Consider the following 72,089-nt stretch of genomic DNA (forward strand, 5'->3'; position numbering starts at 1 on the left):
CCAACCTCAAAACTTCACTCATCTATTATTTTATCCACATTTAAATTTTCACTAATTTCTTAAATTTTCCAAAAAACACACAATTGTCATATTATGGGTAGTTGTGGTATTATGGCATTCCCATAAGCTATTTTTGCATTCTTTAAAATTAAGAGACATAAGTACTATATAGTTACTTCCTGGGCTTTGCTAATACTATATTTTTTATCTAAAAAAATGTTCCTCCCTTTTCCCACATACCACAATAGACCAACTTTCAGTTCTTCAGTTGAAATGCCAACTCATCTTTACAGTCTTTTTAGCTTTTCCTAATCCCACCATGTCCCCAGACTTTTTCATCTGTTACTATGCCCTCAAGACGATTATAAGAAGACCTTCCAGGAAATAACATTTGCGATTCTTTTTGTATGAATAGCCTGAAATATCCTATCAAGCATGGGGGTTTTTGGCTAAATGGAGGCTCAGTATTTGTGGAGTGATTGACAGAATAGCCATTGCTACAATATTCCCAATGAGGAAGCCCATGAGCATCATTTACTGTTTTCTAGCCCTGAGAAATTCTGAATTCAGCTCAAAGCTGTCAGTAAAAATCACATGCCCTCACTACACATGGCCTGAGAATTCTCCTGTGGGCGAGTTCTAAGTTTTCTCATTTCTAACTACACATTGCATGATATCTTGGGAGTACAAATGGAGGTCATGCTCCAAAAGTTGTACAAAATAAGCAATTTTTTAATTCCATTTTAGTTTAATTTCACAAAGTTCAAAGCTTCATTTATTTCACATTATTTTTAATATTTGGCTCAGAGATTAATGTTTTTAGTCCTCCTTTTACTTGATATCGCTTTCTCTATCTGGCATTGGTTAAACTCTAATTAGAGAATAAAAGTGTAAGCAAATTATTTTCAATATGACTATAAGACTAAACTATCATTATAATAAAATTCCATTTGTTAATGAATTTGAAACAATATCAACAGTGACGCCCATATTGATAACAATAGACCCACTGGAATTACAATTATTTCATGTTTTAGCAAACAAAGTGAACAATTAATCTTCGATAAAGATTTATACTTCCCCTAGATTTGGCATACATCCTTGAATAATTTCTCTGTATTCTCTGTAGAAAATAATCTTATAGCAGAAAAGGTCTTTGCCATGATGAGATGGGTAACTACAGTATAACAGAGCCATTCCAAATGCTTATAAAATAAAAATTATTCGAGCTGAACAACAAAGTCAGGATGAATCTATCAGAAATCATCCAGCATATTTACAAAAAAACTCAGCAGTTAAGAAAGCAAATGAGAATGTTAAGGTTTTTTTTTTTTTTAATCTTTTATTCCTTGGCCTAATTTGCATAGCTATTTTCACTGAAATAATTTTTACTCTATTTCTTGCAAGATGATTTTCATAACTTATTTATAGTACTAAGAAGAAGCATATTTATAATCAACAAAAAATAGAGTGGTAATGAAAGGCTTACAAAATTTTGGCCTATTTTCAATGTTCCATTATATATGCATTAATATATGCCTTCATTTAGTCCCATTTTTATAAACAGAAACACACACAGACAGACCATCATATATAAGGCAGTATGTTATTTTAAAAGATCAGGGATATTCAGATATAGGTTTTTACCTTCAAGTCATAAGCTATTGCACTAAAGAATATAAGAGGTATAGATAATTATAATACAAGCTTTCAATAAGTGGAGAATAAATGATATATTTCTATGGGATCCTGGGAGCAGAGAGGAAGAAGGAATGGATTCTTGGATAAAGAATCAGGGTAGACTTCAAAGAGGAAGTGGCATTTTACTCTAATGATAAAAATTCAATTGCCCAAAAACAGAAGTGAAGGAGAAAGACGGCAAAATACTGCTAGCTTACAAAAAACCCACAACATAGAATTAAGAGAAATTACAAAAAGTGTAATTTCATTTATTTATATATGTCAAATCACTCCATATAATACTGAAGGCAATTTAAATAAATGCATTCAAAACTAATATATATAATATACATTATATAATATGTATATTGTGTAATGTATATACATTATATTATATAATGTAAATACATTATATACTGTATATTATAATATCATTTATAGCTAGTATATACTATATATTAATAGTTATTATATAATAAGATATGTCCATTATGAAGACTTTATTAAGGACTTTACATATGCCAAGACAGAAGAAAAAGAAAACCTCTGTCCTCATGGAGTTTACAATCTGGTGAGAGATACATAAAAGAAAAATACAAAGCAAGTGAAAAAACAAAGCAAGAAAAAAGAGAAAGAATAACGAGGGAAGGAGGTCAAAATATGCCACTCAAAAAAAAAAAATGCCACTTTTACAAATGATTATCGGGAACTGAAGACAACTGAGTATCAGGACATGCAGACATGGTGTTTCCCTTCCCTGACTAAAAACAGAAAATTCTGAACACAGGAAATTGCCATAAATCCCCTCTGCAGGGAAATTTTATGGACATTAAGAAGATGGAAAGTTGGCACCAAGATGGACCCCCAAGAACCAACTATACTTAAATGGTTCTTTTTTTTTTTTTAAGTTTAAGATTTTTTTTCACATTTTATTTAAATTTTATTTTTTATATTCCCCATACAATTACAACCCCCTTATTTTGACCCCAAGCCCTCCTTTCCCCACCCCCCACGCCCCACAGAGTGTCTCTGGTTCATAGTTGTTGGTTGATTTTGATATTTTCTTTCTTATAGTTATTCTTTTTCCTGGTCCCTTATTTAAGTTTTCTAGATTCCTGCTATGAGTGAGACCATCCGGTATTTTTCTTTTTCTTTCTGGCTTATTTCACTTAAATGATTCTTGACTTTCATTTGCTGCTCTCAAATATTTACCACCCTGCAGTTTGCCCACCCCTGGAAGTCTAAAACCCTTTTCCTTTGTTTTGTCACATCTCCACAGCATATTGTTCTACAAGAAATAAACATGTTTATCTACCTTATTGGGTCTTTCTTTCTTTTCTATGAAAGTCCCCATGTCACATAAAGATGAATATCAAATGATATTTGTATGCCTTTTCTACTGTTAAACTATCTTTTGTCAACCCAATTTGCAAGACTCTAGCTGCAGAACTGATAAAGAGAGTAGAAGGAAAGGAGTTTCTTCCTTTCCTATGCTAGGGTAGATGAAGACATGCTATTGTAGATAAAGTGATTATTTTTTCTTTTTCATTTTTTTATTTTAACATTTATCATTTTTTACATTTTTTAGACAATATTTGCTTAATAAAGTGATTTAAAATGCCTTTCTAACAAGGTAATATTTGAGCAGAGACTTGAACAAAAGGAGGAAATGAACTTTGAGCATAACATGAGTCATGGAGGTTGGGCTGCTTTGATGGTGGCTCAGAATCCACAAACTATTCCCAAAAGTCCAGGTAGAAGTTGCAAGACTTCTTAACAAGCTTAAGACAAAAAAATTTTGTTTCCATCTCATTGTAGCAGACAAGCAAATCATTAGGCCAATCTAGATCCAAAGGGGGAGAATTAGTCTCCAACTCTCAGTGGCAGTAGTATTGATTCTTAATCCTAGAGTTGTATATTACACATCTAAACAAACTAAACAAAAAGAAAATAAATTACCCAATCAAAAAATGGCAAAAGAGCTACACACTTCTCCAAAGAAAATATACAGCTGCCAACAGGCACATTGAAAAAAAAAAAATCTCATCATTACTTACCATCAGGGAAATAGAAATCAAAGCCACAATGAGACACCATCTCATATCTATGAGAATGGCCCATTTCAAAAAAGACCACAAATAAGTGTTGGCTAGGACAAAAATATATACTCTGCCACATTGTTGGTGGGAATGCAGACTGGTATAGCCCTAAGAAAAACAGCATGGAGATTTTTCAAAATATTAAAAATAAATCTATCATGTAATCCAGCAATTTCTGGGTATTTACCTGAAGAATGCAAAAAATACGAATTCAAAGAGATCTATGCACCCCTACATTTATTGCAGCACATTCACAACAGCTAGTTTATGGAACCAACCCAAAAGAGATGAGCAGATTAAGCAGATAAGGTAAATATATACAATGAAGTACTATTCAACTATTTAAAGAAAAAGATGAAATCTTGCCATTTACAACAACATGGAAGGAACTGGAAGGGATTTCGCCAAGCGAGGAAGTGAAGGGGATTAGGCTAATTGAAAAAAATCGAATGGAGAAAGACAAATACCAGATGATATGTGGAATATATATGTGGAATTACATGTGGAACATAAAAATAAAAATAAATAAAAATAAAAAAGAACAGGCAAAACAAACCCTGGAAATATGGCTGGCTGCAGAACTGGGAGGCAAAGAGAGCTGGGACAAAATGAACTATGGTGGAGCTTTGGTGGTGGGTGTGGTGCAGGACCATACATCTCAAAATGTGGTGACCTATACCTCTAAATCTTATATTAATACAATGTTGTAAACCAAAGTGACCTCAACAAAAACATAGATCAATACAAAAATTAATGAAATGAAAAATTAAATTTACACTAAAGAAATTATGTCACCATCACATAGAATAATAAAATTCAAAGTAAGATAAAAGCAGAGATGATGTAAATTTATAAAAGTAAATCTAGATTTTAAAGAAATTAGAGATAAAAAGGTATTTAATTAAAAATATTAACATAAACTACTAATATAATAAAGAAAAAATGCAAAATAGAAAAGCAAAGCTAGTAAGATTTTGATCAGAAAAAGTTACTAGGGATAATAATTAAAAGAGAATATTGGAAAAGATTCTACATGGAGGAAATTTGAATAGTCAAATTCCTGAAATAGGTTAAGAATAGCAGATATAGATGAATTAAAATAGTACATTCAATTTGTTGACAACACCAAAACACAGTACAGTAAAACACAATTCCTTATTAAAAATTTAAATACCCTGAGAACACTCCTCTGAAAAGACAAAAGTTGTAAGAAACTTCAATGAAAATAGAAACATCAGCCTGTACTATGGAGACCTCTCCAGGGTTTGAGACTCTAGGAGAAAGATCAAGAAGATGGGGTGGTTTCCTCCCACCTGTCTTAGTAGAGGGACATCCTCCATAGCAGTCCCAGCTTGGCACCAAAATGCTCTGTGTGCTGAACAACTCTATTTGCTAGTACATGAATCCCCTGTTCCCCCCCACTGCCACCCGCCCATGTAAATGAATGGTAATTGCTGCTTCATTCTAATCTATGTATTTAGAAAAGTTTCACAGGAAGACTTTACTTTTGGATCTTGGGGAATATCTATACACAAAAATGAATAAAGAAATTACCAGAAAAATAAGATAAGGCAGACTATGAACGGCTTTAAATGCCACTGTGTGTCAATGTTTTCTAAATCTGGGCATTTGTTAAAAATACAGTTTTATCCTGAAGATTCCAATTTAGTAGATCTGCATAGAATAAAGGGGTCAGGAAGGAGAAGTTCTGGATTGTCATTTATGACCCTCTCCAAAAGAGTTCCAGTTCCTTTAACAAGGCTCCCCACTCCCAAGTAATGTTGATAGTCATTCAAGTTTAGAAAATAATGACATATGATATTGAAACAACTGAGATTTTTCAATATCCAGGTGTCAGATTCTAAGACACAGGTGATGATAAAAGTACTTTGAATAATAAGAATTATGCAAACCCAGTAAATATTGCAGATAAGTGAAAAGGACACTGGAAACCTATTTCATTTGTATGAAACACAACTGTTTTTTAGGCTTTATGCTACCTCCATGAGTCACGGAAATAGAAAGTCACCAATATTACGTACATGTCACTAGTTTCCTTTAAGCATCAGATAATCATCAAAACAAACAGCAAATATCCATATTTCTTGCGGATCAAAGGTATGTACTCTCAATCATCTATACCTCCTGCATGACACTAAAAGAGTAAAATTAAGATGATTGAAATTTTTTCCTTCTCAGCCACCATAGAGCAAGTGAGGTGTGTGTGTGTGCGCGCGCGCGCGCGCACATATAGATCTCATTAGAACACCTAGGATATGAATGTATAGCACACTGAATAAACTACAGGGGATTTGGGAGTCTCTACATGAATATAGAAAAGTAATGCATTTTTTTTTTACCATATCAAGTAGTTTGAAGTATAGTATTTTTGGCACACAGGAAATGCACAATTCCAGTTCCTCTTCATGGAAGTCCCAGCTGTATTGAACAACTTCAGTTGTCAGTTCCTTCAAGATTGCCTCACCTTGCCCAAGGGCACACTGGTTCAGGGCAGCATATATCTAATATCAAGACAACAGTATAAGAACCCAACCATACTGATACAACAAGGAACAACTGTGAAGAGTCTTGAACATTTCAGAGCAGTTCCAGAGTTCACTGGGGACTGGTAAGGGCTGTCCCAGATTTTGAACTCATTACAGTGTAAAGTCCCCTCTGCCTAATCCTGTTCCCAACCCCTTCTCTCCATTGGCAGAAATGAATGCCTAGTAAATACTTTACTCCCAAAATTCCATTTCAGCATCTGTTTCTGAGACACTGTTGACATATTCAAAATTGAATTATTAGAGACTTCCAATCTCTTCAAATTGTTTAATTAACACACTTGAGTTTTATTTCCTGTCTTCAGCCTGTCCCTGGATTCTAATTCTTCCCTCTGCCTAAATCAGAGGTTAATCAATGTTTTCCTCAAAGGTCACAGAGTAAATATTTTAGGTCTTATCATTTGAGACAACATAGATGGAACTTGAGGGTAGTGAAAGACAAGTACTGGATGATTTCACTTGTGTGGAATATAGAGAAGTAAAACAAAGGAACAGACAAAGCAATACCAAAAAGAACCCTAAAAATTTGACTGTACATTTGAACTACCAGAAGGGGAAAGTGTGGAAGAAGAGCAAAATGTAAGAGGGCACAAGGACTGTGGTGGATAATTATGGGTACATTGGGGTGGATGTGATGTAGTACAAACATCTAAAGAGGTATGAACCCATTAATTCTGAATGATATACAATGTTTTAAAGCAAAGTTACCTCAATTAAAAAGATACCTTTAAAAAATTGGACAGGGAATACTTCCAAACACATTTTATAAGGTCAACATTACACTAATACCAAAACCAGATAAGACATCACAAAAAAAAAAAAAAAAAGAAGAAATTACAGATGAGCATCTATGATGAACAAGGATGCAAAAATTCTCAAGAAAAAACTGGTAAACCTAGTTCAACAATACATTAAAAAGATCAAATGCCATAACCAAGTGATATTTATCCCAAGGATGAAAGTATGGCTCAACCTATACAAATCAGCTAATATAATTCATCATATCAACAAAAGGATAAAAAAAATATGATTATATAAATAGACACAGAGAAAGGATTTAAGAGATTCAGCACCCATTTATGATAAAACTCAACAAAATGTGGATAGGAGGAACATGCTCAACACAATCAGATAATTACAAATCTGTGGTACAAATACAAATTAGAATACAATCCAGCTTTTTAAAAGGACAAAAAACTGCTATTTGTAGTAAAATGGAAGACATTCAAGAGAATTTTGTGAAGCAAAGTCAGGAGAAAGACAAATACTGGATGATTTTACGTCTATGTGGAATAGAAGGAAACAAAGCAGATGGATGAGCAAAACAAAAGAAAAATGAGTAGACTTGACTACAGACATAAGGCACCCAAGAAAGGGTAGGAGCAAGGGCGGAGGGAGTCCAATGGATGGTGGTGTGTTTTTTAAAAAGATGCACGAGCCATATAAAACATGAACAATAAAAAGCTGCTTTTAGGTGCAGCAGACCCCTCCTGTCTCACCTGCTGCTTCTCTTAGCTGTGTATTTCAGTAAATCCGCCTGTTCTGTTCTCAACAAAAGCCATTTGACTAAAAATATTAAATCAGCAAAAATAGGATGTATCAATAAAACAGCTTTCCTTGATGTACTATGGACACTTTAAATCCTTCGAGTCTAGCTTCTTTCCACATGCATCCATGTGCTCCCTCTGTGTTCTTTCTACCACTAACACAGCTGAAAACCTCCACAGACATGTGGTGTCTACCTCTCTCTACCTTCTCATTCATCCTATTAACAAGTTCAATTCATCTGTGACATATTTGTGTCTCCTCGCTACTCCTACCACCAAGGAGAAGCTTTCTGTACCGCTAACCCAGCCCATTAGAATCTCATCCAAATGACTGCGGATACTAGCATCTGCCTTTTCCAAATTTCTCCAATACTATCAAATTGGCTTTCTTTAGAAAGGCTCTCATTTTTTTCTCCCTCAAAACCATTTGAAACCCCCTAGTGCTTTTGTATTAACGTGCAGGTTCTTTAGTTTGACATCAAAGACCATCTCTGAGAGTCAGCCCCACACTAGTTATCCAACTGCTTAATTCGGTTCACCTTTCAAGGCTATCAAAGGGAACTAGGTGAAGTACTTTAGACACCCAAACACTTTCTTATCTGCTTCATTTTTCCAAGCTTTGGTTTTCCTCTGCCCTTCCCAACCCATGGTCATGCAATGCTAACCTCCATTAAAGGACCCAGCTCAAATGGTGTCTTTTCCACAAAGCCATCGCCAACCTCCCATTTAGAAAAATGTTTCCATATCCTACATACAGCTATATGCCTTTCCTACAGCTACTATAATTTCAACCTGTATTACACTTAACTCCTGCCCTTCCCCTTACATACTGTTAGAAACCTGGAACAAAGTCTCTGAATCTTCTTTCTTTTCCTCAAAGCTTTCTGTAAAAAATCACCCAGCTCTCCTCACTTTAGATATTCAAGACATATTTGATAACATAGAAAGAAATGGAAGGTAAGCATTCTATATGCAATTTCATTATTGAGTATGTGTGCATGTGTGTGTGTGTGTGCATGCGTGTGTTTACAGAGGGAAAATCCAGATCAGTGGTTAACTCATTCTTTCTTTTACTACCTTCCATTCTTTTCATTAAGGGGTAGGAACAGGGTATGAGATAAACATTACTTTGAATTCTAATCAATAATATAATAATTATTCATTAAAAAATCAACATATCCTGCTGGTTCTAAGGATTACTATGGTTTTGCTTTGCTTGTCTCTATGTCTACTTAGAATCTGTTTTGTTTAATTTTGATTGAAGATTGAAGTCCTTAAGCTTATAAAGATAAGAATAATTTTTTAAGTTGCTATCATTTGTTTTATATTTTCTTTGTGCCAGGCACTGTGCTAAGTGATTTATATGCTGTATCTCCTGAAATTCTTCATACCTTAGAGGTAGACAATCTTCCTGCATTACAGATAAGGAAACTGAGGTTCATCAAGTTATAAAAATCTACAGTGTCAGATTTCAACCCAGATCTGTCTCATTATACAGCCTATATTCTTACTTACTAAGACATATTGCCTCTCACGTTAAAAAAATAATTGATAACCTGAAAGTAAGGACTCACAACTATTAGCAAATGTATATTAAGAAATGGATAGCTTGGACAAAGTAGCAGTCAGAGCCAAATCAGGAAGTAGGAACCATCAGTTATTTTAACAAGAAATTTAATATAAAAAATTTTGACTATGTATAAAGTTGTAACTAGGTAACTAAAGAAGAAAAAACTCCGAGGTTCCCTAGAAGTGGTGACTGAAAGAAGTAGCTACCATCCCTATGGCCTAGGAGACACAAAAGACAGATGTTATAAGTATGGAAACTCCAAAATTTAAAAGAAGGGCCTCATAGAAATGAAATTTAGACTCTGAAAAGTAGGGACCTGATTAGCTAGTGTTGAAAAAGCAATGGCAAATAATTCAGCTGCTCCTACAGGAAGCAATTGCTGCTGCTAAGAAGCATTGCTGGGGAAGTGCTCAGAGAACAGGAAGCATATAGAAAGGTGCAAATTCCTCTTCAGAGTCCAGCCCCTCTAGTGCCCCCTATTGGCAGAGTTCAATATAGACGCAGCTGGCAAAACAGCAACATGGCTTGCAGAGAGAGCCTCAGTCCCAGTAACACAAACACGCAGGGCACAGCACGATGGATTTGGAAGTGAGAGGCATAACTTCAGTGACAAAAAAAGATAAATACAAAGAGAAATTTAATGAAACGGGACACTTACGAGCTTGAGAATGAAATTAAATAGGCCAAAGTAAAGCTATATAGGACAGATCTCTCGCCTACTAAAAATAAAATTGTGAAGACCTCTATGTGAGGACCTGCAGGAAAGTGAGAGAAAAAAGATGCCTATAGATTTCTTGACTGCAAAAGTCAAATAACAGCTCCAGAAAACACCACCAGGACAAATTGCCTGTTATCTTGAGGATGGGAGAAAAAAGCGAAATTGTCATAATTGGTAAAGTGCTATTAATTCAATCCCCAAGGATTGCTAAAATGCCATCATTTCACACTAGAGGTCACCCCCGGTAAGAAAATATAATTGTACCATCCTTTATTGTCCCCCTGTAGCTGTTACAATATTGGAGAACTGCTCCTTATTGCAAAGAGATTGGATTTTTATGAGACTGACATGCTAAGCAGTTTCTAGACAGGTAAAATACTGCATTAAACAGAATTCACTTTCTTTCAGTGAGAAGCAAATATATAGACTGGATAGTCCGGGAGATAGTATTCATTACAAGCAATCACTACCTATTTCTAAGGTATCTACCTTAATCAGAGGTAGGTCGACAGGGCTATTAAGAATCAATACATTATACATAAGAGACTGATACTAGGAATTTTTTTTAATTAGGGAACTACACCACCTCATGTCAAGAGAAAGCAGGGCTTACTATGTGAAAGACATCAAATATTTTAACAAACTCCTTAATTTTGGAGAGGATTGAATTAAAAGCATTCATGGCTTAGGAAATTAAAACTCTTTAACATTTTATAGAAAATTATTATAACTCAAGGACATGTTCTAGAAATGACATTTGTTAAAACTGTAAATAGTAGGGTCATATAAAATTCCTTTTTTTAATTTTGTTTATATTTAGGTAACATTGGTTTCTAACACTGAATTCCTAATCTTAAAATCATTTGAATGCATTGCAAATAAGCTAATCGGTTTTTTTTTTTTTTGATTTGTTATGCTTTTTTTTTTTCTAGAGGCATGTCTTATTTATTTATTTATTTATTTATTATTTGTTTGTTTGTTTGTTTGGTTTATACATGCACTGGGTACAGTCAGAAGCACGGGAGGGTGAGAAAATTCACCAGAGCTAGAGCGGGGAACAGAACAGGCAGAAGGACCGAAGTACACTGCTGAGGGGAGCAGCGGGCGGCAGGAGAGGTCTGCGCGCCATGCGGGACCCTCCTCCGGTGGCCAGGGAGCAGCCGGGGATTGAACCGGCTGCAGAGGCTGCAGGCAGCTTCACAGCCCAGCACTCAACTGCTGCGCCACCAGGAAGGCCCTCGTTCTTTAACAAAATCAAATATTGATGTCGACATTGATGACCATGTTGTTTACACCATCCAAGAGTTCAGTCTTTCGAGAGTTTGACCTCCTCACTGTGGTCATTTTTATACCCCATTTCAGTCTCAAACTCACATGGTAACATTCTTTCCCTATTCATCAAATAAATGCTCCATCATCAAAACTTCTATTACTGCTTATTCTGTGAGTGCCAGGTAAATGGAGACACACAGAGATAGATATATAATTCACTAATATCACAGGCATTCTCATTCTACTACTCTTTCTCCTCACCAAGTTGAAAAAACTCAGTTCTCCCTCCTCTTGTGGAGGGGAAAAAACCTACCACCATCAAATCTATTGCCCTCCCTGGACCTGTGTCCAGCGTCTTTGGCTGTCTCTACAGTATAGTCAATGACATTCCATTAACTACGCCTGCACTTGTACTCCAGAATCCATCTCCTTTAAACTTCTAGAGTATTTCTGCTGTGCCCTTGCATGGCAAAACTCCTTGAAAGGCTTATTTACAGTCTCACTTCTTTACTTCCTGTCAAGTCATCTTTCCTTAGCCCTTACCTTTCCCCAACAATTCATCTTCAAGATTGTTGAGAATTGGACCTCCCTGGTGTTGCAAGGGATTAAGACACAACCTATGAAGCTATCCGCAGCCACTGCAGCATGAGTTCAAACCCCAGCTGGCCAGGGAACTACCCACATGGCACAGCAGACCTCTCCTGACTTGCCCACTGCTCTCCTCAGCAGTGTATTTCAGTGGATCTGCCTGTTCTGCTCCCCACTCTGTCTCTGGTGAATCCGCTCACCCCCACACTTCTGATCTGTACCCCAGCTCTTGTATGCATAAATAAATAAGTCTTTAAAATTCTTGAGAATTATCCAATAGTGGGCTTTTACACATTTTATATGTCTCCACAATTTTTTTTAAATATTTTATATAATTCTTACATCATTTTCATTTTGGTTATATTTCCCATACAATTGTACCCCCCCTTATTTTAACCCTAGTCCTTCCTCTCTCTGCCCCTCCCTCCACCCCCACAGTGTGTCTCTGGTTTATAGTTGCTTGTTGATTTTGATTTTTACTTTGTATTAATTAGTCTTTTTCCTGGTCCCTTTATTTAGGTTTTCTAAATTCCTGCTATGAGTGAGACCATCTGGTATTTTTCTTTTTCTTTCTGACTTATTTCACTGAGAATGATCCCTTCTAGCTCTATCCATGTTGCTGCAAACTGCATGTGTTTAATTTTTTGATTGCTGAGTAATATTCCGTGGTGTATATGTACCACATCTTCTTGATCCAGTCATCTATTTTGGGGCATTTGGGTTGTTTCCATAGCTTAGCTATTGTAAATAGTGCTGCCATCATATAGAGAACCCAAAAACTCCACAGAAAAACTAGTTCAACTAATCAATCAGTTTAGTAAAGTGGCAGGATACAAAATCAACACGCAAAAATCAGTAGCCTTCCTATACACAAACAATAAATCTGAAGAAGAAATAAAAAAAACTATCCCTTTTATTATTGAAACAAAAAAAATCAAATACTTGGGAATAAATCTAACAAAAGAGGTAAAGGACCTATGCAAAGAAAACTATGTCTCCACAATTTTTAACTACCAGATAAAATTTATATCTCTATCACTGGCCTTCCCATTGAACTCTAAAGACTAAACTATAATTAACTGTAATTCTATGATTGACATTTCTGCTTGATGTTCTTACCTTATTAATCCTAATATAGCCAAAACACCCTTGATTTTTATCCCCAACATGCACCTTTGGACTTAACCCCCAATCCCCAACTTATCAAGCCCTTCATGTTCAGGTACATTTAATATCACTTTGATTTCTCTCTGCCCCTCATCTCTTCCTCCTTCACATGCAATTTCTTTAATGGGTTATATCAGATAAATCTCCAAAACAAATCGTAAATCCATCTGCTCCATTTTTTATGTTTCCTGCACCACTGCACCACATACTTCCCATTGCATCATTATCACCTCCATGATTGCTCTGGTATCTTAACTAGTTGTTTTGCTTCCACAAAAAAAAAAAAAAAAAAAAAAGGAAAAAATTTTTACATAAATTACCTCATGGAACACAACATATCCCCAATACATACATACACACATGTGCACACATATAAACATACACATGAAAAGTGACTGTTAACTTCCCTTTGAGTTTAGAATAAATTCTAAAGTCCTTACCTCTATGGACAAGAACAAGCATGGCATGACCCAGTTCATCTTTGATCTCAGGACCTACCATTCTCTTCCTGGCTGATTATATACTCCATTCTCAATTTAACTTTGGTTTTGATCCTCAAACTCTGTCTCAATCCCTCTGCACTTGCGATTGCCTCTACAGGGACAATAGGAAGATGCTTCTCCCAGATCTTTGTGTTTGTCTCCTACTTGTCACAGCTCAAACTTCACCTTCACAGAGGCCCTCAGTCTGCAAGACATCACCCTGTTTTAGATTCTCCCTAACATAGATCGCTCTCTGAAATTTTCTTGCCGATTTTGTTGTTGTTTACTTTTATTTTTTATCTTTCAGGTCTCTCGAGGCCAAGGACTTTGTGTGTCCTTGTCACCACTGTATCTAGAATTTCAACTCCCAGAGTGTAGTAGACATGTAATACATGTGGAAGGAAGATATGAAAGAAAGTAGTTAGGAAGGAGGGAGAGAGGAAACAAATAGAGTTTAATGATTAAACTCTATTTAATCATTTAATGATAAAGGTAATAGTGTAACTATTATGTGCAGTTTAACAACTATCTTTCCAACTTTCTCAACTTAATTTCATCTCTGCAAGTTTATGCATAACAAAGTACAGAGCACAGCTTAGCTCAGAGGCATGGCTCTGTTAAATAAAACTAATCTGACAGGACCAGACCACTGGGGTTTGGTCATTCACATTCTGGATGGTTGGAAATGATAATGTGCCAAACCTCCTTGGGTACTCAGTGAACCACACTCTTCACCATCTCCCAATGCACTCCAGGCAACTACCCATCTGGTTTGCCTGGCTCGCCCAGTTGTATTTGAGTGAGGTTTTTTCAGCTGAAAGTGAATGGTGTGTGTCAGACGGGAAAGGCAGCCTCCAGCAGTTGCTAGATTTCAGGCTGACTTTCATCTGCAGCCACTCTCACCAGATGGAGTCAGAATCCTCCCAACAATAAACAGGACAGTAGAAGACAGAGGAGGAAAATGGATCCAAGGGACGATTCAGGAGACATGGGTTCTAACACCTGTCTGTCTGGAATTCACACCTGCCTTGGTAAAACCCCTACAACAATCCAGGGTTCTATTTCCCTAGCTGCAAACTGCGGGGTTCAAACAAGCTAACCTCTAAGAGCTTCTTCTAATGCTAACATTCCAGAATTCTAAACCACCATGTCATAAGCATGTTCTGAGTTGCAAATTCTCCAACCAAACAAGCCTGGAAGAGTGGTGATATTTTTGCTTTTTGGGTTTTATTAATATTTTCCCAGAACCTCATAATGACAAGGTTACCCTCACCATACTCCTTTGACATAGATGGGAGACAAACACCAAATACCCACCTTTGCTGGAGGAGGAAGGAATGCACAGAATGATTAATTTACTCACCCTCTGTTTACCAAAAAGCAGTGCTCTGGCAGAGAAAAATCCATGAAATTCCAATGTATAAATCTGAGCTCAGAACACCAGGCCACAGAGTCCTGCTGGAACATACTGCTGCTTCATTTTGCTTATTCCTTATTCTGAAATAGATTAAAGACACTTGTGAATGCCTTTTCCTTACTGAAAAATTCGCTGCTGTTAGTGCTAATGCGATGAATAAAAGAAAAGCTCTATTGCTTCAACAAACAACCTAAGAAAATTCTGTATGGGCAGGCACAGGTACATAAGGAGAGCACAGACTTTGAATAAAGGACACTCATCTTTGTTTTATAAGCAAACATGTTTCTAGGTATTAAGAAATCATGAAAAGGATAAAAAATGTATATGATCCAGTTCTACCCTGTAAGACCACCTAATGAATCTTGATTTTCCCTCTGTGAAATGTGACTCATAACTCATAATCTTGCAAGGATGATATATGAAGAGAAAAGGCAGTTAGCCTTGTGGGGTTACTCCCATTGTGATTACTCAATTAATTAGCACCTTTTCCTTTTTCTCCTCCTTCCTGTCTAGAAAAAGCAAAATAAATTTCCCTAACCTACACACTGAAACACCTACTCCCAAATTTCTCACCACTCACCATCATCCATTGAAGAAGCACTACAGGCTACTAAAATGGTAGTCAATCACTTGTGGGATCCTCTGGGATCTTCAGTTTTAGCCTCACTACTGACATGCTATATAAGAAATTAGTCACTAACCTGTGCCTCCACCTTAACAGTAGGGACCAAATTAAACTATATTAAAAGGAGGGCCTATATTAAAGGAACTATGTTAAACTATATTAAAAGGAGGGTCTTCCAATCAACAATTAAGGAAAGGTCTGTGAAACTCAAATCTTTGGCCATAAATTCCAATGGCATTCATCACGGAAATAGAACCCTAAAATGATGAAATTTATTTGGCAATATAAAAGTTTTCAAATGGCAAAAACAAATCCTGAGGAGTACAAGCATGGGGCTATCATGCTCCCCAACTTCAAACTATACTACCAAGTGATAATAACTTAAACAGTTTAGTAATGAAATTAAAACAAATATAGTTCAATGGGATGAAGAGTCCAGAAATAAAACTACATACATACCAACAATTCCTTTATGACAAAGGTGTCGAAGACTTCCAAAGGAGCAAGGGAAGTCTCTTCACTAAATGGCGTTTAGAAAACAGGAGCACAACATGCAAAAGAGTGAAACTAGAATATTGTCCCATACCATGGGTAAAAACTAACTCAATATGGACCAAAGATTTCTATGTGAGATCTTAAACTCTCTTGAAACCAGGTAAATCTGGCAAAATGGCAGCAAAGACAACCAGCTCATCTCCTCCACATAGTCACACCTAAATTTAAACAAGACCAAGAGACCCTGAAAGATAAACAGATAACTATCCCATACATCAGGAACAAAGGCATGAAAAAGATAGGAAAAACTGTAACTGAACTATGTTTGGAGGGATACTATAGTACTATATCCCCATGAGAGGGAGAGAAAGCTGCTGTACAGGAGTCCCTCTGCATTGTTAACTCAAGGACACAAGCTCAGAAGGACTTTAAAAGCTGGAACTGTACTAGAGCAGAGAGGCACAGAGTTGGCGTGATGGACAGAGCATGCACTAGAGAATTATAGGAATATGGTGCTAAATGGTGACTGTCTTGAGGCTGAGACTCCCAAACTAGGTCAGAACCCAGACCTACAGGGAAAACAAAATCAGGTCACTGTGTCTATTCAAGATGAGGATACTATTTGCATCCCGAGGCTGTGATATGCAAAACACCTGCCTAACCCCCACCCAAGAGCAAAGTCAAAATAACAACTGAATGCTCTTCCAAGCAAGAATGGCTTGTGGCCCTTTCTCAACTGTAACACCCAACCAGCACTACATCTATTACTCAGCCTCAGTCTAAAAGTTGAGTCTGGCACAAAGCAGTAGATTTTTTTTCTTTTTTTTAAAGATTTATTTATTTATTTATACAAGCACTGGGTATAGTCAGAAGTGCGGGAGGGTGAGAGAATTCACCAGAGCCAGAGTGGAGAACAGAATAGGCAGACTGACGAAGTACACTGCTGTGGGGAGCAGTGGGCACAGCAGGAGGGGTCTGCGGGGCCCTCGCTGGTGGCCGGGGATCGAACCGGCTCTGCAGAGGCTGTGGGCAGCTTCCCAATCCAGCGCTCAACCACTGCGCCACCAGGGGAGGCCCAAGGCAGTAGATTTTTTGACTGATATGTTGGATTAGATCCCAGCCACACAACTCATATACCTGTAGCACTATAGGAATCTTGAAACTTTGATGTTCACTGGAAACAACCTTGCAGTGACCTCTTATCCTGATCTGATCCCTCCCAACTTATTAGCACTTCCTGCACCAGCACCCCCCCTATTTGAACAGGTGCAAAGGCATCAGTCTATGAAATAACAGACACTTAAAGATTCTGGGTAAAACACCTAAGATTATATGCAGCTTCTTGTAAAAGGGGCTTAGAAACAATTTATTAAAATGAGAAAAGGAAACTATTACAATCCATAAAAAATAGAAAATGAAGAGACAGGAACAGATCAAAAAACTGGAGCAAAACTAAACTAAAAACCCTGAGAAGTCTCAATCCAACAGAACTGAAGAATATGCCTGAGGAGGAGTTTACAGTAACCATAATTGCCTGAATTAAAAAAAAAAGTAATGAATAATCAAAAAGAGTAATACAACAATTGAAAAAATATAAGACTATTAAAATTAGAACTAATTGATCTAAAATACTATACACAAGTATTAAAAATACAATAAAGTGACTCAAGAGTAGACAAATGCAAGTAATGGGGATAATTAGTGAATTTGAAACCACAGTGGCAGAAAACACACCAATAAAAGAATGAGAAAAAAGAATGAAATGATGAAACAATGTAAGAACTGTTTGAGATAACCTGAAGAGACTATCCACACGATGGAAGCTCTGGAAAATGAAGAGAAAGAGAAAGGTATAGAAAATTTATTTACAGAAATAATTACTGAAAATCATCTCAATCTGGGAAATGTATCAAGAGGTCCAAAGACTTACAAACAAAATACCAGAATGACACGATCAAAGAGACATTATGATTAAATTTGAAAGCTGGTGATAAGGACAAAATATTGAAAACATCAACAGAAGAGTAAACTATAAGCGAAAACCTATTAGGCTGTCCCAAGACTTTTCAGTGGAAAACTTGCAAGCAAGAATGGAATGGCAGGAGATATTTAGAGTGCTCAAAGAAAAAGATTTACAGCCTACAGTAATTCATCATGCAAGGCTATCATTCAACACAAAAGGAAATATAAGCAGTTTCAATTAAAATAAAAATTAAAAGTATATCACCACCACGCCAGGCATTAAAGTACTAAAAGGGATATTATAAAGAATAACAAGACAAATAGAGAGGTAACCAACACTTAATTATACATGTGGAAGAAGATGGTAAAGATATTGCTATCAAAATGAATTTGAGACAAATTTATCCAAAAGGCCACAAAAATAGTCCCTCATATACAAACCTCAGCAGAACTTTCGAGCAAAAATCAATAACTCATAAGCCATGTGTTGTGCCAAGCCTGCAGGCCAGCAAGGCAAGCACTGGCCTGGCAGGAGGCGCAGGGAGGCAGGCAGGCAAGAGAGCCTCCCAGCTCCCCAAGAATCTTCAAGCTTTCACTGGGTTCTCTCTAGCTTTCTCTAATGATCTTGCCCCTGCAGTTATGAAGCTTATCCTCCTGTAGCCGCCCTTTTATCCCCTCCCTCCTAGGCACAGGTGTGCACACTTGAGCATGCGCACACAGCCATGCTCAGGTGTCCATAGTTGGGCGCGCGTTCCCCATACCCACGTGCCTTCTCTGTTAATAAGATCAAGGCCACAGGTAATAGGCACAGAGGCCAATGGCTAAAAAGCCTGATCAACTTCATTTACCCTACACAATGGAAATGAACCCTAACCAAAACAGAAAGTGAAGATGTCCAAAAAGAAAAAGAAAATAACAAAATAGCAATAAGCACTATGTCTCAATAATCAGCTTAAATGCAAATCACTGGAATTCCCTGATTAAGAGGTATAGAGTGCCTACAATGTCCAACCTTCTGCTGTTTGCAGGAAAAAAATCACCTAACCACCAAAGACAAGAGCAGACTTAAAAATAAGGACTGGGGGCCTCCCCTGGTGGCACAGCGGTTGAGCACTGGGCTGCGAAGCTGCCCGCAGCCTCTGCAGCGTCAGTTCGTTCCCAGGCCTCTGGCGAAGGTCCCACCAAAAAAAAAAAAAAAAAAAAAAAAGACTGGCTAGGCCTCCCTGGTGGCCCAGGGATTAAAGACAGAGACTATCAAGCTGACACCAGATACTGCAGATACTGGGAGGCCAGGGAGCTAACACAGATGATGAGGCAGACCTCTCCTGTCTCACCCGCTGCTCCCCTCAGCAGTGTATTTCAGTAGATCCGCCTGTTCTGCTCCCCACTCTGGCTCTGGTGAATCCTCTCACACACACAAACACCCAATCTCTGGCCTACACCCCAGATCTTGTATGCATAAATAAATAAATATCTAAAAGAAAAGTAAAAACTGGAAAACAGACAAGCAAACAACAATAAACAATAAATTCAGTTGCAACTATATTTCTATCACATAAAATAGATTTCCAATTTTATGATACTGAGATTTGCAACAACATGGATGGAATTGGAGGGGATTATGCGAAACGAAACAAGTCAGAAAGAGAAAGACAAATACTGAATGATCTTTCTCATATGTGGAATAGAAAAAAAAACAAAACAAAGGAACAGACAAAACTAAACCAAAACAAACCCTAGAAATTTGACTGTAGAATAGGGAAGGTGGCGAATGGACTGTGGTGTAGTATCATGCGTGTGTTGGTGGTGGGTATGCTGTGGCGAAATACTCCTGAAGAGGTATGAACCTGTACTTCTGAGTTATATATGTACTATGAACCAGCAGCACCTCAGTAAAAAAAAAAAAAAATACAAAATCAAATACAAAATAAGACAAGAAACAAGTGTTGGAGAGGTGAGGAGAGAGGGCCTCTATACAACATGAATTGGAATGTAAGTTGGTGCAGCCATTATGGGAAGCAGGATAGAGAGTCCTCAAAAACTTATAATGTAGAAATGCTATACAATTCTAGATATTTACCTGAAAATTACAAGAACACTAACTTGAAGAAATATGTGCACCCCCATGTTTATTGTAGCATTATTTACAATAGTCAATAACTGAAAACAATCTAAATTGCCATCAGTTGGTATATATACACCATGGACTATTCAGCTAAAAAAAAAAAAAAAAGAAATCAGGATATACTACCTTAAGTTCACCACTGAATCCAAATCTATCTCATGACAGATTTAAGGTAGTATATACACATATTGATTATCAATGATGCACACCTGGAATTTACAAATGTTGTAATTCAATGTTACTTCAGTTAATTGATTATTGAATTAACTGTTAGTTGAAATTAACTATAATCAACTGTTAGTTGATTATTGAATCAACAGTTAGTTGAAATTATGCCATTTGCATCAACATGGATGGGCCTAGATGATATTATGCTAAGTAAAATATCAGACAGACAAACACAGAATGATTTCACTCATATGTGTTATAAACAAACAGATGAACTAAATAAAACAAAAATAAACTTGTACTAAAAGACCAATTAGTGGTTACCAGAAAGAAAGGGGAGAAGGAGGTGGGTAAACTGGGACAGACGGGACAATGGTATGGTGAAGGATAGATTTGGACATTTAGTGGTGAACTTAATATAGTGCATTCACATGTTGATCTTCAATGATGCACATTTAAAACATATGTTCTAATACAATGCTATTTCACTTTTTAAAAAGAGATGATTCTCAAACCACATAGGCGTTTTTAAAAATACAGATTCCTGGACACAACTCCTTATCAACTAAATCAGAACTCTAGGAAGGGAGTGTAAGTGGCCCAGATAAAGGAATATTTGCAAAATCCCTAAAGTGATGCTGTTGACTGCCAGGGTTGCAAAACGAATGTTAGAAAGCAAAGCCTCAGCAGCCAAGTCTGGCAAGCATGTCGGTCTCTCTCCTCAGTGCCCAGCAGAAGTAATCTCTCCTCTCACTTGTGAACATCTGTGATAATCATTGTGGAGAGCCGCTTGTTTGTTAATGGGGGGAAGAGAAGCTATTTACCTAGTTTGCAAGCCAAGGGAGAGCTTAATTAATGTCAGAGCAGATACGATTTCCTCCTCTCTCCTTGCCCTAGGAACTCACAGGGATGATGAGAGGATTTTTAATTAATGTTTGAAAAGCATTCTGAGATCCCTGGACGAGAGGCACTGGAGAAGGGCAAAACATGATTATTGTTGTTATTAATAGTAGTCGTATTAATAGGAATAATGAAGTTCTCCAAAGTGAATTTTAAGAAAATCGATGACATCAATTGCCAGTGTGTTTTTTTGTGCAAGAACTTTGAGAGAATGAAGGAGAAAAGAAAAAATATAAAAGGAAAATTTTTAAAATGCTTATTCTTATTTTATCCTCTAGATGTGTATAATGGTTTGAAATGCTAGAACAAGAACTCTAAGAAAAGTTCCTATTATTTTCCAAGATAAATTAAAACACAACTATTAATTTTTGTGTTATCAGTGAAAGATCTGGAGGAACTTGGTTGCAAAGGAAAGAATTCGAGGTTGGGAAATAGAAGTTCTGAATTGGGGGCTTAGCATTTTCTATTTACTGACAACAACCACTAATTATTTAACTTTGGGCAAGTTACATTATCTATGTTTCTTTAATGGTAACACTCTGAGGCAATGGAAAAAGTTCTACCCAATTCACAGATTAAGGAAAATGGAGATGATAAATGTGAAAAATGTTTATATATCTGTAACACATGTTATTAATGATTTCAATGATTATTCCACAAACCACTCAAATTGCAAGATGGTAGAATTATAATTATTTATGGTGAATTTTTTAAATATATTTTTAATTTTATGAAGTGAAACTGTTCTAAAATATTTACAATGAGAAGCAGCTTTGGGAAAATTGGATAGTTCTTCAAGGCTCACAATGAAAAGCAGCTAGCACCTACCCATCCCCTTCCACTTGAGTCCTTTTCCCAGAAATGTTTCTTTTCATTTTCAGCAGTTTGTTATGTCTATTCCTATAGTCAATTAATTTGATTGAACAACTACATTTTGCTTTATACAAAATTTTGTATTATTTATTTCCTGCTATAACAGATATATTATTCAATACAACTACCCTAACTATCCACAGATATAGTCAGATTTACTTTTGTTGAAATTAAGATTTACTACTTACATAATTACTCTTGCACGTATGTTATTTAATTCTGAACTATCTGTTACTATTAACATGTGACTATTATTACATATCCTTTCTTATACAACTCTTTGTTTTGCCTAAATTTTTAATGCCTTAAAAATTTTCAAATTTGCTTAATGTCCATATACTTTACTCCGGTTCTTTTCATATCCTCTTGCAGAGTTATTAACCTCTTCTTAATATTATTGTTCATTCCACATTGTCAAATGCATCAGACAACATAACATTCTTTTTTTGTTTTTCCTGGACACTTAACCTCCTGGAGTCCCTTCTCTTCCTACTGCAATTGAACAAAACCATATCAATACCATGAAACCTGGGCTTAAGTTCTCCAGCACTGTGACATGACAAGGTATGTGTGAATTCTATGCGTCAGCTTTTATGTATGTTGTCGCAGAATTCATAGGACTTAAGTGCTAGTAGCTTGGGGATGATTCATTCCTACTCTACATATTATATACAGCGGTAGAAGTTGAGACTCAGAGTTTACTTTCTGATAGTAAAGTCATAACTGAAAGTACATTTTCAGTTTTAATTTGGCCAAAATGACTAGTTAGTAATATTTCTGTCATGTTCTAAATTGCAAGTACATTTAAATTAAAAAAAAAAAAAACTGCCACCACAGAAAAACTGTCCTTCAGAAATGAATTTGAGATAAGGCCATATTTAGCCAAATTGAAAACAAAATGGGGGGGAAGTTTATCACCACTAGAGCTGCCTTATAAGAAATGCTAAGGGGAGTTTTTCAAGTTGACATAAAAGCACACTAAAATATATAAAAGTAAAAACATATATATGAAATGTGAAACTATATGAAAGTATAAAACTCATTTAAAGTTTTAAATTTAAATATATAGTGAAATTTAATCTACCCCAAATCTGTAATGGTGGTTTATAAAGCACTTTAATGTCTAATATAAGTGTTTGAAAAAACAATAATATTAAAATAACTATGTCTACAATAATTTTAATGAATGCACAATATAAAAAAATATAAAATATGACATCAATAGCATAAAACTTCAAGGGAGGATAAGTGAAAGTAAAAGGATAGAGCTTTTTTATGAAATTGAAGTTAAGGTGCTGTCAACTTTGCATAGATTATCATATCTATAAGATGCTTTTTGTAGTCCTTATGGTAGCAACAAAGAAAAAACCTATAGCAGATATACAAGAGATAAAAAGAAGAAAAGCATACCACTATGAAAAAAAATTCATAAATGAAGAAAGGAACCAAATAAACAGCAGACAATTTTAATGGCAATAGCCATCAAAAATTACTTTAAATGTAAATGAACTAAATTTTCCAATTAAAAGACACAGAGTGGCCTGATGAATTTTTTTTAATCCAACAATATGCTGCAAACAAGAGATTCACTTTATTTTTTTTTAAGATTTATTTTTTTTAAATATTTATTTATTTATTTATTTATGCAAGCACTGGTATAGTCAGAAGTGTGGGAGGGTGAGAGAATTCACTAGAGCCAGAGCAGGGAGCTGAGCAGGCAGAAGGACCGAAGTACACTGCTGAGGGGAGCAGTGGGCGGCAGGAGAGGTCTGCGCTCCAAGATTTATTTATTTATACAAGAACTGGGGTACAGGTCAGAGGCATGGGAGGGTGAGAGAATTCACCAGAGAGAGTGGGAGCAGAACAGGCAGATGGACCAAAGACACAGCTGGGGGGAGCAGTGGGCAAGGCAGGAAATGTCTGCCATGCCATGTGTGTTTCTCCCTGACTGGCCGGGAATTGAACCCATGCTGCAGAAGCTGCAGACAGCTTCACAGCGCAGCGCTCAACCTGCTGTGCCACCAGGGAGGGCCAAGAGATTCACTTTAGCTTAAGGATTTACATAGGCTGAAAGTGAAATGATAGAAAAGCTTTTCCATTCAAATGGTAACCAAAAAAGAGAATCAGTGACTGTAAATTAAATAAAAGAAAATTTCCATCAAAATCAGCGCTAAGAAAATATGAAGCCTACCATATTATGCTAAAAGAATCAAAACATCAAGAAGATATAACAATTATTAGTATAACAATATATTGTAGCACCTAAATATTTAAAGAAAATATTATCAGATTGGAAAGGAGAAATATAAGGACATTACGGAACTTCAGCACCCCATTTTCAACATTGTATAGATAATCCAGACAGAAAATTATGAGGACACATACTCTTACTTTAGACCAAATGGAACTAACATACACATACAGACCATTGCATTTAGCAGAACCAAAATATACATTCTTCTCAAGTGTACATGGGAATTTTCTCCAGAAAAGATCATGTGTAGGAGCACAAAGCTAGCCTTTGCAAATTTAAAAAAATGAAATCATTTCAAATATCTTTGTTCTCCACAATGGTATGAAACTACATATCAGTAACAAGAAAAGTAGAAAATTCAAAAATACATGAAAATTAAACAGCACACTCCTAAATAACTGTGTCAAAGAACTCTAAGAGGTTATCAGAAAGCATCATAAAAGAAATTAAAATGAAAGCATAATATACAAAAATGTATAGGATACAGTAAAAGAAGTCATGAGAGGGGAGTTTCTATCAATAAATGTCTAAACTAAGGGCCTCCCCTGGTGGGGCAGCAGTTGAGCGCTGGGCTGTGAAGCTGCCCACAGCCTCCGCAGTGCTGGTTCAATCCCCAGCCATTGGCAAGGGTCCCACATGGTGCGCGGACCTCTCCTGCCATGCCCGCTGTTCCCCTCAGCAGTGTATTTCATCGGTCTGCCAATTCTGTTCCCCGTTCTGCCTCTAGTGAATTCTCTCACTCTCCCGCGCTTCTGACTGTACCCATTGCTTGTATAAATAAATAAATAGATAGATAGATAGATAGATAGATAGATAGATAGATAGATAGATAGATAGATAGATAGATAAATAAATCTTTTTAAAAAATAAAAATAAAAAAAGTCTAAACTAAGTAAAAAGAAATCTTAAACTAACAACCTAAATTTACACCCAAAGAAATTATAAAAGGACAAACTAAGCCCAAAGTTAGCAGATGAGAGAAATAAGAGTTTAGAGCAAGAATATAATTGAATGACAATAAAATGCAAACAGAAAAATGACAATAGAAAAAAAAAATCAATGAAGATGAATTTTTTTTTGAAAAGATTTAAAAAAACCTGACAAACCATTGGCTAGACTCATAAAGAAAAAAGAAAGAACTCAAACTAAGTTATGAATGTAGGGGAAAGATATTAAATGATACCATGGAAGCCAAGAGAAGCTTAACTCATAGAAACAGAGAGTAGTACAATGGTCACCAGAAACTGGGAACTAAGGAGAATGGGAAGATGTTGTTCAAATGGCATAAACATCCAGTTACAAGATAAACAAGTTATGGGGGAATCTAATGGGGAACATGGTGACAATAATTAACAATACTGTATTATATGCTTGGAAGTTGATAAACGAGTAAATCACAAATGTTCTCACAATAAGTGAAAATGGTAATTATGTGAGCTGATGGACATGATATCATTGTGGTGATCACTTCACAATATATATATATATATATACATTAAATGATCAGACTGAATGACTTAAATTATTCAACTTGTCTATCTCAATGAAACTAGAGGAAGATTGTTATAATGCTACAATAATCAAGAAAATGTGACTCTCACATGAGGAGATAGATAGATAGATAGATAGATAGATAGATAGATAGATAGATATACATGTCAATGAATTAACTGAGAGTTGAGAAATAAATCCTTAGGTTTATAGTCAATTGATTTTTGGCAAGGGAACTAGGTCAATTCAAAGAGGGAATGTGGGAGAAGGATGGTGCTAAGCTACCCAAATATCCACACGCAGAGAATGAAGATGGACTCTCAATCTCACTCAACATACAAATATTAACTTAAAGTGAATCATAGAACCAAATGGAAAAACTAAAATTGTAAAGCTCTTATTCAGAATCTTCAAAGTAACTCTTATTCTTATATTTGGCACTGGTTTCTTGGAAATGACACCCAGAACACAAACCAAAGGGGAAAAAAGGACAAACTGAACTTTATCAATTAAAAGTTTGTATTTCAAAGCACACTACCAAGGGAAGAAAAGACAATCCACAGAAAGAAAAAAATATTTAACAATCTTGTATCTGATAAATGTCATATGTGCATAATATATAAAAAGCTCTTAGAAATCAAGCATTAAAATACAAATAACCCAGGTAAAGGATTTGAATAAATACTTCCCCAAGGAAGGCATGCTCCCAAGTATAGTTTTTCAATATTCAATATCATTAGTTACATAGAAATACAAATCAAAATCATGAGATACCACTTCACATCCACTAGGATTGTTAGAATAAAAAAGATAAACAATAACCAGTGCTGGCAAAGATACAGAGATTTGGAACCCTCATACATTGTCTATGACATTATAAAAATGATGTAACCACTCTGTAAAAGAATTTGGCAGTTCCTCAAAAATTTATGCATAGTATGTCCATATAACCCATCATTCTATTCCTAGATAAAAACCCAAGAAAATGGAAAACATATGTACACACCAAAACCTGCACACAAATTTTCATAGTAGCATTATTCATGATACTCAAAAAGTAAAACCCTTATACCATCACTGAAGAGTAGATAAATAAAATCAATCATATCTTATACACTAAAATATTATTGAACAATGTAATGTTGATATCAGCATTTCAGTGACTGACATGGAACACATTATGCTAAATGAAAGAAGTCAATCACAAAATACCATATATTGTATGCTTCCATTTTTATTAAATAGTCAGAATAAGCAAGTCTATAGGGAAAGAAAGATTAGTAGTAGCCAGAAGGTAGGGGAGTTACTGCTAATGGGACTTCTTTTGAGGGTAATGAATATGTTCTGGATTGTGGTGGTGAACACAATACTAAAGCACAGAATTTTGTACTTAAAAAATGACACTTACATGCCATGATATATGCCAAAATCTAATCAAAGATTATGGGAAGAGAACAATATGCTGTGTCAGTAAAAACATAAAATAATTACTCTTTGTAATAAAGTTTCTTAAAACATAAAATTCCTTTATGAAAATTATCATAATAAACATCTTTTAAACCTAAAAAACTATTGAAGCTGAATAAGTTTTCCTTCTTCAATAGTAATTTGTTTCATTTTTACTATCTAAAATGCAATCCTTAGAAAGAAGGCTCCAGAATATCCTTTTTCTCAGATAATTTGTGGAGAGGACAGTTGACATTTGGATAGTTTCCTGCAGATAGGATACATTCTAATGCTTTCAGCATTAACTCTTTTTAATCTTTGTGTTTAAGTTCCAAAGCCAAACCTAAGCATATCATTTCTCACTTAAAACCCTTGGCAGTGAATTTAGACTCAATACTTAGTTGCAAAAAGAAGGAAAGGAAAGAATATAAATTTGAGACACTTTATACAACTGTAATCAGCATTCTGAAAACTAAGAGATGAACAGGAAACAAACTTCACCATTGAAAGTAATGAGGTCATTACTTATGGTGGTTAAGTGGTTTTCACTCTCAAATGTTGACTCATGAATAATATTGAGAATCTTATGGGTTTGAGCTCCTCCAGCTCTTCGAAGCAATGACACTGTCTCACAAGAGAGAGAGAAAGGATATACCACCTAGGGAATCATAGATTTTACTTAATGTCCTAAAGCTAACTCAATATTACTTTCATAATTTGTTGTAGCTACTAGTAACAACTTGCACTTTTATCATGCTATGTTCAAAGTTTTTATACATTTACTTTTATTGTCATAGGTATCATCTAAATTCAGAAGAGTTGAGGTATTATTAGTATCATTTTCCAGAAAAGAAACTGAAACACAGCTCCAACGTCTTGGCTTTTGAACCTAGTTTTCACAGATTCCTTTCTTTTCCTGAGCCATTTCTTCATAAAATACCACAAAAATGGGCCTCCCTGGTGGCGCAGGCAGTTGAGTGCCACACTGTGGAAGTTGTCCGAAGCCTCTGCAGCACGGGTTTGATCCCAGCCTCCTGGAGAGAAACCCACATGGCATGGCAGACCTCTTCTGTCTCGCCCGCTGCTCCCCTCAGCAGTGTATTTCATCAGTCTGCCTGTTCTATTCCCTGCTCTGTCTCTGGTGAATCCTATCACTCTCCCGCCCATCTGGCCTGTACCCCGGTTCTTGTGTGGATGAATAAATCTTAAGTGTATATATATATATATATATATATATACACATATATATGTATATGCTTTAAAAAAATGTGCAACATAAACCAGTGACTTAAACACACATAATCTAATATTCCTTAATAAGCATTCATATATTATTCAGTCTAGCACCTTAGAACAATTTATACCCTCTTATATAATGAATGGGTTTTTGTAATCACAGGAATGCAACAAAACTTTAAGTAAAATTATATCCTATAACATACAATGCTCTGAAGACTCAATAACTGATCTACAGGACTTCAAAAGAAAAGACACAGTATTTGGCACCAAGGGCTAAAAGTATCATCAACTAGTATTTAAGCGTGTCTCTTAAATAACACTGTCTTTGTAGAGCATTCTGTACCAGAGATTATTTGTGCATTTTTTCATAAAAATGCATCTAGTATATGAAAAAAGATGACTGTTTTATATTCAATAAATTTATTAAAAATAATTTGAATAATTTTGGAGAATGACAGGATAATATTTCAAATATTATAGGTTGTATTTTACTAAGTGAACAGATATGTAGTATATATGCACAAAATGTTATTTGCAATTATTATTATCCAGTAACTATATATTATTGATGTCTTTGTGTCAGATTTATTCTTGGCTCTAAAAATATAGCAATGGGCCTCCCTAGTGGCACAAGAGGTTAAGATGCAGCCTATGAGGCTGTCCGCAGCCACTGAAGCAAGAGTTCGATCCCCGGCCAGCCAGGGAGCTACCCACATGGTGCAGCAGACCTCTCCTGACTCACCCTTAGCAATGTATTTAGGTCATTCTGCCTGGTCTGTTCCCCAATCTCTCTGGTGAATCCTCTCACCAACCCCCACACCTCTGGCCTGTACCCCAGTTCTTGTATGCATAAATAAATAAATCTTTAAAAAATAAAATAAAAATATAGCATCAAACAAGAAAGAGAACATCTCTTCCCTCAAGCAACTCATTACACTAGGTGGAAAGGAACAGTAAACATTAAAAAAATAAAAGAATATTGCAGAGTAGAAGATTGTACATGGAAAGCTAAATCAGAGCAATGGGAGAGAATTACTGAGTAGATATTTTTGATTGACTAGACAGCTAAGGACTGCACTCAGCATGCTATTGATGGTATTTAAATGACAAAAAGAAGCAAATTGAGCAAAGATATGGAAAGAAATGTCACCATGTTCTAAAATGGGATGAACTTGCAGCTTTTCTAGAAATAGTTTCTGGGTTTTGTTTTCAGTTAATTTTTCTACCACTACCACCACTATCTTTTTCATATGAAAACTAAGCCTTTGTTTAAAGCAATCTATGGCAAGTTATACAAATTTCTTTAGAAAATAAATTTGCATAAATATGAATACAAAATATGAAATAAGCTTGACTTGGGGGTAAACAAAAAGAAACCCACTGTGGCTAAATGATAGTGCTAATCAGAATATGCTGGAGAAATAAGTAAAAACCAGACTACATGGGATTTTGGAAAACCAAGTTTATTTATGTCCTGAAGGGAAAGTCCTAGCACAGAGGGAGAAACTGATAATGGTTGATAGAGAGCTAGCACAACCCAATGAAATAATACTAGCTCCACATGTGCCACTTTTTTAAATATATAATTTATTTATTTATACATATATATTTTATATCATTGTTCATTTTTGTACAATGTTTGCTTTCTCCTCTCAGGTCTAGTCCCCACAGAATTCCCACCACCAAATCACCCATGCACCATCACCATAGTCCCTTGGGCTCTTCCCTCCCCTTTTTTGATTCCTTTCCCTCTCCCTCCCCTGCAGAATGTCTCTGATTTATAGTTGCCTGTTAATTTGGGGTTTTTTTTAATATTTACTGTTATTATTTTTCCCTTGACCCTTTATTTAGTTCTCCTATATTCCTCCTATAAGTGAAACCATCCGATATTTTTCTTTTTCCTTCTGACTTATTTCACTGAGCATAATCCCTTCTAGCTCCATCCATGTTGTTGTGAATGGCATGAGTTTATCTTTTTGATTGCTGAGTAGTATTCCATTGTGTATAGATACCACATCTTGATCCAGTCTCCTATTTTGGGGCATTTAGGTTGTTTCCATATCTTACCTATTATAAACAGTGTTGCAATAAACATAGGGGTGCGGGTATCCTTTTCAATTAATGTTTTTCAAAGTCACAATGAGATATCACCTTACACTAGTGAAAATGGCACATATTTAAAAAAAAAAGAAAGAAAGAAAACAACAAATTTTGACAAGGGTGTGGAGAATAAGGAACTCTCCTATACTGCGGATGGGAGTACAAACTGGTCCAGCCACTATGGAAAGCTATGTGGAAGTTCCTCAAACTACTAAAAATGGAGCTACCATATGACCCAGCAATTCCACTCTGAGGAATCTACCTAAAGGATGCATTTGCCACTTTTTTTATTTATTTTGAGTACTTATTCCGTCTTGTAAATCTACAACTAAAATAATTTGGAGATTATTGTTACAGCAGAGAGCATAAATGTTATATCCCTGATAAAGTAAATAAAGCTGATAAGGGGAAATGGAAGGTAATGAATGTGGGTGGATTTCTTTAACACTTGTCACAGAGGATCAAGTAACAGCACTAGTAAATCAGTAACAGTGCTACAAATGTATTAAATGTATTAAAGACATAAAGGTAAGATTAACTAAAATAATACATGCCCAAAAATGAGTGACAAAATAGAAGGAGATGAAAATGAAGAAAATAAAATTGGTTAATTTCCTCATTGCTTGTAGACAGGACTTGATTTATTTATAAAAATATAAAAGGAATTACAGAAACAAAAATATGACCTCTGAAGATAAATTCATAGAAACATAGGAATCATAACATGAAAGAGGGAATATAGAAGCAATTAAATATAACAAAGACATAGTATATTTGTTGATATCAGAGCTAAATGAAGGCACTTGAGAAGCAGCAGACACAGGAAAAATAACTTTCCACCTTTTCCTTTCTGTCTAAAAGAAGGGCATTAGTTTCCTTCCCTTCAGGTACCAGGAAGAGGTAAGCAAGCACCAGACAAGGAATTCATGCAGAGCTGAGTCTACACAGACCTTACCAAAATAAAACACACCTTCCATGTATTTTCCCTCATCTATTCCTTAGTCACTTTCCTATAATTTATTGACTCCAGATTCTTAAATCCTCTTTATTTCATCTGTTCACTCCTCCACAATTTATCCTCCTTTGCTAAAATGATATGCAAGCTTCTAAATCTAACTGCTTTTTCTTCTGTTAATCTGTATAGTATCAGTTTGATTTGCCATCCCTTTACTGAACCTTGAAGAATAGCTTTTCAACCCTCCACCACTCCTCTAAAAAGAAATCAATTATAAAATAACACTTTTGCTTATCATGTTGACCAAGATTTAAAAAAACACACAATGAATTAGTGAAAAAGTAGGAAGCAAAGAGACCCATGTACTGTTGCTAGGAATGAATATGTCAATAAAAACAATTTGGCCATCTCTCTCAAAATTAAAAATGAATACACCCATTTTCCTATCCATGGTGCTCTAGAAATTGCCCTTAAAATAAACTTTTAGGGACTGAAATTAATCATTTTCAAGAAAATTTATAAAGCATTGTTTATAACAGGAAACTTCGCTACAGGGCAAACTAAATGAATAATGGGAAATCTTGTACAATGGAATAGGATGTAGATATTTAAAAGGTTCTTAAGCTCAAAACTGAGGAATTATTTGAAGTGAAAAAATAATCAAGGTTTCATGTAAGGTGGACAATGTGTGGTCATGTGGCATCATCATAGCAAATCCCTCAAAGGGGTCACTAGAAATAGTACCAAGTGGTTACTGCCATTAAGAAAACTGAATAGGCAGGATATTTTGAATTTTGAACCATTTTCAAGCACTTTCTATTCATAAAACAAAATTTATATTATACCAATATGCTAATGTGTATTATAAATCTTTATGTGGTATTTTTGAAATGCAATAAGCCGCAGAGCCATTTTTTGTGGAGATATATATATATATATATATATATATATATATATATTTGAAATAGTCATCTCTTCTTGATGTTTTCTCTAGAAATTATCCCTTTTGTTTTTTGCATCCATCATAGGGTATGTTCTGTGGCAGCACTTAGAAAGTAGGACTTAGGTTATATGCACCTATATTCATGACTGCTCTATTTCCTTTAAATAAATTCCTTGAGGTCATTGCTAGTGCCTTATTCATCTCTGCATTACCAGCATTCATCACAGAGCCAACATATAGGAATTTGTTTAAGGGACACATCCCTCACCCTTACATTCTGCATTGGAAGGAGCACTCCTGGGAGGGGCACAATTGTGCCACAGACAGGGACATATGGCAAAGCCAAGCTAGGCACAGGCTGCCCATTCATCCAGAAGAGATCTGCCTGGCCTGTCCCCTTGGTAACTTTGACTGGTCACTTGACTATTCAGCTGCCCTTATTATTGTAATCCCTCAGATGGCCATCTGCTGTGCTCATGTGGGGAGCTGGCCCCAGGGAGAAGCACTCAGCTGCCCTGCATCCTCAAATCAGGTCAATTACACCACTACTCCTTAATTGCTCATGACGGCTTGGCTACTGTGTATGAACCATCAGTAACTTCCAGTTCATTGTGGCTAAAGATTCTCGGCTACTGTAGGTTCCAACTTGCCCCCCAGGGTCCTTGGCACCACTCAACTTGTCCAAGTTGCTCAGCATTTTGAGTTGCATTTCACACCCTATCAGTCACTGAATTTCAAGCTAACGTAAGTTAAAAGAAAACCATAAAACAAAGAATAAGACAAGACGTGTCACTTAAAGACAGTGATTCATTTTCCATGAAAAGAGGCAGAAAGAACATGATTCTGACAATAGCCCTAATCAGTCCTTTGGGCAGCAGCCTGCAGCCCTGAGCAGAGGTTGTGTTAGGTTGTTGCTGGTGGTGGTGCTGCTGCTGGTGGTATTGGTTTCATTTGAGGAATGAGCAGTCCCATAGTTAATTGAGGTGAAAGACTTACAGGGACAAATTTAGGGACTTACGAAAAATTTCAGAAAATTGATGTTATATTGCCAAGACTTCTCATTTGAGAAACTCTGGCATTCATTTTTGTCTTATCTTAATATAAATGAATAATCTTCCTGAAAACTCACTACACTGTGAATAGTTGGTCTCTGCTTGTCTGTTGGTAAACAAAGAAAAAGTTGATGGAAATGTCTCATGCGACACTAAGAAATTCAGACCTTTGAGCTTCCTCTCTCTCTCTCTCTCTCTCTCTCTCTCTCTCTCTCTCTCTCTTTCTTTCTGTCAGTCTCTCTCTCCTTCATATGATTATACATAATAGTCACAATCAGTTGCCTATTAAAATATATTCTTAAAGAATTCTATTGATGCCATATTTGATGAGGCTACTAACATAAATTAGATGTCCTGTCAAGATAACTTTCTCAGTTTTCAGACAGCAGCTTTGGAGTTTGGTTCCTTAAGTACTGCATCCAACATATATTACATAACACTAAACCAAAAAAAGTCAGTCTTTTGCTTCCAACTCACAATACTGTAGCTATATTAAATCTAACATTCTTTCTTGAATCTGTGAAAAGTAATATACAGAAACTTCACTTGAATGAGTGGGGAGGCTAAAAAAGAGCTCTCACACATAATACACTCTACCTACACAACTGACTCCTTCCAGAAGTAAGAGACCTTCCCTTTCCAGCAGGAAATGATGCTGATTTGTGGCCCCAACTATAGCAAGGGGGTTCCTCCTTGCCCAATAGCAACTCAGCCAATGAGAGAATACCATAACCTGGCATATGAAAAGCTACTGTATTTCAAACTCAGTTTCCTTTAAAGAACTCTTCATTGATAAAAGCCCATTCAACTTAACATAAGAATGTTTCTTTTGTTCTGAGGACATATACTCATGACTTTCAATGAGACTGCACATTCTGAATTTCTTTTTGTTGTTGTTTATGAATAAACACATTCTGCTGATAAAATAACTGCAGACTGCTTGTTTGAGGTCAAGAGATTCAAGGAATTATCCGTGTAAAAAGGAACTTCAACATCAAATTGCCAAAATCCTTCCTTTAAAACTAAAGAATCCAAATAGATGTGTTCTCAAGTTACATGATAGAGATGATCATAGGCCCAGCACCCAGGTCTCCTTGATCCTGACAAAGCACAAAGAGTCTCACAGAGAAACATGTGCATATAAATATGAATTCAAATACCTATATATATGTACATACTGTGTGTGTGCATGTGAATAATTATGTGTGTGTGTGAAAATGAGTGATTATAGGGCTTATAGTGTTGAGTTTAAGAATTATTTTTTCTTTACAAAAATTGATTTTAGTTATTGCTTTAATATTCATCACCATCAAATTGACAAGCATTTTCTATTATGTACCTGCTATGGTCAGAAATGGAATCTGACAATATTTTTATTGAATAAGATGCTGATAAATGCCTAAGTAATTCATACTTAATGCAAAAGACACATTTGTAAAATTAAACATGGCTCCCTATACTCAATGCTCTATTAGTAGTATAAACTAAAAGCAGACAGCTTTACAAAACCCAAACACCTCTGTTTTGTCTTAGTGTGAGGTCTAATTGGAGCAACTATCTATGTACTCTGAAGTCCCTAGAAAAGGAAAGCATAGACAGAATGCAAGAATCTCAATGTCATGAGTATTAAGTATGAACAGCGTCATTCACTGTACTAAGAGACAGAACTATCAATCCCATCTTGCTGCTATATGGTCCTGGTTACTCTTAAGTCATCACTACCTTTTTAGTGCAAAGGGTTGCAACAGTTCAAGATTTTCCCATTAAACAAGAGAAATAGTCACCAGCCATGCTTGTCTTTCTCAGTCTCTCTGCCCTGTTCCACATCAGGTAGCACCAGGTCCCAATCCAAACCAACCTTGGAGGTTTTGCTCCACGAGTTTTGTGAGCACGGTTAATGGAGCTATCACTTGCTCTTGTCTGCAAACAAGGAGTGATGGATGGCTATATGCTAAATGTATTAAACTTCAGTCCAAGAGGGTTGCTCCTTAGCATGCAAGAGAAAGAAAAATTTGATTTCTCTATTTCTTTATTCACCTCTTTCATTCTAGGAAGAAAGACTTTGCCCTCTCTTTTCTTCCCTTTTATTCACCAACATAACTAAAAAGTTCCCCTGTGCTAACCCACATACACGGAGAGTTTATTTAACACAATGTGTTCCTTCATTCATTCTACAAACATTTATTGAGAACCCATTAAGTGGCAAAGCTGTGTGCTAGAAGCTGGAGATACAAAATGAATAAAACATGCTACTGGTGCTTTGGCAGTTATGACAAAGTAGGAGAGAGAGAGAGACATTTAAACAAATCATGAAATAAAGTATTATTGATGCTCTAATAAAGAAAATACGCAGAGTATCACATAAACCACTTTTTTTTAAAGATTTATTTATTTATTAATACAAGAACCAGTACAGGCCAGAATGCGGGAGGGTGAAAGGATTCACCAGAGATACAGCGGGAAACAGAACAGGCAGACTGATGAAATACACTGCTGAGGGGAGCAGCGGGCATGACAGGAGAGGTCTACCGCACCATGTGGGTCCCTCACTGGCCAGCGGGATCGAACCAGCACTACAGAGGCTGCGGAAAGCTTCACAGCGTTGCACTCAACCGCCTGTACCACTGGGGAGGCCGTAAACCAATTTTTTAAAGAATTATTTATTTATACAAGAACGGCGGTACCGGCCAGATGTGTGGGAGGGTAAGAGGATTCACCAAAGGCAGAGTGGGGAACAGAACAGGCAGACTGATGAAATACACTGCTGAGGGGAGCAGCAGGAAAGACAGGTGAGGTCTGCTGCACCATATGGGATTCTCCCCCGCTGGCCAGCATCGAACACGTGCTGCAGAGACTGAGGACAGCTTCACAGTGCAGCACTCAACTACCTGCGTCACTAGGGAAGGCCATAAACCACTTTTATTAAGAACTTATTATATAGTTACTGTGAAATACTCTATATGCATTAAAATCAGTCAATCCTTACAACATACCTATAAGATAATGAGAACTTAAACCAACGTGCTCTCCTGACCTTATGCTCAACAATCCTGCGACAATATTTCTCTGTTAATGTGTTAAAAATACTAAGACCAAGAAAAATACTTTTGTTCCAGAAATATTTGCTCCTAGAAGAAAAGGCTATAAGTAAAGCAGTTGATTTATCAAGACTAAGTTGCTCATTGGGCTCCCTTTAAGATTTTTGCCTTGCTTGGTCCTCCAATCAGAAGTTATTTAACACAGAGGCTGCCCAATCCCAATCAATTATCTGTCTTAAAACCTCATGGGCCCTAAAATACCATAAACATCTTCCTCTCGTTTTCCCATTTTATGGTACTACTAAAAGTCATTCAAACTGGCATTCTCCCTCAGTTCAATAAACTGAAGCTTGGCTTTGCTTGGTCAATAGATTTTCCAGGGATTCTGAAAGATCAATGATCATCCATTGCTATAATAGTCACCATTTCACATTTGTATCAAGATTCTTATGACTCCAATCTAAAGTGTACATTTCTTTTAATTATGTTATTTATGGTGGCTTAGACGAACAAATTTTTTTAAACTGGGAAGTGTGTAAAGGCACAGTAGGGGTGCTATTGGAGCCAAGTTTTAAAAGACATTTAAGTATGCATTTGATTTTCAAGAAAGGAAACAATATCTGTATGCAAAGAGAAGGAGGCATAATTTGTAAGGTAGATTAAGAGAATGTAAAGCCCCAGAAAATGGCTGGAACTAAGAGTATATGGAGCTAAAAAAAAAAAGAGTATATGGAGCTAGATAATAAGTTTGGAGGTGGAGGTGGAGGGACCTCCCTGGAGACACAAGGTGTTAAGACACAGCACTATGAAGCTATCTGCAGCCAATACAGCAAGAGTTGGATCCCCAGCCAGGGAGCTACCCACATGGCGCAGCAGACCTCTCGTCTCACCTGCTGCTCCCCTCAGCAGTGTATTTCAGTCAATCCACCTGCTCTGCTTCCCACTCTGCCTCTGGTGAATCCTCTCACCCCCCACATTTCTGGCATGTTCCCCAGTTCTTGTATGCATTAATAAATAAATCTGAAAAGAAAGAAAGTATAGGTGATACCAAATCACTAAGGACCCTGTGGCCATCCTAATAGTTTTTATTTTATCTTGTAGATAATGAGAAAACATAGAATGATTTTTTATAGAAGTGACATTTGTTTATAACATTATATAGGTTTCAAGTGCACAACCTTATAAATTAATATCTGTATATACTATGTTATGTTTACCCCCAAAATTTAGTTCCATCCATCACACATAATTGACCATTTTATACCATTTACACACATACTTCATAGGTGCTCCTGAGAAAGAAATATGGGATCTCCTTTGAGAAAGATTTTTTTAAAGATTTTATTTAGTCATGCACACAAGAGCTGGGGTACAGGCCAGAGGTGCGGGAGGTGAGAGGATTCACCAGAGACAGAGTGGGGAACAGAACAGGGAGACTGACTGAAATACACTGCTGTGGGGAGCAGCGGGCGATTCAGGAGAGGTTTGCTGCACCAGATGGGTTGCTCCCTGGTAGGCGGGGCAACGAACTCATGCTGCAGAGACTGTGGATTGTTTCATAATGCGGTGCTTAACCCCTTGTGCCACCAGGGAGGCCCAAGACTTGAGCATTTTCATTGCTACTTTGTAAAATACTTTCAGTCTGGCATGCTAGCACCAGTCAGAATAGACTTTAGTCTACTTCCTCCTTGCATTCCTACATCCATCCTACTTTCCAGCCCAGAGTCAGAAAACATTTTCCAGTGTACCAAACCAAACTTCCACCTGTTTGTGTAAATAAAATTTTACTGGAATCACAATACCCTTTCATTTAAGTTTTGTCTGCAAAACTGCAACATCATAGGATCCAGAAACCCAAAATATTTCCTATCTGGCCCTAGAAAAAAATTGCTGACCTAGAAGAAAGACAAAACACACAGATCTGAGGCATGTAGCAGATCTGCCACAGATCTGAGGCATGTAGCAGTAGAGGGTGGGAGGGAGGGGTCCAAACAGGGGACAGAAGAGTAGAAGGGACTATGGTAATGGATCACAAGTGATATGGTGGTTGGAGAAGTATAGGGACTATATCTGAGGGGAGAAATCAAATACTGCACAAAAAAAAAAAATGATGTAAGAAAATGAACTTAATAAAATAATTGTTTGAAGCTTACTAACCTATGTGACCAAGTTTTACACTTAATTTGGACATTTGGAATCTGAATTTTCTGTTATTATCATGGGACAGACTATGGCCTCAACAGTTTATTATTGTTATTGTTGTTGTACTTTCCCCACATATAGCTCAAACATACAAAAATCAAGCTAGCTGAAATAGCCCAATCAAATGGAATTTTAGAAGAAATAATAATTCAGTGTACTAAGACTCTAAGGAGATTCTAAGATTATAAAATATCTACTATTTCCAGAAGGGTAAGATAAGGTATTCTTCATTAAATATTAAACAGAATTACTAAGAAATATGCTTTATGCATGCACCTGTTCCCTTTTAATTAAGAAAAAAATAGAATCTACTCCCCAAATCATTCCCAGGACCTAGCTATACTTGTTCCCTTTTAACAGATGCTCCCACATGTCCAAATCATAGTCCTGAGAGAGGATTCTATATCTCCCATTCAGTATTTCCAGAAACAAAGTCATCTTGGCTAATATGGCAACACTGCAGGGTATCCCACAAGGGGCCACTCCTCACCTTGTAATGTCTAACCACTGGAGCATCTATATGGCAAAGATTGATTTACAACCCAAGGTGTCTGTTCCCTGAGGAACACTCACTTCTCTCTTGCCTTCAAGAATCATATTTCACAGCCCAGGATAACCCTCTTGGGTAAACAATTTAATTGAGCACCAGGGAACAAAGGTTCAGTGGACAGAGAACAGAGATGCTGGGCTTTGAAGCAAGGTGAATGTCTGTAGGGGAGGCACTGACTCCAGCCAGACTTTTTAAGTAGAAAGAGGATTTGATTCTGGCTACTTGTCTACACTGGACAGTTCCAGTAATTAACCATGTCCTAGGCTCTAGTCCTCAATCCTATGGTTGCTATCTATTACCCACAAGGTCAAATTCTGGAAGAAGGTCATTGGAGAAGGATTCAATGACCTTCAAGTACTAAGGGCCTTGGGCAGGGGAACAGAGGGCCTTTCACTAAGCTCTTGCCCACTCACCCCAGTGCTGGTGCTTGACACTAGTACTAGTGGCTGCATCAGAATAGAGTGTGGCAGGACCTCCCTTGTGGCAATCAGGGTGTTAAGCACAGCACTGTGAAGCTATCTGCCTCTATAGCATAGGTTTGAGACCCCGCTGGCAGGGAGCTACCCACATGACGCAGCAGACCTCGCCTATCTCGTCCACTGCTCCTCTCAGCAGTGTATTTCAGTCAGTCTTCCTGTTCTGTTCCTCACTCTGTCTCTGGTGAATCCTCTCATCCCCTGCACCTCTGGCCTGTACCCCAGTTCTTGTATGCATAAATAAATAAAAAAAGGAATAGCGTGTGGCACCTTTTAAAGTCTACCCAAATCTCACTGTCTGGAGGAAACCAAGTGGAGAAAAGACTTCAGGGCCCCAGAGGGGCTAAGCAGGTGCTAGTTGCTAGTCCAGGTTCTGTGTCTTTTTCCATCAAAATGCCTTTTAAATGTTAAAATGAGAAAAGACAATTTAGATTATATAAATTTCATTTAAACATTTCATTAAGTAGGCAGTCTCCTCCACTCCCCAGCATTCAAAGAACTACAAAATGGGGTAGAAGGCAGAAAGTTTTTAAAGAATAAAGAATAAAAAACAAAAGAAAAAAAAAAGGAGTAAGGAAGTATAGAACCCAGAATCAGCTTAGCATTTGGGGATGGGGTGACAGGATACACAATATTTCTGGTCAAGTGGGGCATTTACAGGGACGTGAAAGCTATCAGTTTGATAAGGTGGGATATAGGACAGGAACTGCTCCATTTTGGGCTTAGAAAATCATTTTAACATATTTATATGTATTTTGTAAGTATTTAAAGTACATTTTATATGTATAGAAAATATATTTCAATTGTCTGTAAAGTATATATAAATATTTTATATATATTTGTAATTATATGCAACATAGATGCTTATAAAAACACATTTTATATTTACATAAAATATTTGTATTTGAGGGACTCTATATAAGATCTGTCTAAGATTTCCTCTTTTTTAAGGAATCCACTGTTTTATTTAAAAAAAAAAGGCAACCTCTGATAAGAAAATAGAAACTTCTAGAGCAAAAAAACTACAAGTTCATACATACTGAGTAAGGGCCAGTGATTGGATTCCTCATCCTTCCAACTTCCAGCCACTGCCTTCTTCAAAACTCTGGGTGGCTGAGCCATTTACCATGTTCTGGTCAATTCTCATTTAGCGTGATCAGCAGGAGAAAACGAAACCCTTGAAAGAAGTAGACAGGGTTGGCCTGTGGACATGCCGAAAATCAAGGCCAGACCCAGAACCACCGCAAACTAGCCTACTCAGGAGCCAGTGCTCTCTGCACGGAACTCATTTTCACCTGCCCATGAGTCCTTCACTGTCTTTCATATTTGTGATTCCTGTTTATTCGAGGTGTACAAGGAGACTGGATCAGATTACCCTGGACCCAAGGTTCAATAAGCTCCAGAATATCAGTACCTTCTCCAATAGTGTATTTATAAAAGCAGTTTTGTTTTTTCCATATATTAGAGATAGGGAACATCTTTTTTCTGTATGCTCATGCTGAGACCTAAGTAAACTGGAAAGGCATAAGTATGCTCCTAAAAAATTAGTATGCAATACTACGGTCAGTGACTAGAGCAAAACGAAGGCATTTCATAAGTGTACTGTCCTGTTCTTTAAGAAAAGGAAAGAACCTTATATATTCTCTGCACTGCATTATTCTCACAGGTCCAAGTGCTTTTTTCCCCAGACATTTGAGTGGATACATTGATTTAACCAACCAAGCGCAGACTGAAATATTTTCTCTTCCATTCATACGAATGATAGAAGAATTCAAAATCACAGCCCTCAAAGAAACAATGAAGACACAGTCGAATTCTTTGATTTTTACAGTCAGGTAAGCTGAGAGTCACCAACAGACTAAGTTGTTCTTCACAGAACCTACTTCTCAGTCCTAGGTCTTGCCCCCAAAATCCCATGCTAAGGGCAAAGACGCACTGTAACCCAGTTTGTCTGGGATCCTCTCTGTTGTCTCAGTATGATATTGATAGTTCCTCTGTCATTCTCAAAAGCACCCCAATAAAAATAAAAGACATGGCAAGATCTCCTATAGATGTGTATCCACGGGGTTTATAAACAGGAGAGATAAAGCCAGTAGGAGGAAGGTGGAAGTGTACAGAGCATTAGCCCCTCGAGTGAGCACTTAGAAAAACCCAATCATCACTCCAATACACATGTTGACATGTGTATTCCTCAAATTCTCCGACATCCATCCATGATCCAAAATACTTAAGCAATCGCTAATCCAATGCAGAGCCTTGCTTCCTGAGCAACCATCCCAGGAGACAATCAGCTGGGACATCTCCCCACTTCTCTCCTTCTTACTGCACCAAACTGTTCCCATGAAGCCCAACCGTTCCAAATGTGTTTGGCTCTTGTTGTAGATTTTATGCTAACTCTCTAGGGTCTCTCGCTTTGGCAAGATTCTGTTAGATTTGTCATGTTTCAGAAGTGCCATGATTAAGAATCAGAGAGGGCAAGGGAGTCGGAGAAGAGGAAGCAGAGGAGCCAAGGGAAGGGAGGCAGGAGGAGGAGACTAGGGCGGAGGAACAGGAGGAGTCAGGAGAGGAGGAGGAGGGAGCACTGTTAACAACAAGACCCCTGGAACAATCAGCCATGGGAATGATTTCAGTTTAAGCAACAAAGACTGTTTTGTTTCCAGAGCTCTCAACAGAGAAGCATTTGACTGAAAAAGAAGAAAGGAATCCCAAGGGAAAGGCGGGGGCTGGATATTCAACAGCCTCCCTGTCACCACAGGCTGTCATCTTGTCAGGAGCCCATAAACAGAGCAAAGCTGGCTTGTCTGTGCCAGGGAGAGGCCACTGAGGGAGACCAGAGATGCTGCAGGTGTTTGGGGTGATGCTGCAGGGTTCTATCCATCCTCTGAACTTCTCTCTGGGAGATTCACCCTCCTAGAGACATGAAATAAGGTTCAGTCCACTGGGATAAATCAGAGACATTCTGCAGGGGGAGGGAAAGGAATCAAAATGAGGGCAGGAAGAGCACAAGGGACTATGGTGACGGTACACGGGTGAACTGGTGGTGGGAATTCTATGGGGACTACACCTGAGAAAAGGAAGCAAACGTTGTAAGAAAGAATAAATAAGTAAATAGATTAATAAAAAAAGGAAAAAATAAATAAAAACCCTGAGGTGACTTGCAAGGAGAGACTTATAAGAGATAGACTATGAAGCTGCAGGACCTGGACGCTCCCCATTGCAAGGTGAAATGTGCCCATGTACCTCCCTCTCCCTGCTTCCTTCCAAGTGAAAAATGGGGCTCATTTGAGAAATGGGGATGCAGTTTCCCACTGGAAGGGCTGCTGTGCGGATCGGGGACAAGATAAACAGGATACTCACCCTGAATGGCATCACTCATTTGTGTTATTGAAGGGGCTCTGCACTTGGTTCATAAAATGGTCTTTTTTTTTTTTTTCCAGAAAAAAAGGTAAATGGCTTCTTAGAAAGCAGTAGCATGGCCTCTCAGTCACGGGAAGCCTGTTTTTAAAATGATACACGCTCAGCTAGATGGCTGAAGAACAATATGCCCTGTTCTTCCTCAGAGCCCTGCTGACTAGCACACCCTGTTCTGAAAAACAGCATGTCTGAATATCCAAAATAACCTCTACAATGGAAGCTGGGACGTGGTCATGTGATCCTGGCCTTCTCCCCACAAGCCAGAGGCAGAGTGAAGAGCACAGGATAGTTCATGCAGAGGGTGAAACATATGGATACCGGGACAAGGGGGAAAGCTTGAGGTGTCTGGCCATTACATTGGCATCTAGGTCCTTACACCCATTTCACCAAGGCTAAGCGGCACTATGTGGCCCAGTCGGCCAGACTTCAGGTCAAGGACTTCTCAGCTCACGCCGGTGGAATGCACTCACCAAAGCACATTTTTTCTTCCCAAACTTTTCAGGTCACTTTAGGTTTACCACCTGTGCCCAGTGAAGGCACAGAATAGGCGCATGACCAACACTAGTTCATTCAGTGAATTGTTGGAAGAGCCAGTTTGTGGGAGGTTGTAGGGTAAGGAAAAATGTCAGACTTTTCTGCCCTCCCGCCATCAGGATAGATGATGGATCCTTGCGGTCCTGAATGCATGCCTGATGGCGGGCACCTGGAGTAGGGTGTGGGCATACGTAGATGGGATTCACCTGGGCTAAGACTGTGCTTTTAAGGGCGGCGTCACAGGGACGCCAGTAGAAGCTGAGGAGAAGCCAAAAGAGAAGCCAAGAGAGAAGCAAGAGAAGCAGAAGCTGAGAGAAGGCCGGAGAGCCCAGAGTGAAGATCTGCTGGGGGCTGGGAGGCCTGCACCCCTGCCTGGCATATGCCTGGTGAACCCCAATAAAAGACCTGCAAAACCCCTGAGGGCTCTGACTCCTCCTTTACCCAGTCTTCATGGGATCAGAAAACCTTCACTGGTCCATTCCTGACCCTACAGAGGTTTTCACACCCTCTTCAAGGGACTGGGTAAATTAAATGTCTCTTCTGTGGCCAAGTGAATGTTTTCAGTTAGGTATGTGTAAAGGCTGGAATGAAACAGGTCAGGTTTTCTGATCCAGCAGACCGGGTAAAGAAGGAGTCCTGGAGCCCTCGGTGGCTTTTCAGGCTTTTACTGGGATTTACCAGGTATATGGCAGGCAGGGGTGCTGGGAGGCCTCCCAGCCCCCAGCAAGTCCTCACTCTATCTGGGCTCTCTCTGGCCTTCTCTTGCATTCTCTCTGCTTCTCTCATAGTTCTGCTTCTGCTTCTCTGCTTCTGCTTTTGCTGGCGTTCCCGTGACGCTGCCCTTAAAAGCCCAGTCTGAGCCCAGGTGAATCCCATCTACCTATGCCCACACCCTACTCCAGGTGCCCGCCATCAGGCATGCCTTCAGGACCGCAGGGTTCCCTCATCTATCCTAATGGTGGGAGGGCAGAAAAGCCTGATACTTTTTACCTTACCCTGCAGTATGTTTTTTTTGTATGTGTGTATTTTAAATAAATCTGATGATTAAGCCCCTCCCCACCTTCCCTTCTTCCACCAAAAAAAATAGAAAAGAAAATCCATGTCAAGCCCTATGGGGAAAACTGAGTGTGTGGTTAATGTGAACAGGGAGATTCTCCCTAAAGAAACTCAGTCCTCGGGGTGACAGATCTTCCTGTCTTAAACTTGAGAAATCCAGGGCAGATGAGGCAGGAAACCACTCTTGAAAGTCAGGGGAGGAAGGACACTTTCACTTCCCTCCTGCTCGCCACCCTCACCTCTCAGTCCTGAGACCAAGTGCATTCACACCCCAAAACTAAGAGCGACACTGCACACTGCCTTTCTGAAACCCCGCTTTTCTCTTGGCTAGCAGAACTGATTCTGAGCTGCCCTCTCAAGAGCACCATTCGTTACTGCTCTGAACAGGCTGGGACTTGCTTTCAAAAGGCAGCTGAGCTGGGGGCCCATGTTTCACTTCTTGACATCATTAATTGGGTTATGAGTCAAAACATAATGAAGACAAGTTTTGGTGTCTCCTGCAACTGTCCTGGGAAATGCACACACACAGGCCCAAAAGTCACAGAGAGAGGGCCAGCCGGACAGATTTGCTTTGTTTATCGGCCCACATGGTCACCAGATAAATGGTCAGTGCCATGGGACTCCTCTGTGGACAGACCGACAGTTTTTTCTGCTGTTCCCGGAGGCCCTTAGATGTCACAGACTCTCACCCAGAGTGGCTCATTAGTAACAGGAAGAAGTAGGAGGAGGCAGAAGTGGATTCAAAACAAGCTACTGAAAAAGGTTTAAAGAAGGGACTATTTCGAGAGTGCATCATGGTGAATATGAGGCAAGAGGTGATCTTGCATGCAAAGCAGCCATTGCACATTCAGGCAAGAGACCAGACTGTCAGTCTATCAGGGAGCAAACCTCAGAAGTTCACAAGCACCTAGACTCACCAGCCTCACAGAGGACCATAACTTATGCAGTCCTGAAGCTGGCCAGCTGGAAGTATAACACATGCAAGCCGAGTCCATTGTTGCCCGAGAATGCCATCCCCACAACTAATTCAAGTCCCATTACATTTCTAGGAAGGTTGGCCTCTCTAATAATATCTCCATGCAACTCTATCAGACTTCATTTCATTTCCCTGCCTTTTGGATTATCCATTTGCAGCCCCAGCTGCAAACCTGCTGGTCTGTGGTATTGTTTACAACTAGCAGGAGGCTTGTGCAAGGTCCTTTGGAGAGGATATATTATGAGATCATCTAGGGAAGTTATAGCAGACACCATCTATAGGTTCTCCCTCAAGTCCTCTGCTCCAGAGCAATTTCATAAATCCCAACATTTTACAAACCAAACTTTAGAAAGGCACAAGGTAAGACAAAGACTAACTTTCCAGTACAAGTACTAGGGAGCCGCAGGGAGTTTGGGAAGCCCAGAAAAGGGGAGACAGTTGGGTCTTTGAGGCCATACAAGGTGGTGACTCATTCTTAGTGCTCTGGAGTCAAATTGCTTGGGTCCAGTTCAGTTCCATTATTTGTGTCCTTGGGCAAATTAGTCAACCATCCTGTCTCCTTGTCCTCTTGCAAAATGGAGAGAATGAAATTTCCTGCCTCATAGAATACCTGTCAGGGTTAAAAGGAGCTAATACAGGTGATGTAGGTAGAATGATGCCTGGCACAAAGGCAGGCCACCCCCACCCTCACCTTCCAGTTCCCATTCTGTGGAATCAGTTACCGGATCGACCACGGTCCGAAAATATTATGTACAACAGAATATTTTGAGAGAGGGAGACCACGTTTGCAATGCTTTTATTATAATATATTGTTATAACTAATATTTTACTATTAGTTATTTTGTTAATTTCTTATTTTGTCTGACCTATGAACCATATTATAGTTATATATAGGAAAAAATATAGTCTATTTAGGGTCCAATACAATCCAGGGTTTCAGGCATCCACTGGGGTTTTGGAATGTATCCCTGTGGATAAGGGGCAGCTACTGTAATTGCTCAATACATGCTAGGTCTTATCACTAATATGACATCTCCAAACACCTAATCACATTGACAGTGTTATCTCTAAGGGCACAGGAAGTTACAGACTCTGCCGTACATGGATGGAACATTAACCCTGATAGCCCAGGAAACCTCAAAACGTGCTGGCACCCAATTTGCCTGTTGCCTCCACTTTCTCATTCCAGACAGCAGATAGAGGCTTTCCCACCAGAACTTTCCAAAGACAACAATACCAGATGAGCCACATTGAGCAGCCTTACATTCTGCTGCTGACATTCCAATCAGATAGGATGCTTGGGACTGGTCTCCAGGCTCTGAACTCTGGTGTCTCTGATAAATACTAAGTCAGCCCTTCTTCAACTGTAGCAACTGTTAGGCTGCAGAATCTGAATAGTCTCTGGCAACAAAAAGCCAAGGATTTCCTGTTAACCTCGGTTGTTTATGAAACCTCCCACCTTGAGCACTGTAATCTACCCTAATAACATGGTTATTTATCCTCATCCTGTGCCCTTATTCATTACCTGGCATCTATTCCACATGCAGCTACCATCCTGGGAATTTCCAGTGCTGAGGATGAGCCCACAAGATTGTTCATTCTCTCCTGGGAAATCAGTGGCTGAAACCCCAACTCTACCCCACCCTACCTTAGCACAGGTTGAGACGTGATTTAGAAACTATTGTCACCAAATGTCATATTCAAGCATTAATGGTGTTTTAGTCTAACTTGGTCTGAACTGTGAATATTTCTGGGCTCACTTACGCTTAAAGACAACCCCAGCATTTCACACTGAGATTAACACTCTCACACAGCACACAGTGCCAGAGTGTAACATTTACAAGGGGAAAATAACTTGAAAGTGAAGGAGACCAAAAAGGCATAATTACCCAAGGCAAACTGTTTTGTTCATTCAGTGATTACAGTGGTTTTAAAGCCTTATAATTTATCATAGCTCAGAACAATTTAAATCTCGGTTTGTGCTCCTTTGAGAAACGCAGACACTTCCCTTTCTTTATTCCTTCTGACAGGCTATTCTTTTAATATCATCTTAGTTTGAAGACGGCATACACTCTACCTTCCCCACATTACACACACAAAAAAAGACAACTGACAGCGACAGGCTTGTACCTTTGCATTAGGCTGCAATGCGCCAATAACGCAAGAGTACACCAATTCAAAATGGGTGTAATTTCTTTCAGGTTCAAGTATCAGTTTGCTTGTTTTGCTGCTGCTAATCACCTCTTAAACAAACAATTGCTTTATCTATGTACTGTGCCTCATTTCACTTTCAAATTATGTGTGTGTTTTGCTCCTAACAGCTTATTATGATCTATAATTAACAATTTTGCTGAAAGCAGAGGCATGTATTGAGGAGAACCCACATGCTATCTGAGAAGTATTTGAAACAAGAGGCCTTTGTTTTCTTCACAAATTTGGCAAACAGAAGGTACATCCCTCTCGGTTGTGCATTGTCTTCTTCAGAAGTCCAGAAGTATACAGGCAGAAAATTAAAAGAAAGATTTCAAACTTTGACAAAATCACAATTTGCTATCTGCGAGTATATATAAACCAGGGGCTCTAAAATGTGGCCCAGTTAAAATTACCTGGGGAGCTTAAACAGGAATGCCCAGACCTAACTCCAGCATAATTACGTTAAAATCTCAGAGGTGGACCAGGATTGAGTATTTGTTAAAGTCCCAAGTGATTATAAAGTGCAGTCAATATTAAGAACTACTGTGGCTAACTATCGCTCATCTCCCTTGCAGGAGCTGGGAGGGAAAATGATACCATTAAGCTTTAAATGGTTAAAAGTGTAATTTGCTGGATGGAATGAAAACCTAGAGTATTTTCCAAGTACATGGACTAACTTCATTCTAAGTGACTTGCAGAAGATCCTTTGACAACCCCTCCTCTCACCTAAGCTTATTCAAAACACCAAGCAAATAGCAAAACTGCTTCAAATTTTTATTCTTGTAAGCAGGTCATTGAGATAATGTAATAGAAAACCCTAGGGGAACAGATTTCCTGGATGTGTTCTGGAATAGGCAACCTGCATTTCTCCTGTGGTTCAACTACTTTAGAACTTTCTCTGTGAGGTCTGACAAGTTATTAAAGACACCGGTCCTGAATACTTGTGTTGAAAGTTATGGGCATGGTTGTCCACTTTCACATAATCTATCAGATAGTAGGGAAACCAGTTTCTTTCACGCATATCCAAGAATGTTCTTTATGGGATTTATGAGTGAGACATCAGAAATTTTAGGCAGAGCTATCTTCTTTTCCTTTGTGATGCAGGCTTGAAGCCCTTCCAGGAGAGCTACCCCTGGATCCAATAATAAAGTGTGCCAGTTATTTCCTGTGTCTCCTCTATGCGCAATACAATCCTTCCTAGAAACTGCTGTCTTTTATTTCTTATTCTATTAGCATCAACCAGATTCAGCTCATCAACCACTACTCATACATGTAGAAATTTAAAGTGTTAATAAGGAATTCTAAAGGTATCAATTGCATATTACACTCTTTTTGGACTCCCCCCACCCCCATCCTACTTTTTAGGTGAAACTGTATAATTGGAACAGTGTGATAGCCATAGAAAGGGGAGGTTCCAGATTCCCTGTCTGATCCTAAGGAATGATCCTGGGCAGGGAGGAGAAGCTAAACAAGGGAAAGAAAAAAAGAGGCAGAAGAAGAGAAAGAAGACTTGGAGGAGGCACATGGAGTAGAGAGAGTGAGAGAGAAGAATGTAAAGATTAATTGCTTAGTACATCCTACAGGTAAAGCTGCCTGAGCTGGAACCCCAGGCACACGCTGCAGGCAGGCAAAACCAAAGCCCCACCAACCCACCAGACCTCCTTTTCCTATCAAGTATTGCTGCTTAACTCCACCCTTCGTTCCCAGCAATCTCCCTCAAGCAGGCAAAGGGTACGGCGGATCCAAGGCATGACAGAAATTGTAAATCTAGTCAGCTTTCACATGAAGGTGGGGGTGGAGCCCAAAAAACATCAATGGGTGGAGTTCATTCAGGGGCACACTCTTCCCCCAAAATAATGACTGAAGAATGTACAGATATGGACAAAATTGAAGCTCTATAAAACCATGAAAATGAGTCTTTATACAAAGTTTCATTAAGCTTGATTGAGAAGTATTTCTCTGTAGTGGAAAACCAGAATGTTGTGCCAGAAACTACCTCTGAAGGCTGTGCATTCCCAAGTCCAGGATGGTACTCCTGAGGATGTTAACATTTAGATTGTATGGCTGAGTCATGAAATTGTTTTTGTGTACTGTGCTTGGTATAACTTTGTTTTATGGTTCTTTACTAAAATCTCTTTAAACATGCTCTGTTATTGTCCTTTTTACAATGAAGCTGTTATAGAGCCACCCCGATATTAAACGGGTTCCTGGCTGTGGGTCCTCACCCGCGCGCTTTAAAGGGACTTATGAATACTCTACTACAGACACACACAAAAGGGTTAATAAAAGGTTTATTTACAAGAGAACAAGAAATAAGGAAAATGTACAACTCAGGGAGAAAATAGGGAAATAAAGTCTTTAATGCATCCTACCCGATCCGACGACCTGGAAACCCAAAGTCACTCTCAGAGCTGGCCGGACGCTGCGAGCTGGCCGAGAGCCCAAAAATGGAGAGCCCCCCAAAGCCCACATGTCTGCCTTTTATATCCACCTGGCTGCTCAACCCCACCCTCAGGTCCCAGCCACCTTCCCTTTGGTGGTGATGGGATTTGGAGTTCCCAGTGTCTTTGGCTTTGACCTGGGGTGGGGGTGGAGTCCACAAAGCCTATATGGAATTTGCTTTGGGACATCCTTTTCCCCCTAACAATTCTACTTGAATAGCTGTACATACTATATGAACACTACATACTATATGAAAGTTCTCATGGATTTTTTTATTTCTGTATGAAATTTCATTCGTTGCAGTATCCTATAATTAAAGATGAAATTCCACCCTTTTCTTTTAAAAAAACAAAACTTCTTTCCATTCTTCTACCCAACCATCTTTACCGAATACACTCTCACACAGCCTTATGTAACTCAGTGGTTCCCAAACGTCATTGGACTCGGTTAGGCAGCATTTCAAATTATAATTTCCTAGGTTCCACCCTAGATTCTGCTTCACCAAGTCTGGAATGAGGCCTTAGAACGCACATTTATGGAAGTTCCCCAAGTGATGCTGATGGTTGTCCATATTTGGAAACCACTAATCTAGGCTGTAAGAGAATGCCTGGTCAGACTGAAGAAGAGAAAAAGGCAATAACAGACAACATTTCAGGGGGATTTAGTAAGAAACAATAAGACAAAATTATACCAAGCATAATATCACCCCAAAGAGATACATGGGGAGAGCTATTTAGAAACAGGTAAGGATTTGGGCCATCTTTCAAGTCCGTGGTCAGTTTCGGCAACACGGCAGCTGTCCACATATGTACTGCAGAGGTGACACTGACCAGAAAATGAATGGCTCTGGGGCGCATGGTCTATCACATCACTGCCCAAAGAGTGCTCAGAGATTCAAGGTGAGGTGCAACTTGAATTTAGCACAATGGCTGCAATCCCCTAATTTCCCCACCTAGTATTTCTGAAAAACAGTTCTCTCTCTCTTTCTCCCTCCCTCTCATTCTCTCTCTACATATATATAAATATATATAAACATATATGTGTATGTATGTATACAGTTTATCTCACACAGGCCCCACTAGTTGTAAAACTTGTCCTATCTTATCTAACAGCAGGTTAGGGGGCAGGTGCTTTTGTTAAACAAAATTGACCAAGCCCCATTATCTCATCTGTAAATTCCTGTCCTTTTTGTTAAACAAAAGTGGTAAAAACCCTTTCAGGATCCCCTCCATAAGACCCTGCCTCCTCAAACTAAGCAAGTATTTTATATCTGCATCCTTAAGACCCAAGGGATTCTCCTCTGCATCTGCCCTCACTCCCTCTTGATATTGTACACTCAACGGTCATCCAGCTGCATTTCCAACTTAATATACTGACTCCCTCGTGAATTCTTTGCTGTGTAGAAATCAAGAAACTCTGGGCCCCATCAAGGGACAGGGTTGCCTTGACCATAAGACTCTCCCTGAAATAAATGAGAATGCACCAGGCACCGGAGAGGAACTATCCTCAACCAAAAGCCTCCAGTTAGGAGTTGAAGGTGGGGATGGATGAGGGACTTGGAAGAAGGGAGAGATGGTGAAGAAGGAGTTGAGAATGTGAAGAAGAGAACTGACATCTAAAATTCAAATTCAAAAATGATAGATAAAAAAATTCAGATACAGGGCCTCCCCGGTGGCGCAGCGGTTGAGCGCTGGGTTGCGAAACTGCGCGCGGCCTCTGCGGCGCCGGTTCAATCCCCGGCTGCTCCCCGGCCAACGGAGGAGGGTCCCACATGGCGCGCAGACCTCTCCTGCCGCCTGCTGCTCCCCTCAGCAGTGTACTTCGGTCCTTCTGCCTGCTCTGCTCCCCGCTCTGGCTCTGGTGAATTCTCTCACCCTCCCTCCCGCACTTCTGACTGTACCCAGTGCATGTATAAACAAAACAAGCAAACAAACCAGCAAACAAATAAATAAAGCATGCCTCTATTTAAAAAAAAAAAAAAATTTAAAAAAAAATTCAGATACAAAAAATTTCTAAAATGATAGAGCAAGCAAAGGGTGGAAGCTTTTGAACACTTTTCAATAACTCTCATTGGCTGGTTTGCCTCAGATTCTTCTCATAAAGAAAACACTCTACAAGGCAAGAAATATTGTGACTTAAATTGCATTCATGAGATTCTCTGATAAAAAAAATCAATGTGTCAGATCAATTTTTCTTAAACAAGTTCATCATACTCTAAAATGATCAATAGGGAATGTTTTTCAGCCGCTTCCCAGCCTTCCCACTTCAGTAATTGCTAGAATTTCATATCGACAGGCCATAGGATGCTTTGCAGGCTGAATTGATCCATTAGCCTGTAGCACTACAGGGTTGAACCACAACAATAACGCTGAATCCCCTCAGGGACCAAAGCTGAAATCAAACAAGAGGTAAACCATTACTTTATGCATTTGACCCTGAAAGAGCCAGGTTTCAGTTTCTATTTGCAAGGAGAGAAGGGAGAAGAATCAAGGAAGTAGGAGAAGCATGGGAACAAGAAGTGAGACAGCAGAGGCTGGGGAGGAAGGAAATGCTGGGACCTGCACCTGATTATAAATAGTCCCCATTGAAGAAGAAATGCCCTTGTACTGGGTAACTGCAGAAAGAAAAAAACCAACTTGAAAAAACGCTGAAAGGGAGGCTACATGGTGCTCAGAAGCATCATGTTTGTCCTGAACCTTAACTCACATCACTTTAACAGAGATGTGAATAATTGCTCATACCGAGGGTGAAGGAGAAGGGGAGCCCCTGAGAGCACAATCAAGCAGAGAGGGGCCAGAGGACAGGGAACATGAAGAAAACTTATCTTTTTGCTAAGAGGTAAAGTTATTCATCATTCCTGGATATCTATACTCATGTGTACAACCCACCAGCTCTGTGCGTTATCATAATAGGGATTATGATACAAAAGCATCTAAAAGAACTCAAGGCTTAATTCACCATAGAGAATAGGGGCCATAAGGGACCAGGTCACTCATTCTGCCTTTTGCAGTACAAAGTCTGACTTTAGTAAGAGGAAAGTAGAATCTGACAAGTCAGAATATATTCTAGCAAGAGGCACTGATTTACCTTTACAAGTTCATGACTCATCTATTAATTAAAGAATTGTTTACTAACTATCCTCCACAACACAGGTACATGCTTCTCAGAAAGCTTTGGAAAGTAATGTGTGTGGAAAGGAAATTTACACGAGATGGAAATTTCTCACCATGTACAAGCATGTTTAACCTTCTATTTTTATGTAGAAATTAGGTATGCCTTATTAAAACTCAACTACCAGGGTTTTGCTGCTGTCAAGTACAAGCACATGTAGATACCAGCAGCATGAGCTTCGTTCTGAGTGACAGGTTGATGTACATTAGTTACTGGGTCAGACCTCAACGAGGATACACCACTGTGTTCTCTGCTGTCACTGGGTGCTTTCTGCATACACCACATATCCCAAAGGAAAATGACCTCCTTGGCAACTCACACATATTTTAGTTTCCATGGAAAGCCTTACTTAGTGAACCCATGTGGGTATTTGCTCAGTATATTTCATTATCAGAGTCCAACCTGGACCTTACCCAAACATAATTAATCTGTCCACTCTGAATAGACAGCTGGAGTACAACCTAAGTGATCTTTTTATATAAGAAGTTAAATATGGGAGAAATGAAATTACAGAAATGATAACTCTATTTTTATAATAGGTTTGAGTATGTTACTAAAACACTCATTGACAGAGTTAAATAATATACAGTTGGCAATAAATTTATTGAACAAATCTATAGTGAATTATGGAAAATCAATACCTTGCTTCTGGAAACAACCACAGTGGCCCAGAACAAGCAGATAGGATGGTAATACCAACACAGCTTCTCACTTACAGTGACAAGGCTGAGCTCGCCACCCAAATGTCTGCTATCAGAATCTGGGGCTAATTTCTACACAGAGTAAGATAGACAAGCCACACTCCAGGTAGCCTTCTGTGCTACTCTTGAAGGAGGAAATTGGGAATGGGTATAGGCAGTCAGTTAAGAACAGGGTGCCCCAAGCCTCCAAGTTCATTTATCAGCCTGATTGAAAAATAATCTGTCAGAGCCAGGAGGGTGCTCTCCCTGCACCCAGCACAGGTCCATTTATCAGTCCAATAGGAGTATATTCATGAGCCAAGAAGGCCTCTCTTACCCACTCCCTTAACCCCCACCCAGTAAAGAGTAGAATGTTCAGAACACCAATACAATAATCCAATGCCAACATAAGGGACCAAAGCTAGTTTTGGAAAGGTAGGCCAGGTAAGATGGGCAAACTCAGTGGGCCTCAGTAGCCTATGAGACACAGCAGGCCCAGCCAATCAGGAAGAGACACAATGAGGAGGCACCCAACAGCCAAACCCCCACTCCCTACACACTATCCACCTTTATCCAAATCACTGGAGGGATCTTACAGATTACATATGCCCAAACTTTGACTCTAGATCTTATGATTCACTAGATCTGATCTGGGGTCCTGGAATTGTTACAGGGCAACCCCACAGGCAAAGGGGAAGGCCTGGGTGTGAGTCCTCATCCACACACTTAAACAAAATACTCAAAGCAAGACCCAAAGGCCAGCACACATAGAAAGGCTAATAAAAGGTTTACTTACAGGGGAAATGAAAAGAGGGGAACAGAGAGACAGACAAACAGTGGCAGAGAGAAGAGATAAATTAACTCTCAATATATCCTACCGTTAATACGCTGTCTGAGCTGGGACCCCGGGGATATGTGGAAGGCAGGCAAAAAACCAGGCCCCCTTCAGGCTCACATGTGTTCAATGTTATGCTGAGCATAGTTGCTTAACTCCATCCTTCGTTCCCAGCAATCTCCCCTTCAAGAAGTCAAGAGTCATGTGTCAAATCTATGGCATGATGGTAGTTGTAGTTTTAGGCGTCTGGGATAGCTTTGGCATGGAGGTGGGGGTGGAGTCCACAAAACAGCAGTGGGCGGAGTTCATTTAGGACAGACTATTCCCGCAACATAATCTGTACTTCTTAAAGTTATATCATTGGCTCAGATGAGTAGCCTGGGGTAGAAACCAGTATTATTTTATCTGGCTCCTTAGGAGCTCTAAGTCCTTACTATGCCAAGCAATGATCCACCAAAAGCATGCTCAAAATGCAGAATCTCAGGCCACTGAATCACCCAGAAAAACTAAATAAGAATCTGCATTTAAATAGGATCTCCAGGTATTCTGCGTGGGTGTTAAAGTTCAAGAGACACTAATCTAATTTGTTTGCACATCTGTTAAATCACTTAAAGTTAACTACTTAGTATTCATGGGGTCTCCACCACTTTGCTTCACCTGCAAAGAAATGCCTTCAGTAAGTTATGCCATTGGATTTCAATGTTGCGTGAAGAATGGTTGTGTTTTTCAGTAAAACCATTGTTTAAGACATCATATATTGTCTAAGGTTGTCAAATGTCTCTTGCAATAAAGTTCTATGGGGGAAATTATTTTTAATAGAAAAAACACAGCGAAAGTAATATATGTTTACACAAGAAAATATAAATGGGCAAAAAAGCAGGCAAATAAAAGTGATCTATAATTCCACCATCCAAATAAAGATACTGCTGATATCTTGTTATAGAGTTTATATACATATCTATATATATATCATCATAAACATTTTTGCATAATGAAAAAAGAGTCATTTTCACCATGTTTTTATGCCATCATAAGATTCTCTTACATGAACACATATCCTGGTAGGTAACAGTAGAATGGAATATTGCTAAACCTCCATTCCTCAGTTCTACTTCCAGTCACATTTTTCTGACTAGATTTGTAAATCCCTGAAAATATTTTTAAATACATAGTATCTAAAAAAGCAACAGTTTCCTAAGGAAATGCTAACTTTTTCCAGATGGGAATTACGATAAATTGACTTCCCTTTTTGCTTTCACTGTCAGGAAGCACAAAATTAAATACGATGCTCCATTCTATTAATTATAGTAACCTAACCTAGGTTTCATTTGTATATATACATGTTATAATATTAAATATAACATAAAATTACATATAACATATGCATAGTGATTATGTATTTTATATATATATATCTTTTTTAATTTATGCAATAGCTGGGGTACAGGCCAGAGGCGCAGGAGAGTAAGAGAATTCACCAGAGACAGAGTGGGGGGTAGAACAGGCAGACTGAAAGCACTGCTGAGGGGAGCAGTGGGCAAGTCAGGAGAGGTCTGCTGAGCCATGTGAGAAACTCCCTGGCTGGCCGGGAATTGAACACGCTGCAGACAGCGTCACAGAGCTGTGTTAAACCCGCTGCACTACTGGGGAGGCCCTATTGTATATTTTTGATAGAGCTGAAAAATCCATGTTTAGTGAGATATATCCAATATTTTATGGCAATAGGGTATTTATCAATTAAATAAACATAATTGGTGCTTTCAAAAAGTTTCCAAAACTGGCATAGCTTCTTTTAGTACAAGTCAATAAAGTTACATTTGGGAAAGTAAAACCCAGAAAACATTTAAATCAGGGATTTATCTCTTTGGGCCTTAAACCATTCCACTATAAAATTCTTAAAATTGTGTTAAATCATTAGTGGGCAAAATGAGGCACACCTCATGACCCCCAAACATGCATGCTCTAAACAGTTTCTGCCATCTGCTGCATAAAAATAAAACATACTCTTAGGTGCATGACCTTCAATAAAAAAGAACTTTGATAGAATTAGCATGCAATAGAAACAAGAGAAAGAATATAGTTTCAGGGCCTCCCCGGTGGCGCAGCGGTTGAGCGCTGGTTGCGAAGCTGCCCGCGGCCTCTGTGGCGCCGGTTCGATCCCCGGCTGCTCCCCTGCCCCTGGAGGAGCCCACATGGTGCGCAGACCTCTCCTGCCGCCCGCTGCTCCCCTCAGCAGTGTACTTCGGTCCTTCTGCCTGCTCTGCTCCCCGCTCTGGCTCTGGTGAATTCTCTCACCCTCCCGCGCTTCTGACTGTACCCAGTGCTTGTATAAATAAATAATAAATAAATAAATAAATAAAACATGCCTCTATTAAAAAAAAAAAGAATATAGTTCCAAATGAAACACCAAAGTTACCCACCCCCTCGTAGGCAAATGCCCAGCCAAACGGGCATTTGGAGTGGGGTCACTGAAGCCCAAAAATTTGTGACAAGTCTAAGGCACTTTCTGGTGGGGACCCATAGGAAAGGGGCAGAAAGGGCCAGACAAAGTATGGAAGGAAAAGAGCAAAATCAAAATATTAGTCAAGATAAAAGCTGCCATTGTCAGCCTTGCCAAGGATCTCTTACCCATATCTTTTCTAAGTGTCTCTTTCCATGTCCCCCAAGTCCCTGGTCCAAGTCCAAAGGAAAAAGCAAGCCCAGCTTTTCTTCACCTGTCTCTCTGCTCCACAGGACTCCTCCATGTCTCCCTCTAGCCTTCTTTCCCAAGGTATTTCTAGCTTCCCCTCACTGCTCAGCTCCACCCTTTCATAGGTGGGGCAGGGAACCTGGAACCTCCCCTTTCTGTGGGAACTACATTGTTACAAAATGAAAGCCACTTATGTTCAGAGCAGATTGCTGCAAAAGAGAAAGAAGTGGCTGCAGGAAGATGATGAAAAGAACCTAAAAGCAAAAAAGATGGCCACAGGGAGGCTTTGTCCAAACTAGAGCACTGCTTTGGCAGTCTCATGGAGTGGGTTATAATAGACCTCTAATGAAATCAAGCTTTATTTCACTATAAATATACATTACCACACAAGGGGCGAGTTTCCACTCAGATTTAAATGCAAATAAATGATGAAATTAAGGATGGGGTAGGGGCAAAGTGAGAATTACTTCATCTGTCCCCGGGATCTAAGATACGCATGTGAGATACCATCAGACAGATAATTGCTGAGATTCAAAATGATGATGAGGGAGGAAAAAGGAGAGTAGGCAAACGAGCAGTTCCCATAGCAACTGCCAGCAGTTCTTAAGAGACTTGACCCAAAGCCTTGTCTCACCAATAACTGACTTAAGCCCAGAGGATAGAAATTGAAGCCTTTTGTAACATTCTCTGCCTTCTCAGGCTCTTCTTGCTCAGTTAGTTAATGCTAGGAAAACTGCTAACTCTTCAAGAATGGCAAAAGTAGATAACCTGGAAGCACAAAGTAAACTTGAGACAGACTATTTGATCTAAACGTTGAGAATACAAACTTCCCAAGCTTCAGACTCCAAGTTACTTCAGAGCCCATCTAGACCAGACCTCAAGAATGGAACCCCCCCTGGGCATAGTTCTTTATTGGGCCTATTCCTATTACAGGCGAGGGAATAAGTGACTTTCATCTAGGGAGCAATTTAATTTTAAAGCAAATTATCTTTGTACTAAAGCCCAACCAATGGAAAGAATATAAAAACAGGGAAGCAATGAGTCCATTTTCCAAAACATGAGAACAATTCTGCTTTGTTATCTCAGAATCAGAAGTTCTGAGCTGAATAAGATAGGATAATTGTTCTAGTCTAGTGGTTCTTAGTAAATGATTCCTGTTCCTGATGTGAGAGGCAGAATAATGACCTCCAAAGATGTTCAAGTGCTAATTCCCGGAACCTGTGAATAGCTTATGGTCCATAGCAAGGAGGAATTAAAATTGTAGATGACATTAAAGTTGCTAAGTAGCTTATCTTAAAAAAGGAAGCTCATCCTTGGTTATCTGGGTGAGCCCAATGCAATCACAAGGGTTTGGCACCAGGAAGAGGGAGGCAGGAGAGGGGCAGGCAGGGATTTAAAGGGGATACAGAGAAACGGGGCATGTGCCAAGGAACACAAGGAGCCTCTAGAAGCGGAAAAGCCAAAGAAATAAATTCTCCTCTAGACTTTCAGAGAAAAAATAGCTGTGCCAACACCTTGACATTAGGGCTGTGAGACCCATGTCCATCTTCTGACCTCCAGAATTATAAGATGGTAAATTGGGATTATTTCAAACCTTTAGTTTTGTGATGACAATAGGAATTTGAATGCATCTGGAAACTTGCGAAAAATGCAAATTCTTTGGTTCCACCCAAATCTACTAATTCAGAGACTACTCTGGAGGATGAAGCTCAAAAATGAACATTTTAATAAGCTCAAAAATGAGTATTTTTTTTTCTTCCCAACTTTTATTAATTTCTTTTTTATTTTTTTTTAACATCCCCAACATTTGAGTTGGTTTTAATGAAATTATTATAATAAACTATATTATAATCGGATGTTGGCAGATGGGGAATTTTAAACAAGAAATACGTACTAGATAAAATTTCAAATTGATCAGAATATTCAAGGTGATATTAGTGATATTATAATGGGAATTATCTTGAACTTAGGTATAAAATTTTATCAAACTCTTTGTTTTGCATTTCCACAATACCTGTGATAACATTGTTTTTCTTTTTTTTTTTTTTAAAGTTTTTTTTTTTTTATAAATTTTATTGTTATATTCCCCATACAATTGCAGCCCCCCATTCTGACCCCAATCCCTCCCCTCCCGCCCCCGCCCCCCTAAAAGTGTCTCTGGTTCATAGTTTTTTGTTGATTTTGATTTTCACTTTCTTATAGTTATTCATTTTCCTGGTCCCTTATTTAAGTTTTCTAGATTCCTGCTATGAGTGAGACCATCCGGTATTTTTCTTTTTCTTTTTGGCTTATTTCGCTGAGCATGATCCCTTCCAGCGCCATCCATGTTGCAGCAAATTGCATGTGTTTATCTTTTTTGAATGCTGAGTAATATTCCATGGTGTATATGTACCACATCTTCTTGATCCAGTCATCTATTTTTGGGCATTTGGGTTGTTTCCAAAGCTTAGCTATTGTAAACAGTGCTGCTATAAACATAGGGGTGCAGGTGTTCTTTGGAATTGATGTTTCTGTGTCCTTTGGGTAAATACCTAGGAGTGGAATTGCTGGATCATATGGAAGCTCTATGTTTAGTAGATCCAGAAATCTCCACACAGCTTTCCACAGTTGTTGTACCAGTTTGCACTCCCACGACAGTGCAGAAGAGTTCCTTTTTCTCCACACCCTCGCCAACATTTGTTGTTGCTAGTTTTTTTAATATGTGCCATTCTCACTGGTGTAAGATGGTATCTCATGGTAGTTTTGATTTGCATTTCCCTGATGACAAGTGATGTTGAACATTTTTTCATATGCCTGTTGGCCATTTGCATTTCCTCTTCAGAGAAGTTTCTTTTAAGCTCTTCTGCCCATTTTTTGACTGGATTATTTTCTTTGTTGTTGTTGAGTCTCATCAGCTCTTTGCAGATTTTTGTGATCAGTCCTTTATCATTAGTGTTGGGTGCAAAAATGTTCTCCCAGTTGGTGGGGTTTCTCTTTGTTTTTGTTATTGTCTCTTTTGCTGTGCAAAAGCTCTTTAATTTGATATAGTCCCAGCTGTTTATCTTTGCCTTCACTATCACTGCTTTGGGTGATGTGTCTGTAAAGATGTCTTTGATGTGCAAATCACGTAGTGTTTCGCCTATATTTCCTTCTATATATTTTACGGTTTCAGGTCTTATGTCTAGTTCTTTAATCCATTTTGAGTTGATTTTTGTGTATGGTGTGAGGTGGTGGTCAAGCTTCATTCTTTTGCATGTAGCGACCCAGTTTTCCCAGCACCATTTATTGAACAAACTTTCTTTGCTCCAATGCATAGTCTTTGCTCCTTTGTCAAAGATTAGTTGACCATAAATCTGTGGGTTTATTTCTGGATTTTCTATTCGATTCCATTGGTCTGTATGTCTGTTCTTGTTCCAATACCATGCAGTTTTGATGATTATGGCTTTGTAGTATAGTTTGAAGTCTAGGAGTCTGATGCCTCCATTCCCTTCTTGTTTTTTCAGGAGAGCTTTGGCTATTCGGGGTTTTTTGTGATTCCATATGAATTTCATCAATAATTGTTCTATTTCTTTGAAGAATGACATTGAAATTTTGATTGGAATAGCATTGAATCTGTATATTGCTTTTGGAAGGATGGCCATTTTAACAATGTTTATTCTTCCAATCCATGAGCAGGGGATGTCTCTCCATTTCTTTGTGTCTTCTTCTATTTCTTTTAACAGTGTTTTATAGTTTTCTTTGTATAGGTCCTTTACCTCTTTTGTTAGATTTATTCCCAAATATTTGATTTTTTTTGTTTCAATAACAAAAGGGATGGTCTTTTTGATTTCTTCTTCTTCAGATTTATTGTTTGTGTATAGGAAGGCTACTGACTTTTGCGTGTTGATTTTGTATCCTGCCACTTTACTGAACTGATTGATGAGTTGAATTAGCTTTTCTGTGGAGTTTTTGGGGTTCTCTATGTATAATATCATATCGTCTGCAAATAGTGATAGTTTGACTTCTTCTTTTCCTATTTGGATTCCTTGGATGTCTTTCTCTTGTCTTATTGCCCTGGCTAGGACTTCCAGTATTATATTGAAAAGCAATGGTGAGAGTGGACATCCTTGTCTTGTTCCAGATCTTAATGGAATTGCTTTCAGCTTTTCACCATTGAGAATGATACTGGCTGTTGGCTTGTCATAGATGGCCTTTATGATGTTGAGGTATGTTCCTTGTATCCCAAGAATTTCAAGGGCTTTTATCATGAATGGGTGTTGCACTTTGTCGAAAGCTTTCTCAGCATCTATTGATATTATCATATGGTTTTTATATTTCTTTTTGTTGATGTGTTAGATAACGTTGATTGATTTTTGGATGTTAAACCATCCTTGTGCCCCTGGAATGAATCCTACTTGGTCGTGGTGAATTATCTTATGGATACATTGTTGGATTCTGATAGCTAAAATTTTATTGAGGATTTTTGCATCAGTGTTCATTAGGGAGATTGGCCTGTAGTTTTCCTTTTTTGTGTTGTCCTTGTTCGGTTTTGGTATTAGTGTAATGTTGGCTTCATAGAACGTGTTTGGTATTGTCTCTTCCTTCTCAATTTTTTGGAAGAGTTTGTGAAGGATAGGCACTAATTCGTCTCTGAATGTTTGGTAGAATTCATTTGTAAATCCATCAGGTCCTGGGCTTTTGTTTTTGGGGAGGTTTTTGATTACCATTTCAATTTTGCTAATTGTAATTGGTCTGTTTAGGTGTTCTATTTCTTCTTTATCTAGCTTTGGGTGATTGTAGAGTTGTAGGAATTTGTCCATCTCCTCTAGATTGTTAAACTTGTTTCCATATAACTGTTCATAGTAGTTACTGATTATTCTTTTGATTTCTGCTGTGCCCGTTGTGATTTCTCCTCTTTCATTGATGATCCTGTTTATTTGTGCTTTCTCCCTTTTTTCCTTTGTGAGCCTGGCTAGGGGTTTGTCTATTTTATTGATTTTTTCAAAGAACCAGCTCTTGGTTTCATTGATCTTTTGGATTGTTTTTTTAGTTTCAATTTCATTTATTTCTGCTTTGGTTTTTATTATTTCTTTTCTTCTACTGGTTTTGGGTTTTTTTTGTTGTTCTTTTTCTAGATCTTTGAGCTTCGAGATTAGGTTGTTTCTTTGCGTTCTTTCTTGTTTCTTGATGTGAGCTTCTATTGCTATATATTTTCCTCTTATTACTGCTTTTGCTGCATCCCATACATTTAGGATATTGGTGTCCTCCTTGTCGTTCAATTCAAAAAATTTTTTAATTTCTTCTTTGATCTCCTCATTAGTCCAATGGTCTTCCAGTAGTGTGGTTTTTAATCTCCATGAGGTAGGAAAGTTCCTTGCCTTCTTTTTATGGTTTATTTCTAGTTTGATGCCTTCATGGTCAGAAAAGATGGTTGATATGATTTCAATCTTGGTGTATCTGTTGATGTTTGTCTTGTGCCCCAGTATGTGATCGATCCTGGAGAATGATCCGTGTGCGCTTGAGAAAAATGTGTACTCCGTTTTTTTGGGGTTTAGTGTTCTATAGATGTCTGTTAAGCCCAATTGCTCTAGGTCTTTATTTAGAGCTTTGGTTTCTTTACTTATTTTTTGTCTTGTTGATCTATCCATTGTTGATAGTGGTGTGTTGAAGTCTCCCACTACGTATGTGTTTTCTCTGATGTCTGTTTTCAGAGAGGACAACAGTTGTCTGATATATTTTGGTGCTCCTTCGTTTGGTGAGTATATGTTAATGAGTGTTATTTCTTCTTGAAGTATTGTCCCCTTGATCATAATGTAGTGACCATTGGGGTCTCTTTTTATCTTTTTGAGTTTGAAATCTGTTTTATCTGATATAAGTATAGCTGTTCCTGCTTTCTTTTTTGGTCCATTTGCTTGTAGGATTGTTTTCCATCCTTTAACTTTGAGCCTATTTTTATCTTTTGTAGCTAAATGTGTTTCCTGGAGACAGCAAAAGGTTGGGTTTTGTTTCTTAATCCAGGCTGCAACTCTGTGTCTTTTTATTGAAGAGTTTAGTCCATTTACATTTAGAGTTAATATTGATATGTTAACATCTGTATTTGCCATTGTGTTTGTCTTTCCTTTGATTTTATTTATTTATTCTTTTAATAACTTTTTTTTTTTTTGGGCCTTCTTTCATTGTTATTCGTCGCTCTGAGGTTCTGGCTTTAGGACTCCTTGTAGTATTTTTTGGAGTGGGGGTTTAGTTGCAATGAAATTCCGGAGTTTCTGTTTGTATGGGAAGGTCCATATTCTTTCTTCAAAGAGGAAGGAGAGCTTTGCGGGATAGAGTTTTCTTGGTTGGCATCTGTTTTCTTGGAGTCTGTTGACTATGTCCCTCCACTCTCTCCTTGCCCGTAGTGTTTCTTCGGAGAAGTCTGATGTCAGCCTGATTGGTTTTCCTTTGAATGTTATCTGTTTCTTCCCTCTTGCCAGCTTCATTATTTTTTCCTTGTCCTGGATTCTTGGGAGCTTTACTATTATGTGTCTTGCTGTATTTTTCCTTTCGTCGTGGAAGTTTGGTGTTCTTCTTGCTTCTTGTATATCAATTTTCAGCTCCTTCTTCACATTTGGGAAGTTCTCTTCAATTATCTCATTGAATATTTTCTCTGTTCCTACATCTCTCTCCTCTCCTTCTGGTATTCCTATAACTCTTATATTTCCTTTCCTCATGGAGTCAGATATTTCCCGAAGTCTTTCTTCATTCTTTTTCCTTCGTACTTCTCTTTCCTTTTATGTTTTGGTTCTTTTTATTTCTGTGTCTTCAAGATTACTTATTCGTTCTTCCATTTCATCTATTCTGCTTTCATTGCTTTTCCCAGAATTCTTTAGTTCTTCCATTAATTCTTTGATCTCCTGCATTTCTTTTACTTCCCTCTTTAGGGACTCAATTTCTTTCTTCTGACCATTGTTTTCCCTCTCTAGGGACTCAATTGCATTCTTCTGATCGTTGATTATTTTTCCCTTATCATTGTTTTCCTTTATGACTTCTGTCAGTTTTTTAATCACGGCAATTTTAAATTCTCTTTCTGGAAGGCTCAGAAATTCTTCCAAGTTATTGTCGTTGCAATCTGGGGGCTGGCTTTCTTTTTGTGGTGTGCTTTTTCTCTGGAGAGTTGCTAGGTTGCGTGTGGTTCTTCTCCTCCCTACTGTCTGTTTTCTAATTTGCCGTATGCGTTGGGACACTGTGTTGTTGGGACTTGCCGGCATCTTGGGTGGGCTTCTCTGTTCCCCTCTGGATCTTCCAGGAGTCATCTGTCAGTTTCAAGCAGCCTTTACTGGAGAAAGGTCCCTGTTCTAAAATGCCGATGTGGGGACACACTCCCCTGTGCGCCTGGTCTGCCCCGGCGGTGGGTTCCTGCTCCCCTCTGGGCTTGGACTGCAGGCCAGAGGGGGTCTGGCGTGGGCGAACTTCCCCCGCTCACCTCTGGCTCCTGAGGAAGCCTTCTGCAGGTAGTCTTTACTGTAGAAATGTCCCTGTTCTAAAATGGTGATGTGGGACACACTCCCTGCGCTTCTGGTCTCAGGCACACTATTCTGCGCGCCTGGTCTGCCCCGGCTGTGGGTGCTCGCTCTCCCTGTGGGCTCAGACTACTTGTTCAGAAGGGGCCCGGTGTGGGCTAACTCCCCAGCTGGCCACTAGCTCCTTCAGTAGCCTGTGCTGGGGTCAAGTCGCTAGGTGGCACCAGAGATCTCTCCTAGAGCCCTTGGGGAGCTGATTTTCCACCCCGTGGGACAGGGAGCAGAGCGGGGATGGTAGGGTACACCTCAACGGCTTTGGGGTGCTGTGTCTGCCTTGTGCCCCACCGTCGTGGGGAACCCACGCCCCTAATTTCGTGCCCCGGGTCTCAGTTCCAAAGCCCTCAGTTCCAGGACGCGGGCTGTAGCCCAGATCAGTGGCGCAGGAATGGCGCCTTTTGAATCCCGCTCCCCTGCCTGGGCGCCTTGTTCCTGCTCACTCAGGGAGGGCCTCCGCCCGGGTCTCAGTTCCAAAGCCCTCAGTTCCAGGACACGGCCTGTAGCCCAGATCAGTGGCGCGGGAATGGCGCCTTTTGAATCCCGCTCCCCTGCCTGGGCGCCTTGTTCCTGCTCACTCAGGGAGGGCCTCCGCCCGGGTCTCAGTTCCAAAGCCCTCAGTTCCAGGACGCGGGCTGTAGCCCAGATCAGTGGCGCGGGAATAAAAATGAGTATTTTAAAAAGCTGTTACTGACAAACCAGAGAAAGTGGGACTGACCCAGTCTATAATTCCTACCCTCGTGATTCAGAATACTAGACAACACCCAAACGCAGAGTGAGGAAAAGGGAGTGAGGAGAAGGGAGAGATGAGAGAGTTTATTGGCCAGCATAGACCAGAGGACACCTGCCCTACCCCAGATAGCAGCCCCTGAGCAGAGACCAGAGAACAGAAGAGCTGTTCCATGGAAAAAAAAAAAAAAAACAGTGAAGCCTGACTATGCTCCTACTTTGAAGTCCACACAGTCACTCCACTCAGCCCCTGGTTCCCAGCAACCCCATTCAGGAACTCAAGGGATATAGACCTAAGGACCCCCAGCTCTGAGGCTTTCTGGCCCAATGCACCCCCACTGCCAGCTCATGGCCATTGGAAGTGGGGGCGTGCAGTGCATGCTGCCCGTGGTCTGCGGGGCTACTGCTTGGCCACAAGCCCACTGATTGCATCCACTGGCTCAGAGGTCACTCCAGTTTTCCTCTTATAAGACCATTCTGATGATTCTCATGTACAGCTTTGAAAACTACGGCCTAATCCAACTCTTCTGAGACCCAAAATAGGGAAATGATTTGATAATGTCAAGAGGCTTGTTAGTGGCAGAACTGCAACTAGACCTAGGTATTCTAGGTTGTTGGGGTTTTTTTTCCAGTTATTTTTATGCCTTTTTCTTTTTTTTGTGGGACCCTCGCCGGCAGTGGGGGAACAAACCAGGGCTGCAGAGGCTGCGGGCAGCCTCATAGCCCAGGGCTCAACCACTGCGCTACCAGGGGAGGCCCCTTTTTATGCCTTTTTATGCATACACTATTGTTTAATCTAGACCAGGTATTTTTCATTAGTGAAACTTAACTGACCCCCTCCACCATAGCACCCCTGTGAGCAAAAAAAAAAAAGATCTAGGTAATAGGTAAGTGAAAATGCTTTCAACAGAATAAACTCTTATTGAGAAAAATTTTTTTCAGACTGTTTAGCATATATTTATAGGAGACTGAGAAAACCATTATTTTTTATGCTCAGCAAACTTTTCTGCCCCTCACTTAAAATATCACCCACAGAGGGCCTCTGCGGTGGCGCAGCAGTTGAGTGCTGGGCTGTGAAGCTGCCTGCAGCCTCCGCGGAGCTGGTTCAATCCCCGGCCGCCAGGCGAGGGTCCCACATGGCGTGACAGACCTCTCCTGTCTCACCCGCTGCTCCCCTCAGCAGTGTATTTCTTCAGTCTGCCTGTTCTGCTCCCCGGTCTGGCTCTGGTGAATTCTCTCTCACCCTTCTGTGCTTCTGACTATACCCAGTGCTTATATAAATAAATAAATCCTAAAAAATAAAAAGATTAAAAAATATATATCACCCACAGATATGAGCATGTGACCCACACTCAGCTAAACAATGTCTCATTCCCCCAGATTGTGTTACAGGGGGATCAGATGACACAATAGAGCCAGACATTGTCCCTGATGTGGATTACTAAATGCATGATTGGGCAAAGAAATTCTTTCCACTATGTTTGTTAAACATTGAGATAAATTCCATCTGAAGAATAAATCAAAGTATAGATATAACATAAGAGAGGATGGATGGGGGAATGCAGGGAGGGAGGGAGGAGAGGGAAAGAGGGGGAAATGAAAGTGGTGGCAGACGGCAGAAAAAGACACTAGAGTCTTCCAGTCATGGAGGCTCTGTGTCCTAAGCTATAGCTTCAGAACAGTGAGTTATCCCTATTTCCTTCCAAGCTATGTGAGTCAATATTTTCCCCTTTTTGCTGAAACTGTCTAACTTGAGTTTCTATCACTTGCAGCTGAGTGTTCTGAATAAAGTGGCATTCTTATTAAATACCATGCTGTTCTTTTCACTGACAAGTATCTTCATCTGCACTTTGCAGCAGTTTCAATCTGTAGCCCCACCATCCTTGGAAGGCAACTCTCTGAGGGTCAATTTCTAGGGTCCTGGGGTGCCTCTGGAAGCCCCTTCACCAGCTACTTCTACTCTTTTTTCTCGCACTAGTCCTCCCTTTTACTCTAACTGTATCAAGTTTTTCCCTGGTGAATGACCCAATGGTATGGCAACCAGCCTTGCAACAAGATTGTTCTCTGTCTCCTTATGATTTTCACATAAACCATTCTACAGGCCTCCCCGGTGGTGCAGCGGTTGAGCACTGGGTTGCAAAGCTGCCCGCAGCCTCTGCAGCGCCGGTTCGATCCCCGGCCGCCGGGCGAGCGTCCCACATGCTGCACAGACCTCTCCTGCCGCCCCCTGCTCCCCTCAGCAGTGTAGTTCGTCAGTCTGCCTGCTCTGCTCCCGCTCTGGCTCTGGTGAATTCTCTCACCCTCCCAGCGCTTCTGACTGTACCCAGTGCTTGTATAAATAAAAAAATAAAATAAAAAAGAACCACGAATTTGAATAAATGTTTAAAAAAAAAAAACCTTTCTACAATTCCCAGTTATATCTGCCGATATACTTGAAAGTACTTCTTTTTTTTTTTATTTTTTTTTTATAGAGGCATGTTTTATTGATTTATTTTATTTGTTTGTTTGTTTTTTGTTTTTACATGCACTGGGTACAGTCAGAAGCGCGGGAGGGTGAGAGAATTCACCAGAGCCAGAGTGGGGAGCAGAGCAGGCAGAAGGACCGAAGTACACTGCTGAGGGGAGCAGCGGGCGGCAGGAGAGGTCTGCGCACCATGCGGGACCCTCCTCTGGTGGCCGGGGAGCAGCCGGGGATCGAACCGGCGCCACAGAGGCCGCGGGCAGCTTCGCAACCCAGCGCTCAACCGCTGCGCCACCGGGGAGGCCCTTGAAAGTACTTCTTAAAAACTCAATGAGCCACCTACCCTCATACAGGTGCACAGGGCCTTATAGGTTTAGAGAAATACTAGAAAGAGTCACAACTTTTCTACATCATTAATTCACATTTGACTTAAAGCAGATACTACCTGAAACTGAAGGTATGATGATATCTGAAGGTCTGTTTTTTGTATTGTGTATGTGTGTAAGGGGGCAGGACAGGACACAGTGCAGGTTTTCTGATCCCATGCAGACCAGGTAAAGGAGGAGTCAGAGTCCTCAGTGGTTTTTTGCAGGTCTTTTATTGGGGTTCACCAGGCATATGGCAGGCAGGGGTGCTGGCTGAGAGGCTGGCAGGCCTCCCAGCCCCCAGCAAGTCTTCACTCTATCTGAGCTTTCTGGAGTTCCTTCTGCTGCTTCTCAGCTTCTCTTTCGGCTTCGGCTTCGGCTTCGGCTTCGGCTTCGGCTTCTACTGCTGTTGCTGGCGTCCCCGTGACGCCGCCCTTAAAAGCACAGTCTTAGCTCAGCTGGATCCCATCTACCTACGCCCACACCCTACTCCAGGTGCCCGCCATCAGGCATGCATTCAGGACAAGGATCCATCATCTATCCTGATGGCGGAAGGGCAGAAAAGCCTGATAATTTCTTTACCCTACAATGTGCTATGAGACTATTGTTTGAGAACTGTATCTAGTGGGCAAATGTTCATACAACAAAGGTCAATGTCATGTCTCTCAAATGATAGGAGATGGACAGAATTTAGAAATAATCTTAACTATTTGAAGGAGGTGTAACTCATTATAAGGGAGAAAGGAAAAAAGGGCAGGAGGGAGGGAAGGAAGGAGGGAAGGAGGGGCTTTCTACTGGCCAAGCAAAGAAAGAAGGGAATGAAGAGGAACTGGCTTTTTATGTTGGATCCTGAATTTAAAAAAAAAAAAAATCTTTCTAGACATGGAACATTTTCAAGAATAATGAGGTATTCCACATTTTAAGGTGGGACACTAGAGGTTAAGTTCACCAAAAATAGAAAAATAAACATGCCATGTAGAATAGTGTGGTGGCATAATTCACTTAGCATTCATCTTAATTAGCCAAGATCATGCCGCAGAAAGAAATTCACATTGAGCTATCTCCCTTCATCACGCAAGTTCTAGAAGGCAACAATAGCTTTCTCAAGTCTAAGGAGAACATATGCCTTTTTTGTGTAACATCCATTTCCCAAACATGCTCCTTGGACCTACTGAAAAACTGCCTCTGCCACATGTCTGGGTTTACCTCAGCAGGCTGCACCATCAAGAAGGCTTCTTCCATTACAAGCCTGTCTTTAAAATATGGTTTCTAAGTCCTGTGGGCTAATTAAGCACAGCTGGGTCTACATCAGCCCCACTCAAGTGTGACGATTAAGCTGGCAAGAAAAAAATCAATCATCATTAATCACTAAATCCATGTAGTGACTTTTAGGGGCGCTAAATGTGTTGAGCAGGGTGATGATGATGCTTTTCATTGAGCGACCAAATGGTTACCGTGAGAGCAAGCATGCGTTCCTCCTAGAAAGAATAACCTGTGTAGGAACATCAGATGCTCGTGTGTTTACAGAGCAAGAAAACCTAGTTAAAGTAGAAATGAAGTGCTTATAATTCCCCGTACAATGCACATCCTCCGACTTTGGTTTACTTTGGGGGCCACGGGGAGCTGCATGTAACTATTGCCACCTCTTGTTATCACCGGGATGGTACTGCTGTTAGCGTTTAAGATAGCTCTTTTAGAGTGAATATATATTCACTTGTAAAGTGTTTTCATTGAGCAGACTTTTTCCCTTTTATTGGACTATTCCCTACAGCCCTTTGCCTTATGATGCATTGAGAGTTTATGCCTTCTCTGAATATAGTCTTTACTGAATCATTCACAGTAAAAGAGTGTGGTTTGTGCCAATCCCACTTCATTTAGCAAAGCCATCCTCCTTTTTAAGAAAGGTGGTATAAAACATTCAGATCACCATGTGGAGAATAATAATCATTATCATTGCTTTCTAGAATGTTGTTTTGTTTTAGGTTTGTTTTCCCATTCTAATTCCCTTCTGTTTCACTGGCCAAGCAGGATGACTTTGAAGGTTTAGGAAGTGTTTCATTGAGCTCACAGGGAGAACTGCTTATCAAATAAAGGAGCCCACTTTCTTGTTTCATAACTGGACATTTTTTTAGAAGCTATTTATCCTGTGCCCCGTGATAGAGATAACAAGCGAGGGTGTGCCTGTTTCCCAAAATATGAAGCAAGCCCTGGTGTTCTTTCTGGTGCAAAATGAGTGTAGGAATTAATTTAGGACACAACAAACTAGATCCTGCCTCTCCCATGCTCCAGCTGCACACAAGCGTCAGAGAGCTCATTTGCTGGCCAATTTTGAAAGGTAAGAAGTACAATTACAGGAGAACAGTCTTAAGCAGATGAGGCAATTTCCACTATTGCCTCCTGAAACTCATATGTTTGTATCAACTGTAAATTTACCATGTGAAAGGTCCAGTCCCTGGGTCACTCTTTGAGGATTACAAGTTAAATGACCAGCCTGGGAAATGGTAGATTGCACATCCCACCCCCTGTCACCAACATTCTGTACCTTCTTGCTTTCAATCTCAGCACACCATTGTGCTTCACAATTAACTGTAGAATTGCCTAAAATCCAAGGTTAAATTTTCTTCTTTTCTTTCAAAATCAGAACAAATAGCATATGGTGAAAATGAAACACATGTCCCTTTTGGTCTCTAATCCCCTTTCCCCTTCTAGAAGCTGCAACTTTAGAGACAAAAGCACAATGGGAGAAAGAGTGGTAAAGGAACCCGCTGAGCTGGAGGAAGAGAAGCCAAGAAGAGATAGAGAAAAGGAGGGGAAGTGGCCTCCCTGGTGGTGCAGCAGGGCAGTGTTGTGAAGCTGTCCGCAGCCTCTGCAGTGCAGGTTCGATTCCTGGCCAACCAGGGAGATACCCACATGGCGTGGCAGACCTTTCCTGTCTTGCCCACTGCTCCCCTCAGCAGTGTATTTTGTCAGTCTGCCTGTTCTGTTCCCCACTCTGTCTCTGGTGAATCTTCTCACCCTCCCACACCTCTGGCTTA

The sequence above is a fragment of the Talpa europaea genome (genome assembly GCF_964194135.1).
Source record: "Talpa europaea genome assembly, chromosome: 7".
NCBI classification, from domain to species: Eukaryota; Metazoa; Chordata; class Mammalia; order Eulipotyphla; family Talpidae; genus Talpa; species Talpa europaea.